The following is a 72,089-nucleotide window of genomic DNA, read 5'->3' on the forward strand; positions in this document are numbered from 1 at the left end:
GGAGACCTTCCTCTGGACTGGAATTTCTTTTCTTTAGGATTGGATTGTTTGTTCCCATCCCAGTTCTTTTTTGGTGAATTATTATTATTATTAAAAAACATTTTTTCTGGACTTGTAGTCAGTTGCGGTTTTACTGGTATTCCACCTAGACTATCTCTGCCTAGTTCTTCATAGGATTTTTCTATGATTCTGGCAATTTCAGCTGGTTGGTCTGCTATATCTGTCTCTTTTAACCTCTGGCGGATCGCCACGTTTGCTGCTTCACCCTTTATGTTGGCTAGTAATATAGCCGAGACCTGCTTGAAGTCTTTCAGTAATTTCATACCAAGAGTTAAAGCAGGTTCTGGACCGTATTCATCTTGAATTTGTTTTAGCACATCTGGTATTACTGAAATGGATGGAACACCGTGCGTTTTTGTGTAGATGGAAGCAAAGACTGTACCCCAAGTGTCACAGTCCTCAATGTGTGGTGCGATTCCCATTGGGAGACATATAGTCAGAATCCTGTGTTTTTCTAGCGGGGTGGTGTCAGGAAACACCGCCTCTATTTGGGTGATTTTCTGTGCCAACCAGAATGGTATCTGTTCCCTTTTAGCTGGAACCTTACCTAGGCAGGATTGGATGTTCTGTGGTGTAATTTTATTTGTGTTCCCCTGGTGAGGGGTCAGCTGTGGAAGTTTAATCGCTGGCTGAATTGTTGAAGTCCGCATTACATACTGAACTAATTGTCTGTGAATTTTTAGTAGTTGTTTTAGCTGTATTAATAGCTCTGGTGCAGTCATCTCGTCGATGTCTGGATGTGGTGTGTATCCGGCTAAGACCGGCCACGTTGCTCCTGGTCTTCCTAAAGGACCGAGCCTTGTAATGTGATTATTATGTTTTAGGGCGCCATCAAATAAGAGCAAATGCTCTTGGAATTTGAGTGGTACTTCCACCTCCTCGAAAGGAGTGTACGTTTCAGGAGGTTCCTCTACTTTGTAATAGTGGAAGTACTTTGTTACAGCATTTGCTGCTGGAAAATGTATCCATGTATAGTATACCTCTGTCTGCCGATATTCGTGTGCCTCAATTACGAATATGACTGTGCCACCTCTAGGTGTCAGTCCATTTTCTATAAGTTTTAAGGTTATAGCTCTCCTTTTGGCGACCTGGATGAGTATTATATCCGGGTCTGCTGTTTGCATGGTAGCATCAGCATCTGCTATTTCAGTAGCTAATCTAATTGCCTCTCTTTCTCCATCACTGTCTCCCATTTTACTGACACGATGGTATTATTTTTATTTGCAGATCAGGTTTCTTTATGGAAACAGAGATTAGATGCACAATATTCTGGAACCGTTTTATCCTTCAACGTTGACTAGACCAAGAACCATACATAGGAGTTCCCTCCTGCGAGGTTTTGGAGGATATAATAACCTTTCACCCACTCCAGACGTCTTTGGAGTATTTTGGGAAAAGGGGTCTGAGTGAGAAAGCACGACTGAGTTACTCTAAATGTCTTACGTTAGTTTTATCGCCCTTTCCAAACGCGTTGGGCGCCATGTAGTGTAGTTCCTATTTTCCCAATAGGCTCTGCGCATTGGAATAGTACCTACAGCAGTAAAGGCCTAGGCCAGACGTTAACTAGGTCTACTACTGTCGATACTAGACTTAATTTTTGGGTTTGCCAGCTAAGCTCAGAGTTCGCTAGAAACTTTCTCGAATGTTCAAGGAAGGATTAACTTCCCTGATTAGACAAGAAGGGATTTAGTTTCTGACAACCATAGAACATGACAACTTTGCTCTCCCCTAATCAAGAGTCAATCTCGAGAGTCGTGTGAGCACAAGGCAATTATTTTACTCAGTCAGTACGTGCATTCTTAGTCTCATCAGAATGTAGAGAAAAGGAAGAGACGGGCGTGTTCAATAAAAGGTGTTATTTATTGATCAGTCTCTTTTCTCGTACAAGAGAAATGGATCGATATTATTGCGATACTTATAGTTAAGTAAAGTGCATACATTAAAAGCAATAGTATAAAATAATACTGTAAAAACATTGATATGGTTTCTGAGCCATATGATGTTTAAAATGATTAAAATATATTTACATACACATATACATTTGACTAAACGTACTCAACTGGTGTTTCTAAATACGCCTACCCCGTGTACCTGACCTAAGTCTAATGCGTGGGCGGGAATAGAAAGTTACAGTTTAAGTTAAGTTTGTTTTTGCCAAGTGAATAACTAAAGAATTCTCTGTGAGGGGTTATTCAGTTCTGTACCTGGAATTTAGGATGAATGAGGAATGGTATCTCTTTCTCTGCTCTCGATATTCCAGGCTGCCTGCGAGGGCTACCCGGAAGCGCCGGTGCTGGGTCTCTCGGCTTGAGATAGCAGCGCGTCTCTCAGCGCGTCAGGAAGGCGGGGCTGCTGCCTGCGGGGTCTGCTTCTGCTCTCGGCTTCGGCAAGTGTGGCTGCTCCGTCTTGTCACCACGCGTGTGTTTTGCATAGGGCAAGATCGGCAATATTTATACCTTAAAGGTGCCGGGATTGACGTAAGGATGGACATAGGTACGTCAATAAAGATGTCATACGACTTGCTCGTTAGCACATTCTTTACTAAAGTTCTCTGTGAAATCAAAACAATGGCCGCACGGATTATCCAGGTTGTCATAGGTTTGATTTGTTATGAGAACATCGTATGCCTTATCAGGGGCTGGAGGAATATCGCTTGTCTAATTAGATCTCAAGCGTTATGACCTAATCAGATAACACGTTCCTGTGCCGTAGTGTGACTGCGTCAGATAACGGTATCTGCATCATGGGGAATTTCTTGCCTCATGGGCTGACTGTTAGTTAACTAGCTAGTAAGTTTAACCAGAATAGGGTCAGGAATAGGGGGATCGATTCAGAACCTATAGAAATACACGACAATAGGGGTAAAAGGAATAGTGGTGATCTTACTTCCATAGATGGTTTCAAAATGGTCTAGCCATTGTTTCTCGGTGATATTCACCTCTAGTGATTCATTCTCTCTACCATTAAACAAAGGAGAGTTCACTATAGACCAAAATTTGGCACTATCCTTTAATGTTAGATTGTCATATAGTGCTTCCCATGCTTTATCTTTTATTTCTCTTTTTCGAGCCTCGGTCGTACTTTTATATTCTTTCCTTAATTGGGACACTTCTATTGGATTACGTGGCTTGCATTTTAGGGCTTCTAGAAGGTTTTTATGTGCCTTGGTACATTTAGCATTGAACCATCCCTGTGCTTTGCATGACTTATTAAAGGATTTGCATGTAAGAATCACTGCCACATTTTTACATATGGTTTCAAAGGCTTTGATGACATTCCCTCCTGTGGTCAATGGATCTCTGCATATATTTAGTTCAACACTTAGTTTATCACACAAGTCATTAAAAAAGTCCTCAACGTTAATCCTGGACCATTTAACTCGTCTACCTTGGTCATGAGCCCGGATTGCGGTGGGGTAGATTGACTGCTGACCAGTATTTATTATGGTAGGATTAATATTAGTCAGTTCCATAATGACTGGATTATGGTCACTAAATGCTGACAAAATGGCGTTATATGTGATGACATTTTTGAGAATACTAGGTGACCCAAAGATAAAATCAATGATAGTATTACTACCTCTAGCACTGTAAGTTACCACTCTGTCTTTTGGATTTGCAAAAGCGGGTTCTGACATATCCAAATTTATCAGCAATTCTTCTAGAGCACCCCCTTTTGTAGAGTGTTCAAAGTGCGGGTGAGTCAAATATTCATCTTCCTGAGGACCACCATTATAACAATTTAGATGACAAAGGTGTGTGTTAAAATCACCAAAAAGTATATAGTGAACAAAAGTAGATTGACTCTTTTTATAATTATTTAAAAATTCTGCCAACATTAGGATATTTTCACTTCCTTGTGACCCTTCTGTTGAATTATAAAAATTAACATAGAGGATTTTTTCCCCCGTATTCATCAAAACCTCTAGGATTAAACAGTTAGGAGAGTTAACATTTATAATTTTCATCGCCCCCATGTGACTTACCGAGATTAAGAGTGCTAAGCCTCCCTTACTTCTGCCCCTATTTGACTTTTGTGCTACTACAAAGAAGGATACATATCCTTCTACCCAAAAGTTACAATCAGTGTCCCAGGTTTCTTGTAATGCAACCACATCCTGTTGTTTAATAATTTCCAGCCATTGTGCATCTCTCCTTTTGGCTTGTAGACCGGAGATATTCCATGTCATTAGATTCACAGTTCTGTTGAACACATTATTTCCTGGCTGTTCCTCCACCCCCTCCTGGTTGGTCAGTCAGATGTTAGTGTCAAAATTTGTTAAGACATCAAAGCGGTTTCTTAGCTCCAAGCCAGGGGTCAAAGCCACTGGGTGTTTGTTATCTTGGGTCAGTTGGAAGCTTAGTGGTTGGGTTGCCCAGTTAGCTAGTTGTACTTTGTGTCTTGGGGTATTTTTCCTGTATGTTGTATCGTGAGTAATTAATTGTGTTGAACTGGGGTAGAAAAAGCCCAGTGGGACCGCACGTATTTGTCCTTGGGTAATGTTGGTGGCGTCCCAGAAAAGTCTCGTGCAGACATGTGGATTTCTAAAGTTGATAATAACACAATCATCAGAGAAGCGTTTGGCTGTCGGCCCCAGCCAGGTAACTCTTCTCGCCAGGCTAATATGTGCGGAAACATCACTAGGGCCTGAACAGTTTGTATCGCACCAGCTCTTAACGTTTTCCATAAGTGTTAGCTGAGTTTCAGGTACTCCCGGAGTTAGCCTTGGAACGTTAACCAGTACTGCCACAAACGGGGTTGCCTCTGGGGGTAGATTTACCATAGGTTTAGGATATTGTCCATTACCCGTTCTGTTGTTAGAAGATTTATCAGCAACCTCATCATTTGCTTCGTAAGTGTGTTTAGTTTTAGAGTCCGAGATGTTCTGTCGGATAGAATGCAATGTTTTATCGACAGTTTTAGATTTAATTGGCGAACCCACTTTTGGAATAAGTGGCAAATGTACTGGGTTGGGCATGGTGTCAGCGCTATTGGTCTCCTCCATAGGTTGACTATGTTGTTCTATGGTCTGTAGTGGATCTAGAGCAAGGCGCTCTGTTACCTTTTGAAGCAGCAAAGAGTTCATTCTCTCACATCGGCTCATAATACCTGATACACAATCTTTTAGGGTTTCTACTATATCACTTGAGATCTTGATCAGTGTTGATTCGATGGTGTCAGTTAAGACCCTTTCTATCATAACTTTAATTGAGCCTTCGAGCTTAGTTGATGATTGTCGTGATGTAATATTGGCTCTATGTTGAGAGGATTGTGTTTTGTGAGATCTTGCTCTTTTTCTGCTTTTAGATCTTTTAGGATCCCCCCCCAATGTTTGGGCACACACGGGGATGTCAGATACCACTATTGGAGGCTCATAGTGTACTGAGTTGTGGCCATCGGGTAGAATATCATGGGGACTAGTGATGACAATGTTAGGTTCTAGGGGTATCCGTGACACGTTGTGCTCAATGGATACCCCCTCCAGGCCGAGTTCACGTTCTTTCTCGGCGATTTCTTTATTAAGCTTCCCCATAGCAGATGTTAGGTAAGTCAAAATACTTCCTGGTGCATTAGTTTTACGTGCAATTTTAACTTTGCTTGTGCCCCCTGTGATCGAGGTCTGTAGTTTTCTCTTACCCATTTTTGTGCTGTAGATGTTAGGGGTCCGGCCTGTCCTGTCCTCTGGCGTCCCCTGACGGCCACAGACGGCCTGCCCTCTGCCCGGGCTCCGCCCGGCGCCACCCGCGCGCGTCCCGCGACGCGGAGGAAGCCTCCCGCTGAAGTAGCGGCAATACCGGAAGTCCCCGCTAGGCTCCCTGGGAGCTGTAGTCTCCAGCCGCAGGCCGCCAGATGGAGCAATGCGGCGCGGCGAGACTGCAGCGGTAGGAACCCAGGAGCCTTGAAGCTGGTGTCAGGTAGCGTGTTGCGCGTTCTCCTCCTTCCTCAGCACCTCTGTAAGTCGAGTGCCTCTCCCCCGCTCCACCGAGGAAGCCTCCCGCTGAAGTAGCGGCAATACCGGAAGTCCCCGCTAGGCTCCCTGGGAGCTGTAGTCTCCAGCCGCAGGCCGCCAGATGGAGCAATGCGGCGCGGCGAGACTGCAGCGGTAGGAACCCAGGAGCCTTGAAGCTGGTGTCAGGTAGCGTGTTGCGCGTTCTCCTCCTTCCTCAGCACCTCTGTAAGTCGAGTGCCTCTCCCCCGCTCCACCGAGGAAGCCTCCCGCTGAAGTAGCGGCAATACCGGAAGTCCCCGCTAGGCTCCCTGGGAGCTGTAGTCTCCAGCCGCAGGCCGCCAGATGGAGCAATGCGGCGCGGCGAGACTGCAGCGGTAGGAACCCAGGAGCCTTGAAGCTGGTGTCAGGTAGCGTGTTGCGCGTTCTCCTCCTTCCTCAGCACCTCTGTAAGTCGAGTGCCTCTCCCCCGCTCCACCGAGGAAGCCTCCCGCTGAAGTAGCGGCAATACCGGAAGTCCCCGCTAGGCTCCCTTGGAGCTGTAGTCTCCAGCCGCAGGCCGCCAGATGGAGCAATGCGGCGCGGCGAGACTGCAGCGGTAGGAACCCAGGAGCCTTGAAGCTGGTGTCAGGTAGCGTGTTGCGCGTTCTCCTCCTTCCTCAGCACCTCTGTAAGTCGAGTGCCTCTCCCCCGCTCCACCGAGGAAGCCTCCCGCTGAAGTAGCGGCAATACCGGAAGTCCCCGCTAGGCTCCCTGGGAGCTGTAGTCTCCAGCCGCAGGCCGCCAGATGGAGCAATGCGGCGCGGCGAGACTGCAGCGGTAGGAACCCAGGAGCCTTGAAGCTGGTGTCAGGTAGCGTGTTGCGCGTTCTCCTCCTTCCTCAGCACCTCTGTAAGTCGAGTGCCTCTCCCCCGCTTCCACCGAGGAAGCCTCCCGCTGAAGTAGCGGCAATACCGGAAGTCCCCGCTAGGCTCCCTGGGCGCTGTAGTCTCCAGCCGCAGGCCGCCAGATGGAGCAATGCGGCGCGGCGAGACTGCAGCGGTAGGAACATCACAAGCTCGCCCTGAGCTGCAGCAGTGCACGACAGCTGAACTAGTATCTCCACCAGTGTTTCCATGAATGCGTCAGTGTCGATCCGCGCGAGACCAGTGCACCCCGGGGTGCACTAGTGCACCGTTGCAGCTCCAGTGCTTCAATGCACCAGCTCACCGACAGGGGTGGGAACGGACAGCGGGGGGGGTGGGGGTGCGGGAACGGGCACACATGGACAGCGGGAGGGGGGGGGAACGGGCACACATGGACAGCGGGGGGGGCGGGAACGGGCACACATGGACTGCGGGAGGGGGGGCGGGAACGGGCACACATGGACAGCGGGAGGGGGGGCGGGAACGGGCACACATGGACAGCGGTAGGGGGGTCGGTAACGGGCACACGGACAGCGGGAGGGGGCGGGGGAAGACAGGACAGCAAGCACTCACCAAGGACGACTTCTTCCGGCGGAATGACCAAAAAAAACCTCCCCAAAGAAAAAAAAACAAGCCCACAGCCGCATGGGATAGAGAAAAGCCTAGAAATCGCCGGAACGCCCACGATCTGCTCGCAGAATGACGAGCAGATCTCTCTTCCAATGGCTAGCCTCCATTTATGGAGCTAGCCAATGGAAAGGGAGGGCGGAACAAAGCCACATTACTGTTCTCATTAGATTTCGCCTGGGCGAAACGCTGCTTGCGCAGCTTTCGACAGGCGAAACCTAAAAAGGAAAGTAAGCATTTAAGTTGCCTAGCAACCCTCGAAATCTTTGCTAAAAAACTAAAATACTTGAAACTTTGGACATTGCATGTGCTAGACTTTTGGAGTCATCGAAAGACTTTTAGAAGCAAAAGCTAGCTTTGGGCACGATTACTTGCGACTGTGACTGAGACAAAAAACAAGCACAAGCTAATTCAATTTGTGATTCGTAGTATTGTTTTTTAGAGAGTTCAGTCTCTGTAGTTTTTTCTTTAACCTGAAAGAGAAAAGGTAAACAAGTACAAGCATTGGTAAATGTAAACCCGAATGTTGGAAACTTGTAAACAAGCACTGATCAATGCAAATATTCAAGTGTGAAGTTAACACTAAAGGATAATAACTGATTATTGTTAATGTGCGGAATAACACTGAAGATAACAGTTAATGCACTGTCAGATCGTTAGGGTGCTTTTGTCTTTGTTTTTATTTATATCTTCTAGACTAAACATAGAAACCCAATTGCGACAAGTCTTCCTGGGTCTTCAGGTATGTGCATGTATAGTTTGGTATTCTTGTTTAATACTAACACTATTGACCCAGTTCACGTTTAATTGGTTTTAAGATCGTCCATGTTCACTGATTTGACTTTCTCACCATTTAAGGAGTTGCAGTACTGAAAAGTCTTATTAGCAATACTCTGACCTATGAAGTGAAGGCAAGGGCTGTAGAATAAAAGGTGTGTATTCTAAAAGGTTCAGTGAATTACAGAATAAGATTCCGATTGCTCAAATGTTATTTTAAAACTTACTTTTTGGGTTTTTACACTGTGAAGACATCGTGAGGATTCACGGCCCAGAACACTTCCAAGAGAAACGACGCCTGGAGGAAGACCAGTTTGTTTGTTTCTCTCTCCACTTCCCCTTTCCCTTACGGGCAAGCGGACTTACCAAGAGTTAATATCCTTGCTGAGTTCACTGGTTCGTGAGGGGGTTGGGACATTTCATCACCAAGAAGGAAACAACTGGAGCGCCTCGAGTGATTGCGCAACAAATTGTGCCTTTCTTGCCAGTATCCCTGGCACATGACACCTAGGCCTGCTTGCCCTTTGTTGCCATAGATAGTTTGGAACCAAATCCAGGAAAGTGGGAAGGTTAGACAAAGGGAGCTGAATAAATACTTTACATATTATCTCTAAATTCCTCCTGACGTCTTAAGTGCAAGCTACCAGAGGGTTAAGCATAAGATTATTAGGTGACTTTTGAGGTTTACACTGATGAGGATTGTGCTTAATATTTGTGTGGGTCTTCCACTTCCACTCAACTAATAACCCTCAGGCGTGAGGTAGCACAATTAAAAACAAAACATTTTTAAATAAAAAATTACAAACTTACCCTGCCCCCATTCCTGCCGCTCTGCCTCTGCTACTTGCTCCTGTTCGGTCCTCGTGGCGTGGGACAGGAAGCCATGAACAACAGCAAGGCTCACTTGACCAATCACAACACTGCAATGCTGCCTTGTGATTAGTAAGCACCCAAGCACCCCTATCCAATCACAACGCTGCAATGCAGCGTTCTGATCGGTTATGAGCGTCCTATTTGGACGCTCAACCAGGGAATGTGAACCTGGGCTTGTTTTCCATGCAGGCTGTAATGCAGCCGGCACGGAGAACTGGGAAAGTGCACATGGCTTGTTTTGGGCGGCCCAGAGGGCCGACCAAACAGTCACTGGGCACTTAGGAGTGGGCAAACCACTCATCCGCTGCCCTGCTCCGTAATCAGAGCAGAGCAGCCCCGCCCACACACCCGCACAGGAACGAAACATAAAATGATAAGAACTAAAAGTTATTATCATTTTATATTCTCTTGCCATAGTGGATGAGCCGCAACTGGTTGTGACTTGACTAGAGCACCCACACACATCTCATGCACTACATGCAACATTTCCAACACAGGTCACTCTATAAACTCACGCCCATCAGTCATGCACCAAGGCAGGAGGAGTCACCAGCTCTATTTGGGCAGCTGCAGGCATTGAATGATTTGACTCAATGTCGGCTGTTCATGTGACAGAGGAGTCCCTATGCAATTGCTACAATTGCTATATTACAGTATGATACATTACAATATATTCCAAGTTTTAATGCTGCTTCCTTCCAAGTTAATTTAATTTATTCATTTGCATTTAAGACTACTAAATGCAAATGAATAAACTAATTGTAATGGATTTGATTTGTGTCACATGACCACGGTTTTTCTGTGTGTTTTTTTATGTTTTTCAAATACCATGGTGATTGATTTGGCCACTATTAAATTGGTCTGTTTCATGAATCTGACTTGCCACCTCGGTCCAGGTTTTTAACTACCAGCTTTAAGCATCATTTGACTTGCAGGCATATATATATACTTATAATATAAAATTAAAACTATATTCCCTATTTGGTAAATGCACAAAAACAGGTTGGCTGAAGACACTTTCATGGCATGGTGACCTAGATCCAGTTGACAGCCATTGTGAGAGTTGCATAATGATGCCAAAGTGGTGTTTTTTAAAGAGCTTTCTGCTTGCCATTTGACAACAAATTCCACAGGGCTGAGTTTTAAATGTACGCAAATGTTCTTTTTAACAAGGTGTAAGAAAATGTCAGCACATATTTTCCATCACCAGCTATGTTTAGTTTGTAAACGAAACTGTCATTCACATTTGCTTACACAAGAGAGCTTTTTCTGAAATCATGTACCGAAAAATGTAGAACTGAAAACAAACAGCCCAAAAATGGCACTTGGGAAAAAGTATTTTATCTTGCTCGAACAAACACAACAAGCATTGGCAAAGCCAATAGAGCTCTCCTACGAGACCTACTGGCTTTGCTAACGTAATTTAGGGGCACAGGCATCAATATTGCTTTTTGCGATTCCTTAATTGCGAAAAATAAGGAATCACAATTAAGGAATTGCAAACTGCAATGCATCAAGAAATCGCTAAAAAAATAGCGATTTCTTAGAATTCCTTAATTGCGATTCTCTGATTGAGAATCGCAATTAAGGAATACCTCCCCATTCATTCCTATGGGCCTAGAGGCCCATGAATGAATGGGAAGACATTCTCAATTTGCGATTCTCCATTAGAGAATCGCAAATTGAGAATGCAATTTCAAGGGTGCAGGGGTGTCCAAAGGACACCCTGTTGCACCCCTGAAATCTGCCTATAAGTACATCTTGCACACACACATGCCCCAAGGACATGTGTGTGTGTAAAATGGAACTTTGAAAATGCACTTTAGTGCATTTTTCAAAGTTTTCGCAAATTACCATGAAGGTCAACTTCATGGTAATTTGCTCCCCTTATCAGCGAAATCGCTAATTTTTTAAGTTTGATGAATTGGATTTAAAGAATCTCAATTTGAGATTCCTTAAATGCATTCGCAATTTAAGAAATCGCAATTTTGCGATTTCTTAAATTGCGAAAAGTACAAAAATGATGATGCATCCCAAAAGTTGAAATTGCATTCGCAAACGGCAGAATTTTGCGATTCGCACCATTGCAAATGCAATTTACAATGATGCATGTGCCCCTTAGTCCTGCTATACAGAATCGCTGCTGCTGTGCAGCATGGTTTCAACAAAAAAAAAAGTGCAATGACTGGGTGACTTTGCCATTTTGAAGGTGTGGGCATGAGTTCATCATGCATGTACGTGCCTAAAAAAAAGGCACTCTTTTTGAACATTTACCTATCCAGGATGGACAGTTAAATATCTCCAGTTAATAAACAAATCTGCCAAAATGCACACATTTTTAGATGACAAATGCAGAATAACCAGTCACGTGCATGGTTGGATGGTCCTTCAAACATATCCCACACTGAAACTGACCCCATATTTAAGTAGGACATTCTCAGTATATTTAAAGTGAAAGCTAATGGCGACTCGTTTGACACGCTGCCGTCCTTTGGCTGATCAACCATCTTGGAAATACCATGGCCCATGGTCATGTTGATTATGTGGTGCAGCAAAGGAGGACTTTATCCATCTGATTTGAATATACCCAATTTTAAAGACTGCTTGTGTTTTATTATTGAAAAATGCGTTTAACGCTAGGGGCATTCGATCATGCGGAACAACCATAATAAAAGGTCTTGATTCAACTGACCCTCAGCTCAACTGAAAATTATGACATTTTTGATTATACATGGAAAATTAACTAGGTCTGAACCTCCTGCGCGGCCCATAAGAACTGACGCTGGTTAAAGACTGCTGGTCCCAAAGCTTACTGACTTCCCAAGATGGACTGGAACCTGAGACCCCAGCGCCTTGAGACCCTTACAGGGGAGTAGTCGCGCTTAGCAAACACCTGATTGATTGATTGGTTGATTGATTGACCTTCACCCAAAAGATCATGGCATCTAGGAGTAGAATTGCAAACACAACAGTGATGGACAGAATGTGGATCAATGTCACACATTCACCCCAGTCCAAAGATCTGGGCCCAAATCCATCGTTTTTCCACTCCACACCACCCTGGGTTAGACAATGGCGATATGCAAATCAGCGCTGACCCTGTGCCCCATGGGAACAGTCCAGTCCGAACTACAAAAGCCATGTCCTTCCCAGAACGGAAACAAGCATCCGAGGACCGGCCCGGTTTCGAGGTAACACCTCTCATCAGCCCGGCTAGCTTGATTCCAGTGGTGTGGAGTGCCTGGGACTCACGTCTGAGCATCCCCAGTACACTTAGAGCGGTAATTGCAAACACAACAGTGATGGACAGAATGTGGATCAATGTCACACATTCACCCCAGTCCAAAGATCTGGGCCAAATCCATCGTTTTTCCACTCCACACCACCCTGGGTTAGACAATGGCGATATGCAAATCAGCGCTGACCCTGTGCCCCAATGGGAACAGTCCAGTCCGAACTACAAAAGCCATGTCCTTCCCAGAACGGAAACAAGCATCCGAGGACCGGCCCGGTTCCGAGGTAACACCTCTCATCAGCCCGGCTAGCTTGATTCCAGTGGTGTGGAGTGCCTGGGACTCACGTCTGAGCATCCCCAGTACACTTAGAGCGGTAATTGCAAACACAACAGTGATGGACAGAATGTGGATCAATGTCACACATTCACCCCAGTCCAAGGATCTGGGCCCAAATCCATCGTTTTTCCACTCCACACCACCCTGGGTTAGACAATGGCGATATGCAAATCAGCGCTGACCCTGTGCCCCATGGGAACAGTCCAGTCCGAACTACAAAAGCCATGTCCTTCCCAGAACGGAACGGTGACATTGATCCACATTCTGTCCATCACTGTTGTGTTTGCATCTAGGAGTAGAATGGCACCTTGAGTTGACCCTCATTCAACAACTTTTGGTTACTGCATGCTTCAAAAAAACTATAAAATTATGAGACGCTGATTGTTTAACCCCTCCCCTGCTGATGACGGAACCGCTCAGTCATCAGCCGCGGTCGCGCTATGCTGATGACGGAGCGGTTCAGTCATTGCCCACTCGGCACGCCTGCGCGGCGCGGATTCCGCACCTGCGCTGAGCGTTCTATTGAGCGGGGCGGGCCATGACAGAACCGCTCCGTCATAAGTACAGCGCAACCGACGCTGGTGACGGAGCGGTTCCGTCACCAGCATGCGCCCGCCGCTCTTCCGCCCCGCCCTCTTAGCACTGCGGCGGAATAGCCGCCGCAGTGAAGGGGTTAATTGTTACCACAAAAGGGCTGTTTATGATGACTCTTTGATTACTAATCCAGCTAATATTGTTTAGATTTTAACAGTACTAGGGCACTTGTTTATGGCATTATGATGGTTTTACTAGACAAACGTATTTATGGCGTTATGGTGGTCTTACCCTAGATGAAACCAATAACAATATTTCTATCAATAATCCAACTATTACTGACTAGATGTTAATGGCACTACAGCACTTTATGGATGATATCATGGTGATTTTACCACGGAAATAAGAATGTTCATAATTTCCTATTAACAACCGATATAGGTGCAATGAACATCGTCCTTCATTGGCGATGATAGCCATGAGGTTTTATTGCATAAATATTGCACTAATTGTTTCATTGTTTTATTGATGACAATGCTTTTATCATTAATCCAACCACTATTGGCTAGATTTTAATGGCACTACTGCACTTTATGGATCACATTATGTCGGTCCACCATGGATAAAATGACTGTTAATGCCCTATTAATAATTGATTTAGGTGCGATTAGCCCCGTGCTTCATTGACGATGACAGCCATGATGTTTTCACTAAGATAATGGTATGTTTTTATTAACTTAAATAATTAAGTATAGAATTGAATTGAACTGGATCGTTACATTAGGTTGTACACAAGCATTGTTTTAAAGCGTAGCGTGAAAGTGTTTTTATTTGAAAATAAATAAATAATGGATAAGCGGGATTGAACTGAAGCAACATGGAAGATGAGGAAACAGTGTGGCTGGGCTGTGGGAGAAGCAACACAGCGGCAGGCAGAAGAGAAGTAAGAAGAAGGAGAGAGCCCAGATAAAAGATAGCAACATGGAGCCGGGCGGGGTGGGGGTGGCAGAAGCACACAGACAGGACAGTGGCGGCTACAAGTATAAAAATATGGTGCGGCGCTATGGCGGCAAACTCACCATACACTGCCGCCTGGTGTGCACATCTCTCCCGATTGGCGTCCACAAGCAGGAAAGGGAAGGACTTCCTTCCTGCTCAGTGGACACCAATCAATACAACCAATCCTGGAGCTGTTCTCATGCTAAAAGCAGCTCCAGGATTGGTGGGAGCAGGCTAACCCAGCGCTCATTTTGAGGCTGGGCCTGTGCCAGTAATTTCCAGGATGTTCCACAGCCACAGGATTGCTGGGTGCGCACTGGGCATGTCAGGTTGGCCGGAGCAATAGAGCCTGCCAACCCAACAAGCGCACTGCAGGGGCAGCTGTAATCCTGCAATAGCTGAATTTAGCCCCACCCTCTGCCCTCGGAGCAGCCACCCCTGAGGCAGGAGAGAGCAACACGAATGTGAATGGTGGAGAGAAACACATAGGCAGAAAGAGTGAGGAAACTGGAATAAACCACACAAGGGCAACTGCTTGGAATACACATGTGCTCTTATCGAGTGTGTACACAAAACAAAAAAAGTAGTTCCCCAAAACCTAGAAGAAGCAAAGAAGCCAGTCACTCAAAGAGTGAAGGGTAAAGGAAGTGTTCCATGGCAGATACAACCGCATAAGTGACAAAAAAGGCCAAAAAAAAAGAAGCAGCCAATTGAAAGTGGCAGGAAAGCCAACCAATGCAAGCCCCTGTGTGTTCTTGGTAAGCCCACAATGGGAAACAACATTAACAACGCAGTCTAAAGAAGCATGCCGTTACAACGCAAGTGTTACCAATCTTGCCATGCATATGCCTTTGCCACACATGGCTCAACAACGATTTCCGTTGTTCCATTGCAGAGGTGGTAAAGGCATATGCAGTCAGCGCTCTAGTTTTGTTGCAAATGGGCAGGGGGTGGGAGGTATTGGAGACTTCCTGCCCAGACGAGAGTGGAAGGAATGTCTTAGTAAGTAGTTTTTCTGTTGTTTTTAGGGCTGGGGTTGGGGTACTTTTCAGGTCTGGGGACTAGGTTTTAGGACTAAGGGTGGGGGTTCGGGGTAGTTTTTAGGGCTGGGGTCGGTTTTAGGGCTCAGGGAGGGGGCTGGGGAGTTTTTAGGGCTGGGGTCAGGGTAGTTTTAGGGCTTGGGCCAGTTTCAGGGCACAGGGCAAGGGGCTGGGGAATTTTTAAGACTGGGGTCGGGTCGTTTTCAGGGCTGGAGGCCAGGTTTTTGGGCTAAGGGTGGTGGGCTGGGGTGTAACCTTTACCATGCATATCCCTTTACTAATCATGCCTTTACATTTTCCTCTAAAGGCATGCGTGGTCAAGGCATTCATGGTAAAGATGCGGTCGTGGTAAAGACTGCGCTGTTAAGGCATGCGAAGGAATCGCATGAGTTGTTCTGTCATACAACCGCCCACAATATGTCTTGCACTACCAGACAGCTTGCTCTGTCTGGCAAACTTGCCCTAGAAATTGTTCTCTACTCCAAACTACAACATCCCACACCGATACTTACACCACCCTCCATGACCCCTCTAACCACCCAACAGCTTTGATTCTTCACCTACATCTAAATAGGGGAGTGTGCCACAAAAATATTTCTCGTCTAATATGTTCTATAGATGGTTGCATTAGTGTAGAGTGCTGTTGAGGCTTCATGACTGCCTTTTAAGGCTTCCCTCTACTGTGCTGGGTGCAGAAAATAGCATCGCGCCCGCTTCAATCCATCACCCTTTAAAACCTCAACAGTTCATTTAGTGCAGTTGGTACATTGCTGGTAATTGGACAGACGTGTGCGCTGTCAGGAGCAAAGCATATGTCATTCCTACCTGAGCTGCGTTGCCAACTGGGCTAGCAATGCATCTTTGCCACTGTGCCTAGTGTAATGAGCCTGGCTATGTGTGGGTAAATAATATGTGTTGTAAAGTGCACAGCTGACATTTCAGCCACCTCTCTTGTTAATTAAAATGCAAATTCTACTCAATTTAAGAATAAAGCAAATTTAAAATGATTTTGTTCTGTAAATGACTATTGACTGTAAGGGTCACCTTAGGTATCAATGCAAATTTAATTTGACTGGCATTAGGGACACAAACAGTGTTAACGTTGTTCATTAATTCTGAAGGGGCCATTTGGCAGATCAGATTAGGTATCAAGAGGGGAGGGGCAAAGAAAAAAGTAATGGTGTGCAAGCTTCCTTTCGCTATATATCACGTTCAAAGCGCCATCTCTTATTTGATGTGTCTTTTGTACTTGAATAACCATATGGCTTTTCAAACATGACAACATGCTACAAATGCAATGAAGCCCTTTTCAGCAATCAGTACAGAACCACTTTTCTACACTCTGACTGGCTGCAGTATCTCACTTCTTATAGCATTGCAAATTGGTATGAACTCCTACAGAAATAAAACACACAAATCTGTATAAAGGTTTGATCTCCCTGTATGCTTCAAATTAAACAGGATTTAGGAACCAATTGTAATTGTAATTGCATTTATATAGAGCTTACTACCCCTGGCGAGTCGTCAAATCGCAGCAAATCGCTTTTCAGTGAGAAGCACGCTACTCCGGGATCCAAAAAGTATTAGTGGTAAATTAGTATAAGGAGATATGAAATGAATTTGAGCGGTGGACAGCCGCGGTCCGTGCAGGTAACAGCGGTGGGGGGGTGGGCTGTGTGGGGGGGATTTCGAGGGACGCTGCAGAGGGGAAATTAAATAAATAAATACGTTTCCCTCAGCATCGTCCCTCAAAATCCCTCCCAGCCGCCCCACCTCTCCACCGCTATTACTTGCACGGACCGCGGCTGGACATGTGAGTTTGTAATTTGGATTGAAAAAGGATAGTGGAGGGATTGAAGAGGGAAGGGGTTGCATTTATATAGAGCTTCCTACCCCTGATGTTGTGTTGAAGCGCTTTTCGGCAGGTAGTATGCTACTCCGGAAACCAAACAGGATTAGTGGGGAATTAGTATAGGGAAATATCAAATTAATTTGGACATGTTTGAGTCTGTTACTTGGTTTGAAAAGGATAGTGGAGGGATATAGGAGGGAAGGGTCTAGAAAGTGTCTTTGAGAAATCATAGCAGTAGGAGGAGGTTTGGGAGGGAAACCACCTTTACAACGCAACTTTTACAACGCACTACCATTACAACAAAACTTTTACAACACAACATCCATTACATCGCATGCCATTACAATGCAACTATTACAACGCATGACACTACAATGCATACCACTACAACGCATGTCATTACAACGCATACCATTACAATGCATAACATTACAATGCATAGTACCCTTACACTATCCAACACTTACCCTACTGTTGAACCCCCTGGAGTTAGAATAGTAAATTTTACCCCTACACTATCCAACACTTACCCTACTGTTGCACCCCCCCTGGAGTTAGAATAGTAATTTTTACCCCTACACTATCCAACACTTACCCTACTGTTGCACCCCCCTGGAGTTAGAATAGTAATTTTTACCCCTACACTATCCAATACTTACCATACATGCAATGTAATGTTATGCGTTGTAATGGTATGCATTGTAAAGGTAGTATGCGTTGTAATGGAATGAGTTGTAAAGGCAGTTTTTAAAAATTAGTTTTAATGGCATGCGTTGTAATGGAATGCGTTGTAATGGATGTTGCGTTGTAAAAAATGCGTTGTAAAAGTATGCGTTGTAACGTCATACATCCGTTTGAGATGAGTAAAGGGGAGGTGGAGGCGGAAAGAGTCAGAGGGAAGGGTTTAGAAAGGCTTGTTTGGGAGATCGGAAACTTAAGAGGTTTGAGGTGATGCAAGGAGATGTAGAGGAGGGAGGAGTCTAGAAAGGGTTATTTTGGCAATCATGGTAGTAGAATTGGGTTTGGGATGAGTCAGAGAGTCGAGGTAGAGAATATAGAGAGAGAAGTAAAGGGTGAGAAATAGGGTAGTGCATTAGAGAGAGTAGTAGTAGAATGAGGTTTGGGATTAGTCAGAGAGTGGAAGTAGAGAATATAGAGAGAGAAGTAAAGGGTGAGAAATAGGGTAGTGCATTAGAGAGAGTGGTAGTAGAATGAGGTTTGGGATTAGTCAGAGAGTGGAAGTAGAGAACATATTGGGTGAGATACAGGGTGGTGCATTGGAGATGCTCGAATAGAAGTAAAGTAATAAATATGAAGATACATAAGTACATGGAAGGTATATATGTATAAGGAAGGTAACATGTAGATTTAAGTTGCATTTAAAAAACTCAGACTTGCAAGTGTTGGTGTACTTTAAGCAAATGTATTTGTTTTCATAAAACAAAACATTTTGTAATTCAAAAGTGAAGCAATTGTAGATAAATAGATATGCTAAAAATGTATATATTTATGCTGTGACCTATATACATGTTAATCATAGAATAATATAGCGATGAGTAATATGTACATTCGTTAAGCAGAACTAACGTATATCTATATATTTATAAACATAATTATTATACAAAGGAATACACTTATCTAGGTACATTTAAATACCCCAAATAAAGGATAGTATACACAGGGATATGCAGTGTATTTATGTATGAGTATAGTGAATATGTGGCTGCACACTCGAGCAGTTACAGATTAGAAAGGATGGATCTCCAGGATGACTCATTAAAAGGAAAAAATGTGTGGGAACAGATAAACCAGGAGGGACAGTGCCATTAAAAGTAAGAGTAAACGGAGGCACGGGGGTTTGGGGTGAGATTACAGCAATGACAGGATAGCACCAAAACAAAGTCAGTCCCTATACAAAGACTGGAAGCAATGCTCTGTTTGTACAATGTGCTTATTGTCAGTGAACACACATTTCACTGCACAAAGCATTATTTATATTTATATTCTTTTAGAGCAGGCAGACACAAATATTGACTGTCACTACGGAAGACGCCACGCGATGGAGCCGGCCGAAACATACTCATAAAACTTCAACAATTGCTTGGCTATCTCACCTAAACGATTCGATACTGCAAATACAGTGCTCTCTCCACTATATGAGAATAAAACCTAAGGAGAAGAAAGGGAGAGTTTCTTTGAGATACCTTAATATATATTGGACTGGACAGAAGGATACATTTCCACTTGCTAATATTAGAAGAAGAGCTCTTTCATTTGCCCCGAAGAAGTCCGTGGAGGACGAAACGCGTTGGCAATGGCTACAGTGTTTAATGAAGATTAAATAAAGAATGAACTTCAAAACAACATCACTGATTCTGCTATTGAATGTTTCACCACTGTGATTGACAAATTATGGTTATTGTTGAGTAATTGAAAAAAGAAATTTGTGTGCTGGATCAAAATTTGTTCAAATGGAAAGTAAGGACAACTTTTTGTCCTGGGTGGTTTAGGGGATATTGAATCTCCGGTCCGTGGCACCAACAAAACTAAACAAGGCAGTACTTAGGATAGGTGGAATTGTGCTTAGACCCCATTCCCCAGTTCTTCTGTTCATAACAAATATTGACTGTAAACACGGCACACTTGGTTCCATGGTATAAGCAAAAAGAGCAAAGAGTGCTACATATAAGAATGACCACATATGTGGATCATTGCCTTACAGGACTTGCTGTCATGTTACAACTTCATGCCTGTGAGCCCTCTTTTTGTTATCACTATACCACTGGACGGTCTGCCAAAAGCAGCACCCATCCGGTCAGTGCTCTTCAAACGTGAGCGCATACTAATGGGCAAAAAAGGCCCTCGGGGATCACAGAGCTTTTTCAAGAACTAAGAGGTTAAATACGAACAACAAAATGGAAGGTGCACTCAAATGAAGTCAAAAAAGAAATGGTAATGTAGATTTTCTTCTTCTTTATTCAAAAATTATTCATAAAACATAGGCACAGCCAACGCGTTTCGTTCCTCTTGCCTCTTAGGAACTTCGTCAGGGCTGTAGAGATTACAAACATAAATATATACATAAATATACATTAATCCAAAACACACGAAAAAAATGCACTAACAAAACGATAACATACATTCAGAAAGAACTGACCCAAAGACATACCGAATAACTATTCTCACTGATTAAACTCAAAATCAGATACAAAGTGGCACAATATATACACAGAAAACAAGACAGTGATGATTTCTGAACATAAGTGAAAAAGATTAAAAACTATCAAAACACAAGTTGTGATACGTGTCAGATAAAACAATTAATGATTTAATAATGCCCACGGCACTGCAATTCAGTACCATAGTCAATTGCACACAATATTTTTGCCCAAATTATTTTGAATGGAGAAAGGGAGACAAATAACATATAAGGAGAAAAAATAAAATAAAATAATTGCCGTGATGTAAACCCAGACAGCTAGGTACGGTTACCCAATATAATTTCCAATTTTGGTAGGAGTTTGCGGCATAACGTAAGGGGAGATAGGAGCCCAGGAATAGACAAACTTATGATATATTTATTTTAGGTTAAATACGAGTCTGACGGTCCACGGACTGCCAGACTCATTATGACCAGAGTGGTCTGCCTGCCCGGGAATCACTGCAATTGTCATAAATCAGAGATCCCTGGCAGTGGCATTGAGGCCGAGCGGCCCCAACAAGCATATTACGAGTTTTCTCACCACCACACTTTTCATGGCGTGCCACTGCCACGAAAAGTGTGGCTGTGCAGAAACAAAAGTGGCCCTACAGGGCCCACTGGTGCCTCACGCAATGTGGATGCACACAAGGGGGAAAAACATGTCCCCCTCTGGGTGCATGCACACCAGTACCTGCACAGCATGGACTGGAGCAGTCCATGCCATGCAGGTACTGCCTTTGATGTTCCCATTGCGGTGCCTATTTCAAAGGCCCCGCCCTGGGAACGCCAAACAACCATCCGCCAGACAGCAGAAAACCTCAAATCAGGCGGATAGTTTGTACATGGGTTTGGCAGTGCGGGGACTGTAGGGCTGTCCCACTCCAGCACCCGCAAACTCAAAATAAGGCCCTAAAACATTTACCTTCTTTCACATACTGATTAAAATAGAACCCTTAACAGCTATTTCATTTTGGGTCCTGTTTTTTAATATTATTTAAAGGGGATACAACATACAAAGCTTAAAAACTTTGATTTGCTGTCTATAAGACAACAGAGAACCCTTCCCCACTAATACTTGTATAAACCCATAGGGGTTTAATTCCGACCAGCTTCGGGCAATTCTTTCTCACCAGAGAACAGCGCATGAGTAGGATTCAGGGGCATTTAAAGTGGGCTGCTCCATTTCTGAGAAGTGCAGCCGGGCATAAAATCCTATAGCTGGTTGGTGCTGTACCATGATAGGGGAAATTCACGTTTCATTGTACTTCGTTAAAGGTGAGCAGAATATCTGAGGCTCAACCAGCCCATGGTACCCCATTCGGCCTGTTGTAGAGCTCCCCATAACCTGTGGAGAAAATGCCTTCTATCCTGCCCCTAAAACAGAGTTTACTACCTCGTGCAGTAGTACAGGAAATTTGCTGTGGGTCTGCCCCTTCACCCTACTATTCAAATAAAGTGTTTCCCAAGGGATGGCTGCTAATCCTGTTATAATTATTAAAGTGGTGTTTTTCCACAGTGGATTGCAGTTAACAGGATCAGTAGAAATCGCTTTTTAGTTGGATACATTTTAAAGCAGCAAATGCTAAAGCCCCCTGGCTCACGTGACCAAGGCTATTCACAGAGAGGCGGCACATCTTAATTATCTTAAAGTATCTACTTGCAGGATTTCTTGGTTCTCCTCCATCCCTTTTATCTCCGAATGCTGGAGCCACCATTCTTTTGTCCCCCCAAACTTCTCTTCCCACACTCTTGACAGTAATGAGATTTTTTTTTTATCAGAGCAGAGCCCAAGTTTGGTTGAGGTCACATAAAGTCTCCCATGTTTGATGTCTAACAACCCCAATTAGGAAGGCCTTTGTCGGCGTAAAGGCTGCAAGCTTAAACTGTGCAGCAAAACCAGCAAATTAGAAACATTACATAGGAATTAAAAAAAGAGCAGCCAACGGCTACCAAAAATGCCCAGCACGTCCGAAGCCAACAAAACCCATATTCAAAATAATCTAGTGTCTTCTTACCATTCCTGGTCTCACCAGTTCTTCAGATGGATGAGACACACACTGAAAAGGAATATCATGTTGCTGTAAACATAAATGGTGCCATACAAACTAACATAGATCACTGTCACAGGACGACATGATAACTACGGGGCGTTTTACAAGGGCATTGCATCACAGGAACGTCACTTTTAATGATGTTCCTGTGGCAAAATGCCCTACTCCGTCTTTACAAGGTGGTGTTAAGTCACTTAGCGCGGCTTAACGCCATCTTGTAAATATGCCCCTTACTGCAGCACTCGGGTGCGGCAAAGGGGCGGGCATTAGATGTTGCTGTGGGCGTTTCACTGCAACACCTATTGCTTTCTTCACTGCCCCTATATACAAGAGTGGTGTAAATATGGGGGCAGCGCCAAAAATAGGATCAGGAAAAAAACCTGGCCTTAAACTGGTGCAACGAGAAGAAATGATGAATTTCTTCTCATTTTTGCTGTTTCTTTGAATGCTAGGATGTATGACGTTACAACGCATACTTTTACAATGCATACCTTTACAACGCATTTTTTACAACGCAACATTGATTACAACGCATTCCATTACAATGCAAGCCATTACAACGAATTTTTAAAAACTACCTTTACAACGCATTACATTACAACGTATACTACCTTTACAACGCATACCATTACAACGCATAACATTACATTGCATGTATGGTAAGTATTGGATAGTGCAGGGGTAAAAATTACTATTCTAACTCCAGGGGGGTGCAACAGTAGGGTAAGTATTGGATAGTGTAGGGGTAAAAATTACTATTATAACTCCAGGGGGGTGCAACAGTAGGGTAAGTGTTGGATAGTGTAGGGGTAAAAATCACTATTCTAACTCCAGGGGGTGCAAAAGTAGGGTAAGTGTTGGAAAGTGTAAGGGTACTATGCGTTGTAATGTTATGCGTTGTAATGGTATGCGTTGTAATGACATGCGTTGTAGTGTCATGCGTTGTAGTGTCATGCGTTGTAATGGTTGCGTTGTAATGGCATGCGATGTAATGGATGTTGCGTTGCAAAAGTTTCATTGTAATGGTAGTGCGTTGTAAAAGTTGTGTTGTAAAGGTTGTTTCCCATGTGCTACATTCTGCAGCACACATAGAAACAGCAAAACGTCAGCAGTGTTAATGTGTAGGGCGTCGTCCCTTCCTGCACATAAACAATCATTGAAAAATGATGTTTTGGAACTTCTATATGTGCTGCATTCTGCAGAACAAATAGAAGTAACAAATTACCATTAGTGATTGTTTATGTTTAGGAAGGGATACCGTCCTGCACATGAACAATCATTCACTGCACAACACAGGCACACTTGCACTATCAGAGGTAAAGGTTGCACTTCTTCAGTGAGTGCTCAACTCCATTATTTGGCCAACCCCATTTCTATTAACTTATACTGATGCAAACACCTTGAAAAAGCAATGCAAAGTCACTGGCTCTTGCCTTTTGCATCAACTGGACCAATTGGCTTTGCCAATGCTGTTTGACTATACTGTGATTCTTTGGCAAAAAAAGGGAAACCAAGGGCATGAAGAGAAGACACCAGTTGTTGGTCTGCAATGTTGTAGGTATTTTTTTACCCCTCATGCTCGCAACTCCAGAATGGCACAGGCGCCATTTTCTTTTTTTTTAATTAAACTATCTAAGAATGTGGACATCACTCAGATCAGTGAAATCAACAAAAGCAAATGATAAAAAATGTACCTGCCAGAGAGCAAGCAACACATGATCAAAAGAACAAGAAAGAATGTGCATGAGGGAGAAATAGAGGATGGAGCAGCATATGAGAAATTGAAAACAACAAGGAACGCATGGGATGGTCGGATGATCAGGGGAGTGAAGTAGTATACGAAGGAGAGAGCCAGAAAACACATGCATTTCCAAGGAGTGCTGGAAGAAAATAAAAAAGGTTGTTCCCTAAAAGTGAGCAATGTAATAATACAAGTCAGCCAAGCAAAAGGATGGTAAAAAGGATCTGCTCTAGGGGAGGGACAAACACACGATGGACAAGACAAGCCATCACAAAAGAAGCAAGTAAATGAGAGTGACAAGAAGGCCAACCAATGGTAAGTTATAAGTCATGGACAGCAATTGAAACTCTTAGATGGCTGGTATCATGATGTAATTTAGGCATTATTAGCAATGGGGGTCTCTAGTTGGCAATGGTTTGCACCGTTGTCCAAGTAGGGACCCTTCTTCCTAGTTTGGGTAAGAGGGATACACTTCTAAAATAACCCCTGCTCACTCTTGGTAGCAGACAGGCTTATCTCAGAGGCAGTGTGTAAAGCCTTTGTGTATGCATACAGGAACACAGTAAAAAAAACACTACAAATGGACACCACACTCTTTTAGAAAAATAAGGAAATCTTTATCTAAACCACACAAGACCAAAAATGACAAAATTCCAACATACAATACTGTACAAATATTTACTGTTCAAAATAACCTTTAATTTGCAGGAATAACGTGAAAACACAGTTCCTTCGACTAGGAAATCTCCGTTCAGGGCCAACGCGATACTGAGCACGACAAAGTCTAACAATTCCAGCCAACCGCGTCAGCACGGGTTAGCTAAAGCATCGACATACTTGGAGACAGTACCATTCTTGTTGTGGCCAATGCGTCGATGCGAGTCGGACAAGGCAACAGTTGCGATGGAGTGGCTGATGTTTGAGTCGGGCAGCGACAGAGTCTGTGACGTCTGTGCAGAGTGTAGTTTAGCGGTGCAGAATGCGGTGCCAACAGGATATGATGCAAGCAGTGGTTCGTTGAGGGAGTCTGTGAGACCAGGGTTGTATTTCAAAGCGAGGGGGGGCTCTCTGCAGTGCCTTCAGGACACGAAATCCTGCAACGGACTCGGTGGCAGTCAGTTGCCCTTTTCTTCTGCGGTGACTGATACCAGCCGTTCCAGAGATGGTGCCCAAAAGGATGGTGAAGTCTTTGCTGTTCCTGAGACCTCTTGAACAGGGGGCAAGGTCTACTTCAAGCCCTAGTAGACACTTTTCAGGCAGGATAAACACACAGTTCCTCTCCTTGTCAGAAGCAACCACTTCAGACCAAACCCAGACATCACACAGCAAAGGGGCAGTAATCCTCCTTCATTTTCTTCCAGCTCTTCTCCTTGGCAGAGGTTCCTCTTGATTTTCAGAAGTAGTCTTAAGTTCTGGGGTCAGGGCCCCAATGTTTATACAGCAAAATCAGTTGTTCTCTGGTGGCAGAGAAGCCTTGTGCCCAGCCAAAACCAGTTCTGTCCTCTCTGGTGCAGCTTCCTGGCAGGAGGTGGAGACAGCATTGTCCTTGGCAAACCAGGCACATTCAGGTGTGAAAGACATCTTCCCCCCATACACTGAATGCAGCCCAGGTCTGTTCAGCCCAGCCCTGAATCAAAATGTGGACTTTATGTACATTGCACCCTTCCCACAGGGGTACATTGGGCCTACTTTAGGGGTGACTAACATGTAGGAAAAGGATAGGTTAGGGCCTGGCAAGTGGGTGCACTTGCCAAGTCGTCATGGCAGTACCGGACTGCACACAGGCTCTGCAGTGGCAGGCCTGAGTTACATTTACAGGCTGCTTATGTGGGTGGCACAATCAGTGCTGTAGGCCCACTAGCAGCATTTGATTTACAGGCCCTGGGGACACACAGTGCACTGTACTAGGGGCTGACTAGTAACTCAAATATGCCAATCATGAAATCACCAATCCATAACAATAAATTACAAAGGGAGCACTTGCACTTTGGCACTGAACAGCGGTGGCAAAGTGCCCAAAGCATCTAAACCAGCAAAACAAAGTCCAACACACAGCAAAAACACAGGAGGCAAAGGTAAAAATACATGGGAAACCCACACCAATGATGCCAGGTCTAACAGGCATAGATATAAAAGGTGTCATGTAGCTGCATTTTGAATACATTGAAGTCTTCAGGTAGAGAGTGCATCATATGTAGAGTGCATTTCCACAGTCTAGGCGAGACAGGGCAAAGGTGATGGTGGCCCGTAGCTTCTGCAGGAAACCTACATGAAAGAGGATGTATCAAAAAGTTTGCATAATGTGGCCATGCCATGGCAGATGCCGACACGATCCTGTGTAGATTTGTCCCCAGAATTTTCAGGCGATTCACTCCTGATTCTCACCCCGTTTGACAGATATTCCTTCTGTGATCTAGCAATCTGCAAATTTGTACTTAAACAGACACGCAGGGTTAAATTCTCATGCTTGCATTTCTCCGATGTGGCTTCAAACCTCTCACTCTCACCTCCCTAGTGATTATCAGAGGTGGTATATTATCTTCCATGAGATTATTACATCACTAATACACATCTGTGCCTTCTGCCCCCTATTACACAGTTGAATCTCAGGCATTGACTTTGAAATGTCCTGATGATGATCCTAACATAAAAAAAGAATCAAACCGTCATCCACCTAGCAAACTGACCCATTATTATATATTTAAGTGCATAGGGCTTGTTTATAGCTATTTGTGGTGTGGCGTAGCTGGAATAATTTCTACACATGTCATTTGTAATCACCTGAGTATATTATTTTGTTCTTTTGGCACTACTTTTGACTGGTAATAAATATGGTTTAAAATGTTATATTAAAACATTGAGTCATAACTAAATTGATTGACATGATTTGAGACTAAATGTTTCTTGTAGGGACCCTTGTTACTTTAAAATATCTACTTAGGTAACAGCAGACGTTGTTATTGGTGGTTGGAACCTACACTCTGGCACAACTGTTGTGTGATTAAATGCAACAACACACTCCACCAACTTTCTTTCCTACCTAAATAGGGAAGAACATTACATAACAAACACCTGATGACAATCTTGTGAATAAGTACTGTGTCAAAGGGAACTAAATGTTGCCCTATCTACTCCCAGGAGAGATAGGAGCTTGGAGATTTAGGTTTTAGGAACAATGAGATAAGTGCCTGAAAAGAGAATCATTGGTCAATGCAAAAAATGTAATGCAAACACCTTTTCCGAATTGGTATATTTGAACCTCCCCACTGAGTACGAACACACATATGTGTAAACGGTTCTTGTTGAGTCTCGCAACAATATTGGAGGTTTGCACCTACGCAAGGACATTGACCCCACACGTCAAGCTATCTCCACACCAAGCCAACAGCCAATTCCCTGACAACTTGTTCTTAACTGTAGGAGTGTACCCACTCCTCTATGGACAATAGCTACTCCAGAGACACCACTCCCCTCATAATAATCTTTTGGTGAGTAAATGGGCACAATCATTGTATGAGTAATTCATCTACATGTGCTGCAACAACTAATATTCTACCTGCAAAAACACCCACTGTCAAGGTTGGTAACATTACCAACCATGACATTCTATTTGAATTGTTTCTTTTCTCCCCTTCTACACTTAATTTTCTTGTGCTGTTTTCCCTGAGGAAGTGCCTCAATCTTTTCCTCTTATCCACCCTGTGGTTTGTTCTTCCACTGTGGTTCTTCTTCCAGCTGTCTTCTTCACTCCTTTCATAGCCTTGGATGCTTCTGCTCTTCACAATCTCCTGCACGTTGCTTAACCATTCTCTTGTTCCACTTCCTATGATAGTCAGGCTGCTTAGCTTTTAGCACCTCTCTCACCTTCCCAATGTCCCTGTTAGAAAACAATCTCAATCTACCTTGGTATTCTCCCGCACTCTCAGCCAATTTTCTACATGTTATTCCTTCAGGGCCTTTCACCAGGTCTTTTATACTCCCCTTTCCTCACCCCTTTGCCCTTTCTTCACAATGACTACCTTATTTATTCAGTGTTAAATGCTTCAGCATTTTTGTCCATGTTCTTCTGTTTTAATGTAATATACACTGTTCTAGTTGTAATTTAACATGCCCTATGCAATATAAAAAGTGTTACATTCTTGAACAAAAATGGTCTTAGATACTCTCAAAGGGGTTCTAATCTGGTTCTATTTTCTTAGGTTGAAATCAAGCCACTCATGTTCTCTTTGATCATACTCTCCTAGGTAGTAAAGTTAGATGTTGACTATAAATCATGCACTGCCTAGACTGTGGTCAAAGGAAGGGTATGCTACAGAGAATGATGATGATGTCAGTCTCCAGAATGCAAATATTCCTGGACTGGTCCACTTAGGAGGCTCATGTGTTTTACTTTTAAGGGTCCTAAGCAATTCTATAAATGACCAATTGGCTGAAGTAAAGCCGTCCGACTCCTATCTTTTGAGTAAGGAATCCACTGGCAGAGGTTGTGCCACGCCAGTAGTATGTTGTTGCACCGCTAGTACTGAGGCTTCACATTTGGTCATCACACAGAATCTGTTACCAAGTGGAAGCCCATTCCTCTGAAGAATATGAAATCACCATGGGAATGACTTACACATCTTCAGCCAACCACACCACCTGTTGCACATCATCAGCGCTCATCAGAGAATCTGAATAGCTCAATGTACAAATATAACATGCCCTAGTATTGAAACATTGAAAGATAAGATGCCCTGAACAGCGTGACCTTGGTACATCAAAGGCCGGTCTATGATTCACACTGCCGTGGACCACCAAGGAGGAAGTTAAGGAGCATAGGGAAGAAGAGAGAACAGCATCAAAGGGCAAACATAGTTAGAGGTCACTACTATACCAGAAACAAATTGCTGAATTTAGTCAGGTAAGTAAACTGAAATAAAGCACCTAATTTAGCAGACACTCCATCATAAATGTGACAGAGTACCTGGTCCTCCAAAACTTTGGTCTGCCAACTCTATATTGAGTCAGGCAGATCTTCAATTTTCCAATGGTGATGCTGATAGGTTTCCTAAATATTTCTAGAAACACAGAGGTCGTTTGTGTTATAAACCCACTGGCACCAAAGACTAAGCCACTTTCCAACCCAAATCAGAAAAACTGTTGTACTGCAACCACTCCACACACCTCTGAGCACTATTTGAGCGAGTTTCAAAGTAACAATCAGTGCCATGAGACATTACAAGGATTAAATAATTTCACAGTCAAGAAAATTAGAACACAAAGGTTACATTTTAAAATCAAAATCCTAATGTAGTGCACGCAATATTAATTGTACCCACAATGAAACCAAATAAAATGGAGCAGCAACATTTACGAAAGGTGTGAATAAAAGGAAACACACCAACATGATTGCTATTATAAATGTATAGCAATACTAACCTTATTTTGCTGCTTAAAAAGCACTAATTTAATTATAGCACAGCAGATAAAAATCTAATTTGAGTTTCAGAGATGATACACATCCACATACCTGTTTGAACAATAAAGCTTATGTTCAATGCAAGGTCTGCTATTCTCATCTCATGAGTACAGCTGCTCTGTTAGGAATGCGAGTGAAGGCTAAGTGCCTCCTGCCCCGATAAGTTTCAAGTGAAACCTGAAAAGCCTTCAACTGGGACTAGAGATATGGTTTAGTCAGTGGCGCCAGGCATGAAGATTACCCTTTACCCTTCACTCTTTGTGCTAATTTTCTATAAACATATCATTATTGTTCAAAATTTTAGCATACCCAGTTAACAGAAAGTGGACTTATGCCCTTTCACTTATTTTCATTCTGCAATACAATGTTCTTTTGAATGGCAACAATAAACAAGGGACATACTTGGCAAGCTTGTAGAAACTCTCAAAAATCAGAACAAAATACAGTAAAACAAAGACAAAGCAGTCAGAATTAAGATTAAATACTGTAAATATATTCATGTTAAATTGATTATCTCATTGCAGAATATAGGAATATAAACAAAATGTGCATGACCTTAATCTCATATGTTTTTGATTGATTGACTGCACTGGGGGCTCTGCAGTCAGAAAACGTACTCTGATTGCCTGACGAAGTAGGGGCCGTTGGAGTGAGAGCATCAGTCTACCTACCCTGTTTAGACCAGAAAGTCTGAAGTCTATTTGTTTTGTCACAAATAGAAAACTAATAATGACCCCCTTTACACACTAACACACACCCACACACCCCTGGAAAAATCATCCAAGGTGTGGGGACCATTAGATTTTTATTTGTCAGAAACAAACTCCCACATTGGGATAAAGGTTGGTGCATGGCTGCCTGAAAGACTTCAGCCAATGTCAGTGCCTTCACAGAAGGCACAATGATGGTGACTCCTGTGAAGGCATAAGAGATCGCCGTAGGGCTGGCGGGATCTTTTAATTTAGCAGGCAGCATTCTGGCTGGGGTAGCAGAGGAGATGACTTCTGCCACATTGATGATGGAAAAATAAACAGCTTCCTAACAGGGTCTACATGAAGATCAAAATGTTCATATCAATACCACCCACTGCACACCAGTTTCTTCCAGAGTGTGACATTTTATCTCAGAGTACACTCGTCAGCACTAGAGGCTTGACTGTGTGTCTTGCGTCAGAGGTTCTGACAGCCTACTGAGCTATATCCCTTGAGTTACGGAGATCAAGATCAATACAAAAACAACAATTGATGGACAGAATGCAGAACAATGTCATACATCCGCCCCAGTACAGAGATCTGGGCCTGAATCCATCGTTTTTTTGCTCACCATGCCATTCCAGTTAGGACCCAGCCATATGCAAATCCGTCTTGATCCTGTGCCCAATGGGAACAGTCCAGCCCGAACTGCCAGGCCAGGTCCTCCCTGGACTGGAAACAAGCATCCTAGGACCGGTGTCGGGCTTTCAGCCCTTTTCAGCCAGGATAGCTTGACTCCAGTGGCATGGAAAGCACGGGACCCATGTCTGGGCATACCCGTCCCACTCGGGGTGACAAATGCAAAAACAACAATTGATGGAAAGAATGCAGAACAATGTCATACATTCAACCCAGTGCAGAGATCTGGGCCTAAATCCATCTTTTTTGCTCACCATGCCATTCCAGCTCCCTAACAGGGTCTAAATGAAGATCAAAATGTTCATATCAACACCACCCACTGCACACCAGTTGCTTCCAGAGTGTCACATTTTGTGTCAGAGTACTCTCATCAGCACTACAGGCTTGACTGTGTGTCTTGCGTCAGAGGTTCTGATAGCCTACTGAGCTATTTCCCTTGAGTTATGGGATCAAGATAAATGCACTGTGCCCTGATATATCCTTCATAGACTGGTAGGAGGCAGTAGATGAGGAACCTTTGCTTGGAGTTTTTACAGGAATTCTACATCACTCAGATTCTCCCTTCTTCACTCCAATACCTGTGACTCACCTTACCTCCCAGATGTTCTTCTGTCTTAATCCCTGGTGTTTTAATATTACATAATTTTTAATGAGAGGTTAGAGTTTTAAGTATGGGCCTTCCATGAGCAGGTAGTGGCTTAAATGGGAGCTCAATCTTAAGACAAAAGGCCACCTCAGTAGAACAAGGAAATGAGCAAGGAAGGAACAATCTGAGTAATGAAGATTACCAGTATGTAGTCCCAGCATATGGGCCTTTCTGCAGCACTTTATGTTTGAGATTCTACTGCTCCAAAAAATGCTCCCTCCAGACCCGTCTGTCGCCTCTTGGAACATGATCCATGCTGTATCAAATCATTTAAATACGTTTCGTTGATGATGGACGAGGCAACACAATTCTAATTATGATAGCATTTCATATGCTCCAACATAAGAAAAACTAATTGAAGAGTGCTAAAGTCAAAACAAAATTAATCTATCAATAAAAACAAGAAAAAACTTGAAATTTAAATATCAAGATGTGATATAATGTATTCAGTTGTTAAAGGCATCACACAGGGTGTCGTACCATAACAGGGCACCCTCAAGTCATTGCACTGTACCCAGTCTTAATAATGTGATGTTTAATTACTTCTAACTTTCATTACTTTTGAGACAACTGTACCTCGTCAAAGTCCTTAATAATTGAGGTGAGTCAACTTCCAGGACATTCAATCCTCTTGCATATTTATGAAACAATAAAGTACAGCAGCGATGTAATTAATTTGTTCACACTTCAACAGCATTTCAGCACTGGAGCAGACAAAGTGCCCCAGAATCGCTGCAGAGGCTGCATCCACTCACAGGGGAATTTAGTATTTCAAAAAAAGATAGCAATTCTTTGTGTTACCCCTTCTGTACTATCCCTTGTGTGAGTGCTTTTTGAACAAAAATGGCTTCCGATCATGGTTGTATGTATGATTAGGCTACTGAATTTTGAGGCAAAGAATATCGAGATACAAGAATATGCTATAGAAAATATCTAACACCAAAATAATTAAAGTTAAGTGCATATAGTGTTAGAATATATTTAGTGTTCCTCACTCCATATATACGTACTTTGAAGCTAGATATTGTCAAGGTACATGTATGTGAAGTTAGGTATAGAACATCTATACTTACTTTCTATAGATTTAATTTGATATTTTGTTCTCGATATTTGTATACCTCGATATTCTAGCTCCGATTTTCAGGAGCATACTTGAGTGCCTTTGTTGGGAAGCATTTGGTCTTGCATTTCTTCCATATGATACAGGTAGATGTTCAGGCACTCAAAGGAGACGCTGTATGTGAATTGCAGTAGTAGTGGCGCAATGGGACCCTGCTCATCCAGGATCTCGTTTGGAAGGAGACATGAAAGATGTCAGGAAACCTCCAAAGACTTCTATGGTAAATGTAATAACAATTGACTTAATTATCCCCTTGAGTGGTCCCTGATCACTTCCAATAGAAGGCTGAAGTGTGTCAATGTTGTTAATAAGAATGTGGAGGTGGCAATACTGTTAGCAGTCATGCAGGACCTCTCTGCACTGTGGCCCCTGGGGGTGGCCCTTATGGCACGCTCAAGGGCTGATAGAATATGTAACTTCACTCAAACTTGTGGAGATTTTCAGGGTTCCGTTAAGGGTTTGGATGGCAATATCACCAACAGAGGCAGAAGGATGACCATTTACAAAAAAACAAGTGGACGGACCCACTAGCAATAACGACTCACTCGTATTTAAATTAGTGCCAGGAAACCGTTAGGTTTATTAAAAGACTCCTCACCCACCAACCTAGTTGGTGGCATGCTTTATCATTGGGGTGCCGAATGTCCCCCAGTTTTGCTACGACGCCTGATTACAGCAGAGCTGGTTTTGTGTGCCTGTGATGACCATTTACACCATGATTTTGTTCTTCTCTGAGTCTTGTGTATATGATAATTTGTTGACTTAACATATGAACAGGAGAAAGCGCTGTTTTTGTAATGTTACAAAGAGCCTTGGTCAGAAAAAAACATTACTATAGTCACCACCACATGGTACCGCCTAAAAATAAAACCAATGCGTTGATATCAGCATCTGGGCAAAATGTGATTATGTAGTAACAACTGGACAATATTATCTTGAAAAAGCTTGCATTTTTAACAGCTATTGGTCAACTTTGAAGAGGAAACGAGAAAGAGGTATACGCAGGTAGAAACAAACAACATGAGATCAGGGCAACCTTAGGGGTTATGGTATCAAATCAGACCGGCTGTCACTTATGCTGCAGTTTAGACCAATCGAAGAGACAGGCCAAAATAGGGTGCTTATCATATTATATTTGGCCAGTTGAGCTTAAAAACAGACTGATGCAAAATATTGAATTTGGTTGTCGACAAATCTCAAGAAAGCCTGTATGTTGGCTGTGCTTCTCTTTAATTTGCAAATGTCTGATTTTCAATTTTGATTTGCAGTGGTTGTATAATTTCCTGCAAGAGTCACTGGTGTGTAGGTGAAATGCCTTATCTATGCTGAAGACAAAGTTGCACTAAAGCAGATCAGAATTGAAATCCAAGGGTATTTAAAAAAATAACCTAAACATTTTCACCAAGTATTGACATATGGCAAATAAAAGGTCTTGGTGCATAATTTTGATATGATCAAGATAGCAACGCTTAGCAGGTGTGTTAGGAAGTTTCAACAGTGGCGGCTCCTCCGTTAAGGTGGAGGAATATCGCCCCACAGGAAAAATAAAATGATAATAACACAATGTTAATAACATTTTGTTTTACTGTACTGAGAGGTGCGGAGTGGGGTGGGGCGGGGCTGGGCTGTCATCCAGCAGGGGAGGAGTGGTGGGCACTATCTAATTGTGTATGATGGTTTGGTCGGCCATCTTGGGCCAGCCAAACAGTCATGCGTACTTTTTTTTTTTTTTTTTTTAAATCTCTTTATTAGCATCAGATTGGTCCGTGCAAGCATACAATTACACAGTAAACTGGTTACAATGAAAACGTTAGTGGTCATTATTAAAAAAAAAAAAAAAAAAGGGCAGATGGAGGACTGGACCAATGACATGTACAAGCAGTGTAACACAGTCCAAAGTCTCATTTTCACTTTTCCATATCTGAGGGAAAATTGCACACGTGGAATGATGATACAAAGAGATACAACCGTTACCAAACAGAACGAAAATGAATGAGCCATCGCGACAGAGAGAGCGGCGAGCAACACATCAAATGACAAGGAAAACGGAATTGGCCTAGGCGCAGGCAGGCAAGGGAGGGTAAAACGACAAATGTAAGATCAGGGGGAAGCAACCATTGCAGCAGGGGTAAGGTATGCAAGAGAACATAAGAGGGAAGCATCTCGGCCCCAATCAACATGCAATCCAAGACCAGCAACTCATGCATATTCATTTCCGAGAGTGTGCATATGCCAAACCCTGTGGAACGCAGTGTTTAGCGCATGTTAGGGTAACCAAAACCACCTAACCCACCCCTTCCGGGACAATAGAGCTAGCAGCTTGGGAGTGTGCATCCCGTGTAATCTTGCTAAGATACTGTCGATATGGGCCCCAGATGTCGAGCGGGCGTGAGGCTGTTGGGACCTGTGTGGAGTATTCTACGCTATTGGTATTGCATTGGGCAAGGCTGCGCATCCAAGACTTGGAATCAGGGATTCGCCTGGACCCCCAGAGTAAGGCAATTTCCCTCTTCGCCAGCAGGAAACCTATGGCCGCAAGCTTACGCGTGGTCCGGGGGAACTCAGCGACATAGCCAAGCAGTGCAATTTCCGGCTTGTGTTGCAATTCGCATTCTAAAATGTCGCCCAAGATGTGGTGTACCTGTAGCCAGTAGGTGTGCAGTTTCGGACAGGTCCATGTGAGGTGTGCAAAATCTGCATGTGGAGCTGTGCATTTAGGGCAGTGGTGAGGCCTGTTCGGGTCAATTCTGTGGGCCAGTGCCGGTGTGAAGTAAAGTCGCCTCAAAAATTTAAAATGTATTAGTTTATGTCTACTGTTTACAGACACCTCTTTAGTGGAGCGGCAACAGGCATCCCATTGGGCGTCCGTGATGGGGCCACCAAGATCAAGTTCCCATGCCGCACGAACCTTCGCGTCCGAAGCAGGCAGGGCCGCCACACAGAGTCCATACAGCCTGGAGACCATGTGGGCTCCTGTTTGTGACTGGAGCAGAAAAGTCAATGCTGCCATGTCATCTGGCGGCAGTGGGAACGAGGGAAACTGTGTTCTAAGCATGGACCTCACCCTGGTCAGGACAAAGGAGTCCATGAACGTTCGGGCCTCAAATCGCGGATCCTCGGTCACCGAAAAAACATGGCCGTCCGGAAACAGATCCCCTATTGTGGCGAGCTGGTATTTGGATAACGTTCTACGGACCACTGCCTCCGCGGTGATGGGGAGCCAGTGTTGGTTAGGCAATGGAAGCGCCGGGGAGTACAACACGTCTAACTGGAGCAGTCTACGCAGCTGCAACCAGGCCCATGATGTAGTGGACACAGTTTGTATGTCAAGTGGGTCTCGGGGTAAACCTTTGGGCAAGATCGAGTTGAGAGTAAGCGGCAGTACCAAGTCCGCCTCGGGTCTCAAATATGGGATCCGAGCGTCTGGATGGAACCAAGGATGTGCATAGGCGCACTGCGCGACTAGGTAATAGATATAAAAATCTGGCACTCCAAAGCCACCCCGCTCATAAGGCAGCGTCAGGGTGCGCCAAGAAACTCGAGGATTTTTATCCCCCCACACCAAACGCAACAACAGAGAGCGCAATTGGGTGAAAAAGACCTGAGTGAGCGGGATCGGGATGTTATTAAATAAGTACAGAAAACGGGGAAGTATAACCATTTTAATTATGGCGATACGGCCGGCCATCGAAAGAGGGAGGCGAATCCAACGAGCGAGATTATCCTCCAGAAAGTCTAACGCCCGTCCGTAATTGAGACGAATCATGGATACCGTGTCCAGATGTACGTGGATACCCAGATATTTCACTGAGTCTGTGTTCCACTCAAGCGGGAACGGACAGTCCCAGCGGGCAGTGGAGGGGGTGAGCGGAAAGATGTCAGATTTGTGCCAGTTAATACGAAGTCCGGAGTATTTCCCAAAGCGTTCCACCTCAAGCAGCAAGGGCGATAGATTGGTCTCCGGAGACCTGACATATAGAATGGTGTCATCTGCGTAGAGGGAGACGAGTAACGGACCCGTCCGGAACTGGAGCCCGCGGTGCAAGTGGCGCTCCTGAAAGTGGCGCACCAATGGGTCCATGGCCAAAATATATAATAGGGGGGACAGAGGGCATCCTTGTCTAGTACCCCGGGAAAGAGGGAAGCTATCAGAAAGCGTGCCATTAAGCCGCAATCGCGCTCTGGGGGCAGTGTAAAGCAGCTCAACCGTGGAGACAAACAAGGCCGGCATGCCCATCCTGTGCATGACGGACAAAAAGAACGACCATTCTAAGGAGTCAAAAGCCTTCTCGGCGTCCAAAAACACCGCAGCTGCCGGTGTATCCGGGTCAATCCTGTGGAGCACAGAGAACAGTGTCCGCAGATTAAAGGAGGTGGATCTATGGGGGACGAACCCGGACTGGGCCGGCGAAATGATAGATTCCATAAGCAAAGACAGTCGAGTGGCAAGGACTTTCGCCAAAATCTTATAGTCAAGATTCAGTAGGGAAAGGGGTCTGTAGGATCCGCACCTAGTGGGGTCCCGTCCCGGTTTGGGAAGTAAAATAATAACTGCCTCCCGCAACGTGGGTGGCAGAATCCCTGTCTCCAGTGCCTCGGCATACACTTCGATCAGGCGAGGTACCAGTTCCTCCTTGTACTCTTTATAAAAGTCGGCCGAAAAACCATCCAGACCCGGCGCCGAAGAGCCTTTTAAAGCATCAATGGCTTCCACAACGCAGTCCGGGTCGATAGGCATCGCCAGGAATTCCTGCATATGTTTCTCTAGGAACACCATAGAGATTTCATTAATATAGGGGCCAGGGTCACGACAGTCATCCGTCAGGCTTGAGGTGTACAATCCCTTGTAGTAGGAAAGGAAGGCATCACAAATGGCAGGGGTGGTCTGATGACGAGTACCCAGATCGTCCACCATGTCAGAGATGTATGAAGCCTGGCGGGGGGGACGGAGCAAGTGGGCCAAGAGTTTGCCAGGCCTATCACCTTCACCATATTGTCTAGCTGAGTGTTGCGTGCAGAGATATGACAGTTCCCTGTCTGCAGTGTCTCTGAACTCCTGCAGGAGTGCTAGTCTTCTCGCCTCTACCCCACCGTCTGTGGTAGTGAGCGTGTCTGTGTCTAGCGCGGCAAGTTCCGTCTCAATACGGGTCAGGGAGGTACGGATGTCGCGCAAAGCCCCTGCATGCTTGTTAATGCAGACCCCTCTAATAGTGGCCTTGAATCCCTCCCACAGTGTAGCCCACGTGTCCACAGAGCCCTCGTTGAACTCAAAATACTCCTCTATGGCAGTACGAATGTCTTCTTTAAAGACCGGGTCAGATAACGCTCTGCCAGGAAAGCGCCATTGCCTCTCATACCCTCCCAGTCTGGGGATCAGTAGGGTAAGCACTATGGGAGAGTGATCAGAAAGCGTGCGCGGGAGTGTCGTATGGTCTCCCACCCAACCGGCCACCCCTGGGGAAAGGAGCCAGTAGTCTATTCTGGTGCTGGTGTTGTGATACCCCGAATGATGGGTGAAGGTGGGTGTGCTAGAGTGTAAACGGGCCTCAATGTCAATCAGAGGGTAGTGGGCGCACATATCCGCCAGTACAGCACGGGAACGGGGCTTACAATCCGGGGAAGAGGAGGTACTATCTCTGGTAGGGTTCATCAGTAGGTTAAAGTCCCCTCCCATTACCATCATATCAGTGTCTAGACGCAGCAGAACATCCTGGAGACCCTGGAAGAAAGCAGGGGAGTCTGAATTGGGGCCATAAATTCCAACAAAGGTGATCTTGAAGCCCAGGAGTACCCCCGTAACCACAACATATCTGCCATCTACATCAAAGACACTGTCCGAGAGCACAAAAGGGACGCGTCTATGTATCAAGATCGCCACACCCCTGGCATACCTGCTATAGCTAGAAAAAAACCTATGCGCTCCCCAGCTTTTGGCAAAGGAGGAAGAATCAGCTCCCACTAAGTGTGTCTCCTGTAGGAATAGGACATCCACCCCATGTCGCGCTGCGTATTTTAGAACTTGCCGTCTTTTCCTCGTGTCATTTAAACCCCGGACATTCCAAGACATGGAAATAAGTCTGGAAGGACCAGACCGCTGCCCTACCTTAGCCATTCAAACGCAATGGAAACATGATAAAACATGCGTGTGTAGCACCGCCGCCCCCCTCCCGCAAAACAGGCATCACTCAAAGAGAAAAGTAGTGCGTGTGCACAAACAACAGAACCACAGCGTAAACAAACCCTTCCCAACCACCCACCACCCAGCCACTCCTGAAGCCCTAGGAGGCGAATCCCACCCATACGGAGACAACCTAAAGCAACAGACAATAACAGTAGTCCAATAATGTACCTGTAAAATAAAGACAACGTAAGAGAAAAGTACAATACGGCTCGCGCCATGGGGGTAGGCGACACTCCGCCATGCGAGAACCACAATCGGGGTAACGTTCAAGTTTCAGCAATTATGGAAAGCACTGCAAAAGAGGAAAAAAAAGGCCAAAATGAACTGCATGGTCAAATGCAGAGCGCTGAGGCAAATAGCCTGTCCAGAGAAAAAATTTGGCGGAGATGATTCAACCCTGGCCGGTTTCATTAAACAAGTCAGCACTAGCCTGCGAGTCAGTGTGTGGCGGAGATCGTTGTGCATCCTCTGAGTGTCGCGGCGACCCTCTGTTTTTGTAGGATCGACAAAAGTCCTGTGCCTCTGCAGGGGAGTCAAAAATGCGAAACCTGCCATCCACGTCCACCCTGAGCCTGGCAGGATACAGCATTCCATAGCGTAACCCCAGTTTGCGCAAAGCAGCCTTGACACCAGTGTACTTACGGCGCGCATCTTGGACCATGACTGTGAAGTCAGGGTAGAAAGAAAGTACGTCGCCTTGCCATCGGACTTCGCCCGCCTCTCTGGCGGCCTTCAGCGCCGCCTCTCTGTCTCTGAAGTTCATGAGCCTGGCTATGATGGGTCGGGGAGGCAGGCCCGGATTGGGCCGGGGTCCCAGCGACCTGTGTGCGCGCTCAACCACGAAGCCAGCTGTAAACGTGTCACGGCCAAAAAGTTCGATTAGGAGGTGTTCCACAAAAGTGTCAAAGCGCCCAGTAGCCGTCGTCTCCGCCACACCAATTATTCGGATATTATTGCGCCTACTGCGCGCTTCCAAATCTTCGTTCTTAATGGCGACGTCTTTAAGGATCTTCTCCACTCGTTCCAACCTTTTCAACGTCGATGCAGCTCCGTCCTCGATGTCAGAAACTCTGGATTCCGCCAGGTCCAGGCGCCTATCGTGCAGTTGGATCGTCGCACCCATGTCCGCCATTTTCTTTTCGAGGGCATCAAAGCGAGAGTCCAAGGCCTTGAATCCAGCCCGCATCTCACCCATCATCTCAGCGACCATACCAGCAGTGTCTTTCGCGGCCACCTGGGCACCGGTGTCCGCCTCAGCTGCCGGCGAGACCGCAGCCGTACGGAGGGGCACCGAACTGAAGGTAAGTCTCTTCTGGTTAACATCCTTCTTTACCATGTCGGCAATAATGGCGGGCGAAACACCAGTGGCGCAAGACCCTACGACAGAGAGGCGAGTACAGCGATGGGGCCCCCCTGACTTCAAGGCGGGCAAGACAGGACCAAAGATTCAGGGGTATTCGCTGACTCCCAGCACGGGTCGCAAGGCAGACGCACACAGGCCGTCAGGAAATTAATGCAGCTGGATCAATGCGTCAGAGGCCCTGCGCAAGAAGTAGGGTCAGCAAACGGCCATGGCGATCTCTGGGCAGCAGCCGGCAGGTCCAGGGTCCCGCAGAGACAGGTAGCCAAGGATAGCGTAGTGTGGGGCCTAGGTAGTCGGGACCTCCTGGCATCCGAAGCACAGATGGGCGACACCACGCAGGTCATGCAGCTAGCGCCGGCCTTGTAACGTTGCACAGACGACTGATGCACAAGGCCAATCTCATCAGCAGGTGAGCAGGAAGGCTAGGCACTGCAGGGGGACAGGCGCGGGTCTGGGGTGCACGGCAGCGGTGGGGGCAAAGGTGACAGGCCCCCACCGAATGCAGCGAAGCATAGCCGTCCGCAGAGCGCCCAGGAGCTCGCCGGCCACACTCCCCGTCAATCGCCCCCCGACCCCGGAGCACGCCGCCAGTGCTCCCCGCCCGCCGCCGCACTTCCCGGGCAGCCCCCGAAAATCGAGGCCCCGGCTCCCAAGGTCGGACCAGGCCGCAAGTGCCAGTCACGCACCGAGGGGCCGCACCTCCACCAACGGACACCACCGGGGCCGCGCAGCGGACCCGGGAGAGCTCAACAGCGGCCCCTAGGCCGAGGGGGACAACGAGGAGGCAACCAGGGAAACTCACCAGGCGCTCCGGCGCTGCGAAGGAACGGCCCGCGAGGCCCTGCCGGCCTCAGCACCCCTCAGCTGGTCCGCCCGTTCTCGCCGTCCCCCGTCCTCCAGACTAGGCAGGCTGCATCAGATGGCGTTAAGGATCATTTGCAGGCGGAAATCGACCCCAGTGCAGTGCCGGATCTCTTGCAAACGGCCCCGATCATCTCTCGCCCGGCGGAGCTCTACAGTCAGGCGGCCATTCCGTTCGCCTGCGTAGCCACGCCCCAACAGTCATGCGTACTTAGCATGTTCTCCACCCGATTGTATTGCAAGGCGAGGTGGAAAACATGCACAGGCTGCCAATCCCTGTCTGAGTGCCAAACCAGGGCGTACAGACAATCACAAAGCTGCTGTCATGCTGGTGACAGCAGCGTTGTGATTGCTAGAGGAGTCTGTGTGCTTCCTCCTTCTGGGCGTCGTCGACAGAAGAAGGACGAAGGAGAGGTGGCTCCCGGCAGGTAAGTGAAAAAAATGTTTTTTTAACCCTCGCCCTGGGCAGCTACTGTCCTATAGCAGCCGCCACTGAGTTCCACTGAGTGACCGATGGAGTAAGGCTTGAACAAGTAGAGAAATATAAATATCGGAGTACGCTCTTTTGTCAGAATATAAAGTCGCACTGATGGCAGTTCAATTATTGTGGTTCGGCAGGAGTTCAATAGACATTACTGCAGTAGCGGTAAAGGCTGAAACTGCAACAACAATCTACATTGAGGTATTACTAGAGCATTTAATTGTTCAGCCATGCATTTGAAACAATGGAGCTTCAGCTGGCTTTAATCCATGCTACAGGCCTTTTGCCTGAACACCTTGCATGCTCTTTTCTGCTGCTGTCACAGGGTGACAGTGGCATCAGGCAATGCTATAATGCCAACTGGATGATGCGGCATTGCCAGAGGGTCACAGGTTTCTGTTTACCCCCCAGTGGCTAAGAGTGAAAGCACAGTGACTTAGCCAGGAGGATTTCAGAAAATGTTCACAGGGTCCTCAAAGACCTTAATGGTCACTACCTGAAAGCATCAGTGCTCTAGAGAGAGGACACTATAATAATGATAACTGCCTTTCACCTTCGTTAGGAGCCGTCTGTCAGTGTTAAGAGTTAATTAAGAGGGAGGTGAGGCCTGCCATTGAAAGAAGATGATGGCTTAAAGAAATGCTCAAAGCAAATCAGGCATAATCCTTGCAAATTCCCCAAAGGGAACGCATATCTACAGCCCCCAATCGTGCAAATACTACCATAGTACCGCGGGAGCGCTGTCCCACTGTTTAACTAGATCCCAAATACGGTATTATGGATAGAGTCTCATCATCGGGCGAAGAAAGTGCCATTACGCCTATAGGACAATCAAAGTGGCGGCAGCAGAAATGGTGGCGGAAGGGGCTCACGACTTCCCACTCTAAGCCCAGTCGGCAACAAAACATCAAAATGGGAGACATGGCGTAGCTGATTTACAGTGGCGCAATATTTGTACCTTCACCACTGTCAGAGCCGTAACCAACCAGCGTGTTAAGTCATGACCCGGTAATATCGTCATGTCGTGGTGTAAAACTAGGTGGGCCATCAGATACCACCATCTCATATCACATGGCTCACTGACATGTACGACCTAGGGATATATGACGTTAAAACGCATATTTTTACAACGCATACTGTTACAACGGGACTTTTACAACGCAAATACTATTACAACGCATGTATTTACAACGCATTTTTTTACAACGCAGGTACCTTTACAACGCATACCATTACAACGTAAGTATTGGTAAGTATATATTATTTTTTTAATTGTATATTATTTAAAATTATTTTTATTTAATGTAATTGTATTTAATTTAATTTAATTTAATTTAATTTTATTTAATTAATTTAATTTATAAAAATTCCCAAAACTGACCCTGAACCCTAAAAATACCCCTTTACCCAAAAACCCAAAACTGACCATGAACCCTAAAAATACCCTTTTACCTAAAAACCCAAAACTGACCCTGAACCCAAAAAATACCCCTTTACCCAAAAACTGAAAACTGACCCTAAACCCTAAAAATACCCCTTTACCCAAAAACTGAAAACTGACCCTGAACCCTAAAAATACCCCTTTACCCAAAAACTGAAAACTGATCCTAAACCCTAAAAATACCCCTTTACTCAAAAACTGAAAACTGACCCTATACCCTAAAAATACCCCTTTACCCAAAAACTGAAAACTGACCCTGAACCCTAAAAATACCCCTTTACCCAAAAACTGAAAACTGACCCTAAACCCAAAAAATACCCCTTAACCCAAAAACTGAAAACTGACCCTGAACCCTAAAAATACTCCTTTACCCAAAAACTGAAAACTGACCCTAAACCCTAAAAATACCCCTTTACCCAAAAACCCAAAACTGACCCTGAACCCTAAAAATACCCCTTTACCCAAAAACCCAAAACTGACCCTGAACCCTAAAAATACCCTTTTACCCAAAAACCCAAAACTGACCCTGAACCCTAAAAATACCCAAATACCCCTTTACCCAAAAACCCAAAACTGACCCTAAACCCTAAAAATACCCCTTTACCCATAAACCCAAAAATGACCCTGAACCCTAAAAATACCCCTTTAAAAAAAACCTAACATATAACATTTTAAATATAATTATATACTTACCTATACTTACGTTGTAATGGTATGCGTTGTAAAAGTACCTGCGTTGTAAAAACATGCGTTGTAAATAAATGCGTTGTAATAGTATTTGCGTTGTAAAAGTTCCGTTGTAATGGTAGTGCGTTGTAAAAAATGCGTTGTAATGTGTGTTTACCACGACCTAGCCTCTTATTAACGTCTTATCTATAAACTAAATGATCAATTGCAGAAGTTTTAGGAGGTCTGAAGCCCCTTCCCCAGTGGTTAGCTACGGTCATCACCATTACTTAGTCGGATTCCCACTTCGCACCCACCCCTTGACTGTTCCAGGGTGTGTGGATGATTTACAGGGGTTGTCTGGGGTCTGACATCATGATTTAAGAGTTCCCTTCCATTAACCTTCACTCTGGCCATCTCACTGGCCCTCCCTCTAGGTTCCCCCGGGGCACTTCTCAGTTTCCTTTGCCTTTGTTGGGGGGGGGCTTGGTTGTGTTATATAGGTTGTAAGTTTTTTTAGGTTCTCTCTGTCTTTTCAGATGTTTTCACTCATATGATGTCTTGGACTTGCCTGAACTCTCATATCTGTATCACTAGTGCATGATGTTTGTATCTGAAAACTGTGTGAAACTTTAATACAGGATTGAGAATTTAAAAAATGGGAGACGGTGGGGCCCGAGCAGCTGGACTGTGCTAGCAGAGTAGAATGTGCACCCTGCTTTTCTCCGTAGACTGGTGGCACCTCAGATACTGGCCTTGCAGCAGTGGCGTTGCACCCCTCCACCACTTTCACAGCTTAACTGGGGGAGGTGCTTACACAAATAATAATTTATGAGCCTGTTCTGTCTGTAGCCCTGGAGATAGGCTCTTAAAAGCAAAGTAAGGGAAAACTATAACAGGAGTCACAAATGCTATGAGAAGCCAACCATGGTAAAGGAAGCCCAGAAGATGAAATGAGGAGACAAAGAGAGTGAGAGAGGGAGAGACAGAGAGAGCGTGACCGGAAGGAAAGGAGATATGAAAAGAAGGAATAAACTGACAAAAAGGAAGGGTCAAAAGGAAGAAAGAGTTGATTCAAGGGTGGAAGGACTAACGGGCGAATGGGTAAAAAAGCATTTCCATGGGGTGATGTAAGAATGAATGGCTTTAATGATGAAGGGTTGGATGAATTGGTAGATGGATGAATGGAAGTCTGGATGAATGAGTGAACTAATAAAAGGAGTGAGAAATGATGGCTGGATAAAAAGACAATGGATGTATGGATGGAATAAGAATGGATGAATGGCTGGAAGTGGGAGTGGAAGGATAGATGGAAGGAAGACTAAGTTGAAAGGGTGGATAGACAGAATGGTATAGGAGGGATGGATAGAATGGTGAAAAGATGGATGCAAGCAAGAAAACATGGATAGATGGATGAATGCATGAAATGCTTAAAGGATGTAGCTGTAAAGGATGAAAGGTGAGAAGAAAGAACCTCATCTAGGGATGCAAGCCTTACTCGCTCACCCAAAGGCATTCGAGGTATGGATCAAAGTAGGGGGGATTTTAATTGTGTGGCCCTTCCCTTGCCTCACGGCACAAAGGGTCCCAGCAATAGACAGTGACTGCGGCTCTGAGGGAAGGAGAAGCAAAACAACCACAGAACGTGTGCTGTCACACTTGACCCAGCTACCTGTAGAACATTGGGAGAGCAGATGAGTGAAGAAGCAGCAGGAGGACCCTGTGGGAGGAGATGATGGACTGCACCACCAATCACAGCAGACATGCAGATCATGGGAAGCAGGCCTCAATCGTCCCTATGCTTTAGGAGTGGATGGTAAATGGGAGCCCCGGTGGCAAGCTAGACGACTATAGTGACTGTGTTGGTAAGAGGGGGCAGTGAGGCCACCTCCCTTCACAGACAGGTGACCAAGGAGCTGCTTCAAGTAGTGCAACCCAATCAGCAGCAGAGTGGGGACATCCTAGGACATCAGTGCCAATGCACAGAAGAACGCAAAAAACACAGTTGATGGACAGAATGTAGAACAATGTCATACATTCACCCCAGTACAAGGATCTGGGCCACAATCCATAGTTTTTTTGCACTCGACACCACCCTGGGTTAGACACTGGCTATATGCAAATCAGCTCTGACCCTGTGCCTCATGGGAACAGTCCAGTCCGAACTACCAAGCCATGTCTTTCCCAGACCGGAATCAAGCATCCAAGGACCGGTTTCTGGCTATCAGCCTTCATTCAGCCTGGATAGCTTGACTCCAGTGGTGTGGAGAGCCTGGGACTCACGTCTGAGCATACCCAGCCCACTCGGGTTGAAAATTGCAAAAAACACAGTTGATGCACAGAAGATCAGCAAAAGCCCTCAAAGAAGGGTAATGAAAAAAGTTTCCTTCCTCCACAGGGTGAGTAAACTATGTGGCTCTACTGGAATGGTGATAGCAGAGGTGGAGAAAGAACAGGCAGTGCCCAGGGGGTGAAAGGGGAGCATAGACCACTGTTAGCAACACACCAAGTTGACCCAATCAACTAACCCACGGCCCACTATGGTGACACCCCTTTAATGAAAGACTAAGGGGCATATGACAAGGAAACTGCCAGAGTGCAGCGTTAAGCCAAGATTGCTAACGCAGTGCTCCTACAGTTTCTAAATGCAGAGATGCACTGTATTAACAAGAATCCGGCACACCCCTGCGTTTTCCCTAGTGCTGGCGCCTAATTTAGTTGCCTAGCGCCAATGCAGGCACCCTTGCACCACAGTGCAAGGGCTCCTGCATTGCAGGTAATGATTGCTGATTTGCAGGAAGGGACACCTTCCTGCACATAAATAAGCACTAGTGGCTATTTGCTGTTTCGATGTGTTCTGCAGACTGCAGTACACATAGAAACAGCAAAAACAAAGAGAAATTAATAATTTCTCCTTCTTTTGCCAGCATTAAGAACAGGTTTTTCCTGGCCTTAATCTTGGCTCTGCCTCCTACTTACGCCACCAAATGTAAATAGGGGGTAGATCAAAAAGCAGTTATGTTGCGGCAGGAACGCCCACCACAAAACCCATTGCTTGCCCTTTTCATGCTAACTGTAGTGTGAAAGTGGGCCTTATTTACAAGGTGACATTAAGTTCAAATTCAGAATAGGCACAAACCCAATCTGGTGTTACTCCAGAAACGTACCTAGGGGCTTATTTACAAGTCCCTTGAGTCGCAGGTGTGTCACTTTTCTTGACAAACCGGTGGCGCAGTGTGCTGGCCCATATTTACCAGGCCACGCAAAGCCACACTGCGTGGCTTTTCATGGCCTTTTAAATATGGCCCCTTTTCACGTATCACTTTGCATGAAAAGGGCTTGCCATGGGTGTTGCTGTGGGTGTTCCCACGCAACACCCATTGATTCTGCCGCATTCCCAGATTTACAACGTTTCGTAAACCTGAGAATGGGTCAGAATCCTACGCCTCCTCAGGGGAAACGCAAGGAAGGGCACCGGGCAAAATACTTTCATTTCTCCTCACTTCTTCTACTTTTTATGCGTGCCGCATTTTGCAGCACACATTTAAAGAGGAAAACGCCATCAATGATTGTTTTTGTACAGGAAGGAATCCCTTCCTGCACAAAAACAATCATCCCCTCAACTCAGGCACCCTTGCCACATAACGCAAGGGTGCCTGTGTTGGTGCATGGCAGCCAATTGTGCCCCAGCGCAGGGGAAATCACAGAGTTGCATCATATTATTGTAAATATGACGCATCCCAATGCATTAAAAATGATGCAGCTTGGTGCAGCAAAATGGCATGCGGCGCCCGCTGTGTCGTTTTGTTGTCTATGAGGCCACTAGTTTCCAAAAAATGCTCATTTATTATGCAAGATATTGCCACACGCAGGGTTTGCTTCAGAGTCATCTGGAGTGGCGATTCTGGTAAGAACGACACTCCCAATAATGGTAACCCAGACATGGGTGGACCCAATGGGCTGTGTTGCAGTAGTGTGTGGTGATCAGAATGGTGAAACAATAGTAGTGATCTCAGGATACCCACAGCCTCAAATTCAGCCTCCTATATTGAGACAATTGGTGGAGATGGCACTTCAGGCCCCAAAGACACTCTTACCCATGATATGGCACTTTAACCTGACCGTGCAGTAAGATATAGATAGATCCAGTGCTTAATTTGTGCCGGTGGTTTCCGATGCTCAGCACCAGCACTTAATTGTCAACAATGCGACTTATGGCAGTCTTCCCCAGGGTGGCACTGTTTGTCTGAGTTAGAGAGCAACACAACAACAGTTTTGTATTATTTCAAATTTGATTAAAAATGACTAATAACTGCCCCCAAACCCTTCTTATAGCTTTGAGGTCCTGGAATAGTCTGAAATATCACACTTGTAGGAGTGTGATGGTTAGTAGTTGTGTTGGTACTGTTGTTGGCAGCACTGGCAGGGACAATGGGTATTGTGAGCTGTGGTAGCCTCCTTCACAAATTAAGCACTGGATAGATCCACACCTAGGGTAACAGCACAGTGGGGAAGGGTCAGATTCAAATGGTTTTGCTAGGGCCCTGGAATGATATTTGAAGGGAGGCAAACCTTTGGGTGAGGCACTGCTTCTTTTATCTCTGGAGTCAGGAACTCATACTCGAGATTGGATACATTTTTCATCGCGATGGAGCAGAGCTGGAGATGTAAGAGCATGACATGCATACCTGCCAACTTGAAGAACAATCTCACTGTGTGAGATGGGGCGGGGCCTTGAAGGGGGCAAGGCCTTGTGGCAAGAAGTACTTACAAGGCACTTTTTCAGTAGCGGCCTGTGGTGGGAGTGCTGCTAGGTGCTGGCGTGGGGCGGGGGAGGGGCAGGGTGGGGTGTAGTAAACTACGGATTACGGCCGATTAGAGGTAAGTAAACATATAAATAAATTAAATGAATTTCATTGTGTGCGCTGCATCGCATTTGGCGATGCAGCGCACGCAACAAAATGTGTTTTATTTATTTATATGTTTACTTACCTCTAATCGGCCGTAATCCGTAGTTTACTACACCCCATCCTGCCCCCACTCGCCCCACGTCAGCACCAAGCAGCACTCACACCACGGGCCGCTACTGCACTTTTGATCCCCACTCTGCCCCCAAACTCCTTCCACCCCAAAAAAAAATAAAGAAGAGAAAAGCTTGCTGAGGCTGGTGCCGGTGTCCTGGGGTATTTTCATACCCCTTAATCGATGTTCGGCAGTTCAAAGACTTGGAAAACAAGCTGGAAAACCACTCTTTACAGTGTTTTTCAGCTCGTTTCCTCTGCCACCATCTGATATTAGGAGACCATGTGATGGGAGCCGATAGTGTGTGTCACTCGTGGCACTGTGTGAGTTGGCAGGTCTGACATGTCTCGCTACGGGAATATCAGACTACTCCCCACTGGTTGCCAGGGTAGCAGCACAACCGTACAAGTTGATGGCTGGAAGTAGATTCTTGTGTAGACTTCTGTTTAATCCCTTAGGTGCTCCCACCGGCCAATGGCTGTCGTGAGCACCACCTCCGTAGTGCTGCGCACGTCCGTTGGCCGACACGGCCTCACCCACTCATTAAAACCGGCGCGGTTTAGCGATAACAGCTAATAAAGTGGCACACCCTGCCAAGATATCCCACAAAACATTTGGAAATATTTGAGACCTTTGAGGGAATTCCAAAATCTCTTTTTAGGGGTCCGAGAATTCCAGCAGGTGGATGATATCAACACAAGATATGTTTCTGGAGGACTGACCTTAGGATGAACAGAGAGGCGGAGAAGGGAAGGGGTCTGTCCTGAATGAAGATAAATATTAGCCATGTCAATATGAATAAGTGAGGGGATGAACCATATATGGGGTGATAACTGTGTTTCTTGACAATTCGAATGTATCTGCATCAAAATGTATTTTTCTTTAAAAAATAAAAAAGTTAATTAGGTGACAAATAGGACCACTAATGCAATTGCTGAGTTAAACTGCCTTTTTAAGAAGATAGGTATCTTTATAATTCAGTTTTTTAATGTGTAGCAATAAGAAAAACGCCCTTTTAACAATACGGCCACTAATCCGTGGTTAATGGAGCAGAGATTATGTATTGATATGCAAATCCCTCTGGTGAAACAAACGACTGATCAGAAATTAGCATCCAACTCCCACTAGCAGTTTATCATTACAACTTAACATGTACAATATGTCAAGGTGAGCAAACAACAAATTAAATTACACATCTATGTATCTCGAGACAATATAACGAGAAATTAATTAAATGCGTGGAAAATGCAAAATACACAAAAAGAAAAAATGTATGAATCCATCGGCAGCAGTACGTCATAAATACACAAAAACAGTAATAGTAAAAGAGATGAAATATCTCCGTTGAATAATTCATTTACCAAGGCACTGTATTCAATTTGCACACTTTAGCATGAATTTGAAACATTTATTTAGAAATATGGGAATCGTGCGAAGTAGTATTTTGCACTATAATTTCCTTTTTACTACCCTAAACATCATTCCTTATTTATTCCTAAAACATAATACAACGGCTTTTATCAGAAGGAAGCAAAGAATATTAAATATGTTACAAATCAATCATTTGCTTAAAGAAGGTATGTACAATAAACTAATGATCTTTTGGGGCAAAATTGTGTTAGCTGGGGGGAAATAATGTTATGTGAAGGGATGGTATGACCAATAAGATCAAATAAATTTGTCTCCAATTATGAAAACAAGACCAGAGTCATTGCAATCAAAGGAGTAATTAAAAAAAATTTGGACAAAATCGATAAAGTGAGACTTGTCCGAAATCCTTTAATAGTAAAAACTAAATCCCGAGGTAGGAAATATTTCTAGCAGTTATGCAATCAATTCCATAGATCATAAGCAATTTTACGTAAGATAAAAATGACATATTGCAATTCGGACTTTTCTAGTATAATAGAACAAACAACCTCGACTGGTTGTCCTTGGTGATGTGATGCCTAAAGAACCCAAACCTCTCATGTATCTGATTTCAGAGAACCCTTCCTGCAAAAAACGATTCTGACCTTAATGCAGACATCCTTGTACTATGGATGCAAGGGTTTCTGCGTTAGCGGAAGGTAGCCACAAGTGCGCCCGCGCATGCATAGAAGAGAATCACATCATTTCGTATCAAGAAATGGCGCGGTTCTGCTCTCTCCCATTGACGCAGCCCAGCACCCGTACTTGCTGTACTGTGTTGCGTAAACTCTTTGAAACTATGGCCCCAAGTGTACTCCAAAACTCTTAAAATCTGTAGCACTATATTGCAAGGAAAATGACAATAAAGATAACTGCAGCATCTTGATTGATAATGGGCCCCCCAGATCCTTAAAAGCTCGCATTTGTCAACCTATGGAGATGGGACAATTCTTAGATTTGCCAAAAAAGCATCCTGGTACCCGATTCTTCCTGGAGTGAAGATTTATAACGCACAACTAAAGGGGTGCTGCATTATAGGGCGCATAATTATGGTGCTACTGTCACATGGGTTCATTGAGAACTAGTGAGACCAACAACAGAGCCCTAACAAATTTTAGGTGAGGTACTTCTTTAGAACCCCTCAGATTCAACCTTGATCTTAAGCCCGTCTCCGTGTTGGCCACTCTAAGGTCGCTAATCTATCAGATTTGCATTTGGGATACAGAAGAATTGCGACTCTTTAGAGGGGTCTTGTAGACATTCTTCAACCATAAGGTTCCAAGAAGATTAAATGGCTGGCCTACGTTAAAAAATCATTATATGATCAGGGCCTAGCTAATCTCTGCGAAGATCCATCTTCTATCTTGACCACTGGGGTTACTGTGGTCAAATCAAAATACTGGGAGAGTGTCACTGCTCAGAATGCACCACTGAGTTCTACAAGTAGTCTTTTTATTGCATAAGTCCATGCCTAAGGCAGCGGATTTTCTAAACTATATTCGATTGTCTCATGCTCGCTCACTTTTTCTGCAGTTTAGGTATGGGTCCTTGGCAATTACTATGTATATATCATTTTGAGGTTCTGCAAAGCCTGGGCCTTCTTTTTGTCAGTAGTGTGCTCTTTGATGAAACTGAGGAGCGCTTCCTATTTTTCAGTCCAAGATATGCCATACCTAGAGCTAGGTTGATTGCGCTTTTATGTCATCTTTTGAGATTGACAAATCGAACAACCACTCTCTAAATTTTTTTTAAGTGATTCCACTGGAGTGATAGTGATCGGTGTATCTAATGTTGTCTTTGCAGTCTGGTCTATTTGACACAAATTGTCTGTTTGATTATCAAAGATCAGCACCTGTTCTAGGATTGTTTATGCACGTCGTAGGTCCTGATTACGAGTTTGGTGGTCCCAACACTGCCGTACCCAAGGTGGTGGTTCGACCGTCGTAATATGAGGTTGACAGGTCGCTGTTAAAAAGACCGCTGGAGGACTGCTGACACTGCCAGTCATTCGCAGACCGCCGCCGCCGCGGTCGGGGAAAAGCAGCTGCCATAGGGCGGTACAGGGAAGTTCACCGCCGTCGTATTACAAGTTGACTTCCCGATGAGCCGACCGTGGCGGTGGGGTCGTCTACTTCGAGTCAGTGGCATTGGAGCATTTGGGATGCATAGCCACCCATTTCCTTTTCTTCCCTTCAGACTCCGAAGTGGATCCCTTTCTCCAGGTTCCCCATTCACAGCAGCATTTTGACCCTGAAGAAAACGACCCTGTTGGGGCCAAAATCCAAGTAAGTCAGTTTTGTACCATATACCCATTGACTGGACTGGCCACATATGGTCGAGACCCCAGTAATGGGTAGTAGATAATGTTTTCATGTGTCATGCACATGTCTATATCCGACACGTGCAGTCAAAATATACACACATACATCGATAAATATGAAAAATTACTCATCGCCATAAAGAAGACAGGCTGCCGGCCCATCAGAAACCTCATAATACAGCGGGTGGGAGTCTCCTGTTGCAGCAATCTTCTTCAGACCACGGCCGTTGCGGTCAGGCGGTCAGACCATCAAACTTGTAATCAGGCCCATAATGTAATTTTGATGTTTTAAGTGTACAGTATTGAATTATGGAAACTGCTGGTATTTACTTATTTTTATATATTTTTTCCACTGATTTCCTTTATGATGAATTATATATAGTTGTTTCTATGTGTTGATGATGAAATTGTATGTTAGATCTGTTCATAAACTTGAACCTTGAACAATGAGTATTCAACTCTCAAAACCTGACACAAGGATGCAGCAGCAGCCTTGGACTTCTGCAGGGTCAAGCTTCTTTTAGGTCTGATTCCCCAAATATATAATATAAAAGCGAACAGCAGCCTCTTGTTCAAAATTTCGGTAGTACATAGAGAACCTTAAAGGTAACTCTATTTCCTACATTAAAAAAGCATTTCAATTTACCCATAACTTCCGGGGTGCCTGCGCATGCAAGTGGATTTCTTTTTGTCCAATATATGCTGGAGCACTTACATTGTCATCTGTTGACGTGTACTAACATCATAAGAAAACTTTTAAGTGAATAAATGTTATTAGGTCAGCCACACAGATATTCATATTTAGTCAAGTTTTTCCATACTCCATGAAATTATCAAATTTCACGTCTTTCTTCATAAATCTTTTTGTATTTACAAAAACCTCCTCAAATTTTAAAATGGATAATCAATGCATTGAGGATTGTCCTGAAAATAAAGTGATACTCCAAATGTAATAACTCCCATTAAAAGAACGGTGTTATTTTGAAAAATAATAACTTCATGTAAAAAGTCATTGCAGTGTATAGTTTTTTTAAATATTTCTTTATTGGTTTTACATCTTTAAAGCATGAAAACAATCAAGGTACAGCCATACATTGGGACCGCCTCCGTTAAGGTGGTTCATAGTGGAGCCACACTGCCAAATCAGACGAATAGTCATAAGTAAAATTGTAACGCATCCATTGGCACCTTAGTGTGCAGCTACAGAGTCGTTCAGATGCACCCCACCCTGTAAAGGCTATGAACCAAGGAGAATACCCACCCCCCCAACCCCCCAATCCCTCCAACTCTCCCAACGCCCCTTCTCCCCCCACCCCCCTGCTGCTGGGTCCGTAGCAATGCAGGCTAAGTTTGCTTATCCTTGAGTTGGGTCACCTGGTAAGGCTCCTACATGTTCAGGGGCCTCCCCCCGCCCAGAGGGCACTGTCCCGGAACTGGTCGGTGTCACCTGGGAGTCTTGTCCGGCCAACTCCTGTAGCATTACCCCCCACGCCAGTAGGACCTCAGGTAGTTTGCCATCCCTCCTAGTGGTCCGCATGTGCCCCTCCTCTGCCAGTGCCCATTCCCGCAGGTCGGTCTTCCATTTCGTGAGTGACTGGCCCCGTTGGGTCAACCAGTGGATCGTGATGCGTCGCCGGGCCACAACCAGCCCCAACACCAAAAAGCATTGCAGTGTATAGTTGAACGAACAATGTATACACATGATTATGTGCCATATGTTAAAAATATAGGAAAGTTAGAACTCACAATTATCCTAAAAATAAAGTGGTATTCCAAATATAGGGCCTGATTACAATGGCGGTCCGATGAAACCGTGGCGGTAGCAGGACCTCCTGAACAGCTGTTGGCGGTCCACTACCCGTATTAGGATGCGACCACCTTCAAGGCAGTCGCAAACTGTATATTTTGTATTACAGCGTGTGCTGTGGGCTGCAGCACATGCCGCAGTCCAAAATATAAATTTTTGAAACATCCCTGCACCATCTGGCAGGTACCATGAGGTGCCTGCCACATGGTGCAGGGATGTTTTTGTGCCCCCAGAGCCCATAGTGGAGGACCAGAGGGGAAGGGGGACCCGCCAGGGGCCCTCAAATACACTTTCCGCCTGCCTTTATTCATGACGGGTGAACTGCCATGAAAAGGCAGGTGGAAAGGGACATTGTAATCCATACGGCTGTGCCTGAACAGGCACCGCCACTATTGTAGGGATTTCAGTTCCTCCGACGGTCCGAAGGGCTCCTTGAGCCTGTCGGATGTGTGGCGGGCGGTCTCTTCGCCAGCCCACCATCCACCCGCCATCGTAATGCGGCGGGCGGACCTGCTCCGGCAGATGGCGGTGGGACCACCACCGATGGCCCATAATGACACCCATTTAAACAACTGTGCTATTTTGAAAAAAATAATAACTTTAGGAAGAAAGGCGTTCCAGTGTATAATTTCACGAAGTATTTATCAGCATAATTATGTATCACCAATAAATTAAAATGTTTTTCATATTAAAAAAATGAGATAGCCTTATGGGTCTAAAATTATTGTTTATAATTCGAAAAAAGAGGTTGCTATACCTTCGTTTCTAGAAGATTTCCAGTTTAGGCATGGATAATTAATTTATAGGTCCAACCAAGTGTGACAAGGGTTGCAGTGTTTGACAAACCTTCAATAATTTTCCTAGATAGCTGGAGCATAGCTGGACAGTATCTTTCTGCGTAGTGTGAACGTACAACAGTATAAGGCTTCTGCAGTGAAAAGAGATGCCGTAACAAATTGTGGCAAAGGCTGTTCCATCCACCCGGACTGCCCCAGTCGGCCATTTTGAAATGTAAATGAAAACCACATTCATAGGGGCAGATTTACAAGACCTGGCGCATCTCTGCAAATCAGCAGGTATGCGCCAGAAAACTTGCGACCCGCAAAACCACCTGTGCGCCACCACTAATGCACCGCATTTACAATGCAGCGCGCTGTGGCGCACGGATGGGCAGATGCGTGTCGCATCCACTGGCGTAAGAGCGGTGCATTGCTGGAGTCGTGTCGCAATTGCGACGCAGCTCCAGCAAGGCTCAGGGGCGCCCTATGCCTAACATGCTGCGTCACTCCTTACGCCTGCTACAAGCAGGCACAGGGTTTTGACGCAGCATGGCCGTAAAAATGACTCAGTGAAACCCCCCCCCGCGCCTCAACTCCCACATTAAACCTGACGCAGGTTTCATGTGGCGTAGGGCTTTACAACGTGACGCATCTACCTAGATGCGTCACGTTGTAAATAAGGCGAGACATGGCGCATGGTTTAAGCTGTCGCTGCGTCACAGAAGTGACGCAACAGCGGCGTAAATGTGGTGTTCACGCACTCAAGGGAGACGGTGTATGTGAATCACGGCAGAAGTGGCGCAATGGTACCCTGCTCATCCTGGATATTGTTTGGAAGGAGACACAAAAGATGTCAGGAAACCTCCAAAGACTTCTATGGTGAATGTCATAACAATAGACTTCATTACCCCCTTGAGTGCGCCCGGATCACTTCCAAAAGAAGGCTGACGTGTGTCAATGTTGTTAATAAGAATGTGGAGGTGGCAATACTGTTAGCAGTCATGCAGGACCTCTCTGCACTGTGGCCCCTGGGGGTGGCCCTTATGGCACGCTCAAGGGCTGATAGAATATGTAACTTCACTCAAACTTGTGGAGATTTTCAGGGCTCCGTTAAGGGTTTGGATGGCAATATCACCAACAGAGGCAGAAGGATGGCCATTTACAAACAAACAAGTGGACGGACCCACTAGCAATACCGACTCACTCGTATTTAAATTAGTGCCAGGAAACCGTTAGGTTTATTAAAAGACTCCTCACCTGATGACCATTTACACTATGATTTTGTTCTTCTCTGAGTCTTGTGTATATGATAATTTTTGACTTAACATATGAACAGGAGAAAGCGCTGTTTTTGTAATGTTACAAAGAGCCTTGGTCAGAAAAAAACCATCACTGTAGTCACCACCACATGGTACCGCCTAAAAATAAAACCAATGTTTTGATATCAGCATCTGGGCAAAATGTGATTATGTAGTAACAACTGCACAACATTATCTTGAAAAAGCTTGCATTTTTTAACAGCTATTGGTCAACTTTGAAGAGGAAACGAGAAAGAGGTATACGCAAGGTAGAAGCAAACAGCATGAGATCATGGCAACCTTAGGGGTTTGGTATCAAATCAGACCGGCTGCACTTATGGTGCAGTTTAGACCAATCGAAGAGACAGGTCAAAATAGGGTGCTTATCACATTATATTTGGGCAGTTGAGCTTCAAAACAGACTGATGCAAAATATTGAATTTGGTTGTGGGCTGTTCTCAAGAAAGCCTGTATGTTGGCTGTTTTTCTCTTTAATTTGCAAATGTCTGATTTTCAATTCCGATTTGCAGTGGTTGTAAAGTTTCCTGCAAGAGTCACTAGTGTGTAGGTGAAATACCTTATCTATGCTGAAGACAAAGTTGCACTCAAGCTGATTAGAATTGAAATCCAAGGGCATTAAAAAAATAACTTAAACATTTTCACCAACTATTGACATATGGCAAATAAAAGGTCTTGGTGAATAATTTCGATATGATCAAGATAGCAACGCTTGGCAGGTGTGTTAGGAAGTTTCAACAGTGGAAGCTCCTCCACTAAGGCGGAGGAACATCGCCCCACAGGAAAAATAAAATGATAATAACACAATGTTATTATCATTTTGTTTTACTGTACTGACAGGTGCGGGGTGGGATGGGGCGCAGTGGGCTGTCATCCAGCAGGGGAGGAGTGGTGGGCACTATCTAAGTGTGCATGATGGTTTGGTGGGCCATCTTGGGCCAGCCAAACAGTCATGCGTACTTAGCATGTTCTCCACCCGACTGTATTGCAAGGCGAGGTGGAAAACGTGCACAGGCTGCCAATCCCTGTCTGAGTGCCAAACCAGGGCGTACAGACCAATCACAAATATGCTGTCATCCTGGTGACAGCAGCGTTGTGATTGCTAGAGAAGTCTGTGTGCTTCCTCCTTCTGGGCGTCGTCGACAGAAGAAGGATGAAGGAGAGGCGGCTCCCGGCAGGTAAGTGAAAAAATTGTTTTTGTAACCCTCCCCCTGGGCAGCTACTACCCTATAGCAGCCGCCACTGAGTTTCACTGAGTGACAGATGGAGTAAGGCTTGAACAAGTAGAGAAATATAAATATCTGAGTAGGCTCTTTTGTCGCACTCATGGCAGTTCAATTATTGTGGTTCGGCAGGAGTTCAATGGACATTACTGCGGTAGCGGTAAAGGCTGAAACTGCAACAACAATCTACTTTGAGGTATTACTAGAGCATTTAATTGTTCAGCCATGCATTTGAAACAATGGAGCTTCCGCTGGCTTTAATCCATGTTACAGGCCTTTTGCCTGAACACCTTGCATGCTCTTTTCTGCTGCTGTCACTGGGTGACAGTGGCATCAGGCAATGCCATAATGCCAACTGGATGATGCAGCATTGCCAGAGGGTCACAGGTTTCTGTTTACCCCCCCAGTGGCTAAGAGTGAAAGCACAGTGACTTAGCCAGGAGGATTTCAGAAAATGTTCACAGGGTCCTCAAAGACCTTAATGGTCACTACCTGAAAGCATCAGTGCTCTAGAGAGAGGACACTATAATAATGATAACTGCCTTTCACCTTCGTTAGGATCCGTCTGTCAGTGTTAAGAGTTAATTAAGAGGGAGGTGAGGCCTGCCATTGAAAGAAGATGATGGCTTAAAGAAATGCTCAAAGCAAATCAGGCATAATCCTTGCAAATTCCCCAAAGGGAACGCATATCTACAGCCCCAAATGGTGCAAATACTGCCATAGTAACCGCGGGAGTGCTGTCCCACTGTTTAACTTGATCCCAAATACGGTATTATGGATAGAATCTCATCATCGGCCGAAGAAAGTGACATCACGCCTTACAGGACAATCAAAGTGGCGGCAGCAGAGATGGTGGCTGGGGGGGCTCACGACTTCCACTCTCAGCCCAGACGGCAACAGAACATCAAAATGGGAGACATGGCGTAGCTGATTTCCAATGGTGCAATATTTGTACCTTCACCACTGTCAGAGCCGTAACCAACCAGCATGTTAAGTCATGACCCGGTAATATTGTCATGTCGTGGTGTAAAAGTAATTCAAAAAGGGGGGTGGTGATGGACAAAGTATCTGAATTAAGCAGAACACTCCTACCCAGTCAAAATACTCAGACATGAGTCCCTTGCTCATTGCACCATCAGGATTCAAGCAAGCCGGGCCGAAGACGGCTGTAATGCCAGAAACCGGTCCCCGGAAGCTTGTTTCCTTCCCAGTGTAAGAATTGGCTTTTGTAGTTTGGTTTGCCCTGTTCCCATCATGCACTGGGACAGGAACAGACTAATTTGCATACAGCCAGGTTCTGAAACTGGGATGGTGCAGTGAGCTAAAAAACGGTGTTGGATCTAGCCCTGATCTCTTGACTGGGTGAGAGTATTCTGCTTAATTCAGAGACTCTGTCCCTCACCACCCCTTGTTGTAAATATAGTGGTGTAAAAGTAGGCGTGCCATCAGATGCCACCGTCTCATATCACGTGGCTCACTGACATGCACGACCTGGCCTCTCATTAACGTCTTATCTGTAAACTAAATGATCAATTGCAGAAGTTTTAGGAGGCCTGAAGCCTCTTTCCCAGTGGTTAGCTATGGGCATCACCATTACTTAGTCGGATTCCCACTTCGCACCCACCCCTTGACTGTTCCAGGGTGTGTGTATTCTTAACATAAAGCTGTAAAGGATGAAAGGTGGGAAGAAAGAACCTCATCTAGGGTTGCAAACGTTACTCGCTCAGCCAATGGCATTCGAGGTATGGATCAAGTAGGGGGGATTTTAATTTTGTGGCCATTCCCTTGCCTCACAGCAACTAGGGTCCCACCAATAGACAGTGACTGAGGCTCTGAGGGAAGGAGAAGCAAAACAACCACAGAACGTGTGCTGTCACACTTGACCCAGCTACCTGTAGAACATTGGGAGAGCAGATGGGTGAAGAAGCAGCAGGAGGACCCTGTGGGAGGAGATGATGGCCTGCACCACCCATCACCGCCGACATGCAGATCATGGGAAGCAGAACTCAATCGTCCCCATGCTTTAGGAGTGGATGGTAAATTGGAGCCCCGGTGGCAAGCTAGACGACTATAGTGACTGTGTTGGTGAGAGGGGGCAGTGAGGCCACTTCCCTTCACAGAGAGGAGACCAAGGAGCTGCTTCAAGTAGTGCAACCCAATCAGCATACATCAGTACCAATAGACAGAAGATCAGCAAAAGGCCTCAAAGAAGGGTAATGAAAAAAGTTGCCTTTCTCCACTGGGTGAGTAAACTCTGTGGCTCCACTGGGATGGTGATACCAGAGGTGGAGAAAGACCAAGCAGTGCCCAGGGGGTGAAAGGGGAGCATAGACCACTGTTAGCAACACACCAAGTTGACCCAATCAACTAACCCACGGCACACTATGGTGAACCCTCGTTAATGAAAGACTAAGGGGCATATGTACAAGGAAACTGCCATTGTGCCGTGTTAAGCCAAGATTGCTAACGCCGTGTTCCTACAGTTTCTAAATGCAGAGATGCACTGTATTAACAAGAATGTGGCACACCCCTGCATTTTCCCTAGTGCTGGTGCTAAATTCAGCTGCCTAGCGACAACGCAGGCCCCCTTGCACCATAGTGTAAGGGTTCCTGCATTGCGGGTAATGATTGTTGATTTGCATGAAGGGACACCTTCCTGCACATAAACAAGTACTAGTGGCGATTTGCTGTTTCGATGTGTTCTGCAGACTGCAGTACACATAGAAATAGCAAAAACGAAGAAAACTTTATAATTTCTCCTTCTTTTGCCAGAATTAAGAACAGGTTTTCCCTGGTCTTCATTTTGGCTCAGCCTCATACCTACGCCACCCATGTAAATAGGGGGCAGCGTAAAAAAGCAATTATGTTGCAGCGGAACGCCCACCACAAATTCCATTGCCCGCCCCTTTCATGCTAAGAGTAGTGTGAAAGGTGGCCTAATTTACAAAGTGGCGTTAAGCCACATTAAGTGGCTTAATACCCCCTTGTAAATAAGACGAAGGACTTGATGCCACAGGAACGTCACTAAAAGAGGCGTTCCTGTGGCGTTAAGCCTGTGTAAATATGCCTCTAATTTTACATAGGTAATGGTTGCCTGACAGCACATACCACAAGCACCTGTGCAAATAATGGCATGTCAGCTGCCTTCCTACATCCCCTTGCAGGCCCACCATGTGGAAGCATTGCAGAACAATGGTCTGAGAATGGGGGTCAAAAACTACACAACAAAATAGGCTTGAAAAATACTCCTTTCAGAAGGAAATACCACAATAGAGGGCCAACATGCCCATGGAGGAGAAGACAGTAAGGGGCATCCTCAAGTGAGGGATAGATCGACTTTGTGGAAAGTACTAGCAGTGGTCGGCAAATCCAAAACAGTGGTGGGACATAAAACTAAAACCATGGCGCTCTACAACATTTTACTCAGGACAGACCTCAGAAATGACTTCAAGAGGGTTGGGACAGTAGAAGATCGGTTGGTGAGCACACCTCCACCATTAAAGGTCTGCAGGAAAGAGATCACATACCTAAAAGGGGTACACAGTGGCTAGCTGCAAGAGCAGAAGATGCAGAATGTCACTCCTGAAGAAATCCTTGAGAAATCAAAGGGCGCATTGACCTGATTTTTTGTGAAACTAATTTCTTCGAAAGGCTCTCAGAGCACACACCTCACCCAAAATAGCAATAATTGCACGTGTCCTACACATCAGGTCCTAGAACGTGATCCTGCTAGTGCTGCATCAATACTCCTGTTGCCTGATTGCACCTATGTGGAACAGATCAAGAGCAGATCCTTTGCAAAAGCAAAAACGTAACTATGGGCGAGAAGACTGGAGGATATAATGCTGTGTACAGCAAAATTACGAATCCTATCTGAAGGACAATTCTGGTACTTCATGATTCCACAGGGTGTCTAGGAGTGGCTGGATGGGATGGGCAAATTTGGGGGGGGGGGGGCACACAGCAATACAGGGAACCATCAATGAGACTGGAAACCAACACAAGAGGGGAGATGACAAGGTGGCACAAGCCAAGAGGAAACTGAATCTCTGAAAAAGAGGGGTGTTGCTAGAGACATCTGAAGAATGACTCCTGATCTGACAACAGTGACTCACAAGATCCCCAACACAAAAGAGCAATAACAACACAAATGGCCTGTCAGATGGGAGAAACAAAGCCTGCTCCAGTGTCATTCAACATATGACAGGAAGGGACATAAAGAAACTGGAAACATAATTTACCACGCGGTCAGAACCACGCAGTACCTATACCACGCATTTATTACCACGCAAATGCCTTTACTATGCATGCCTTTACCGTGCATGCTGTTACCACAAATATGCCTTTACCACATGTGCGTTTACAATGAGTTAGACTATATATAATGTGTTGTAAAGGCAGGCGTGGTATGCATGTTGACATGGTACAAGCATTTGCAATTTTAAAGATTTGCGCGCTAAAGGCATTTGCGTGGTAATGGACGAGTTGTAAAAGCATGCGTCGTAATTCCATGCATGGTTCTGCCATACATCCTAAAGAAACAAGTGCTATCTATATTCCAGAACCAGGATATGGCGAATCTCCAGAGCTAGTATACCTTTGGAAAAGGGAAGTTTGATAACAACTCTGCGATGGAGCTGGGTGGAGCCTGCGCATTCCTCGCCAGGAATGCACATGCGCAGGCTCCCGCGCATGCGCAGTTCCAAGAAGAAGGCGCGATGGGCAAGGATGCGCCAGCAATAAGGTACGTTTTATTCAAATTTAATTTTAGGCGTTTGATTATCATTTAATATGGCAGGCGGGAGGCGGGAGGCTGGCGGCGGGCAGATTGGTTCAATCTCCGTGCCTCTCCGCGAAAGTCCCTTACGTGACTTCCGCCCACCCCTACTTTTGTTGTCAATGAGGCCACTAGTGTCCAATAAATGCTCATTTATTATGCAAGGTATTGCCACACGCAGGGTTTGCTTCAGAGTCATCTGGAGTGGCGATTCTGGTAAGAACGACACACCCACTAATGGTAACCCAGACATGGGTGGACCCAATGGGCTGTGTTGCAGTAGTGTGTGGTGATCAGAATGGTGAAACAATAGTAGTGATGTCAGGATACCCACAGCCTCGAATTCAGCTTCCTATATAGAGACAATTGGTGGAGATGGCACTTCAGGCCCCAAAGGCACTCTTACCCATGGGAGGGGACTTTAACCTGTCCGTGCAGTAAGATATAGATAGATCCACCCCTTGGGCAACAGCATGGTGGGGAAGGGTCACATTCAAATGGTTTTGCTAGGGCCCTGGAATGACATTTGAAGGGAGGCTAAACTTTGGGTGAGGCACTGCTTCTTTTTCTCTGGAGTCAGGCACTCATACTCAAGATTGGATACATTTCTCATCCCGATAGAACAGAGCTTGAGATGTACCTGCCAACTTGAAGAACAATCTCACTGTGTGAGATGGGGCGGGCCTTGAAGGGGGCAAGGCATTGTGGCAAGAAGTACTTACACAAGGCACTTTTGAACCCCACTCCGCCCCCAAACTCCCTCCACCCCAAAAAAAAAAAAAAAAAAGCTTGCTGAGGCTGTTGCCGATGTCCTGGGGTATTTTCATACCCCTTAATAGATGTCCGGCATTTCAAAGACTCGGAAAACAAGCTGGAAAACCACTATTTACAGTATTTTTCAGCTCGTTTTCTCTGCCACCATTTGATATCAGGAGATCATGTGATGGGAGCCGATATTGTGTGGCACTAGTGGCACTGTGTGAGTTGGAAGGTTATGACATGTCTAGCTAAGGGGATATCAGACTACTCCCCACTGGTGGCCAGGGTAGCAGCACAATCATACAAGTTGATGGCTGGAAGTACATTCTTGGCTAGACTGCTGTATAACAGCTAATATGTGTGTATGTATGTATGTACATAGAGTGGCACACCCTGCCAAGACATCCCAAAAGACATCTGGAAAGATTTGAGACCTTGGAGGAAATTCCAAAATCTCTATTTAAGGGTCCAAGAATTGCTAGCAGGTGGATGATATCAACAGAAGACATGTTTCTGGAGGACTGACCTTAGGACGAACAGAGAGGCGGAGAAGGGAAGGGGTCTGTCCAGAATGAAGATAAATATTAGCCATGTCTATATGAATAATTGAGGGGGTGAACCATATATGGGGTGATAACTGTGTTTCTTGACAATTCGAATGTATCTGCATCAAAATGTATTTATCTTTTAAAAAAAAGTTAATTAGGTGACAAATAGGACCACTAATGCAATTGCTGAGTTGAACCGCTTTTTATGAAGTTTGGTATCTCTATAATTCAGTTTGTTTTTTAATGTGCAGCAATAAGAAAAACGCCCTTTTAACAATACGGTCACTAATCCGTAGTTAATGGAGCAGAGATGATGTATTGATATGCAAAGCCCTTTGGTGAAACATACGGCTGATCAGAAATTAGCATTCAACTCCCACTAGCAGTTTATCATTACAACGTAACATGTACAATATGTCAAGGTGAACAAACAACAAATTAAATTACACGTCTACTTATCTTGAGACAATATAACGAGAAATTAATTAAATACGCGGATAATGCAAAATGCACAAAAATAATCCAGAAAAAATGCGTGAATCAATGGGCAACAGTACATGTCATAAATACACAAAAAAAACTGATATAATAAAACAGATGAAATGTCTCAGTTGAATAATTCATATGCATGGTACTATATTCAGTTTAAGACATACCTTAACATGAATATTAAAAATGAATTCAGAAATATGTGGATCGTGCGATGTAATATTTTGCACTATAATTTCCCTTTTACTGCCCTAAACAGAATTCCTTATTTATTCCTAAAACATAACAGAACGGCACGGCATTTATCAGAATGAAGCAAAGAATGTTACATATATTTACCAATGAATCACTTGCTCGAAGTAGGAATGTACAATAAACCAATGATATTTTAGGGGCACAATTGTGTTAACAGGGAGACATAATGTTATGTCTAGGGATAGTATGACCAATAAGATAAAATAAATGTGTCTCCAATTATGAAAACAAGACCAGAGTCATTGCAATCAAAGGTGTAAAAAGAAAAAAAAATTGGGACAAAATCGATAAAGTGAGACTTGTCCGAAATTCTTTAATAGTAAAAAAATAAATCCTGAGGTAGGAAATATTTCTAGCAGTTATGGAATCAACTCTATAGATCATAAGCAATTTTACGTAAGATAAAAATGACATATTGTAATTCGGACTTTTCAAGTATAATAGAACGAGCAATCTAGACTGGTTGTCCTAGGTGATGTGATGCCTAAAGAACCCAAACCTCCCATGTATCTGATTTCAGAGAACCCTTCCTGCAAAAAACGATTCTGACCTTAATACAGACATCCTTGTACTATGGATGCAAGGGTTTGTGCGTTAGAGGAAGGTAGCCGCATGCATAGAAGAGAACCACATCATTTTGTATCAAGAAATGGCGCAGGTCTGCTCTCTCCCATTCACGCAGCACAGCACCTGTACTTGCTGTACTGTATTGCGTAAACTCTTTTGAAACTATGGCCCCAAGTGTACTCCAAAACTCTTAAAATCTGTTGCACTATATTGCAAGGAAAATGACAATAAATATAACTGCAGCATCTTGATTGATCATGGGCCACCCAGATCCTTAAAAGCTCGCATTTGTCAATCTATGGAGATGGGGCAATTCTTAGATTTGCCAAAAAAGCATCCTGGTATCCGATGATTCTTCCTGGAGTGGAGATTTATAATGCACAACTAAGGGGTGCTGCATTATAGGGCGCATAATTATGGTGCTACTGTCACATGGGTTCATTGAGAACTAGTGAGACCAACAACAGAGCCCTAACAAATTTTAGGTGAGGTACTTCTTTAGCACCCGTCAGATTGAACCTTGATCTTAAGCCTGTCTCCGTGTTGGCCACTCTAAGGCCTCTAATCGATCAGATTTGCATTTGGGATACAGAAGAATTGCGACTCTTTAGAGGGGTCTTGTAGACAGTCTTCAACCATAATGTTCCAAGAAGATTAAATGGCTGGCCTATGTTAAAAAATCATTACATGATCTGGGCCTAGCTAACCTCTGCGAAGATCCATCTTCTATCTTGACCACTGGGGTACTGTGGTCAAATCAAAATACTTGGAGAGTGTCGCTGCTCAGTATGCACCACTGAGTTCTATAGGTAGTCCTACAAGGCTCTTTTATTGCATAAGTCCATGCCTAAGGCAGAGGATTTTCTAAACTATATTCGATTGGCGCATGCTCGCTCACTTTTTCTGGAGTTTAGGTATGGGTCCTTGGCAATTACTGAGTATATATCATCTTGAGGTTCTGCAAAGCCTGGGCCTATTTTGTGTCAGTAGTGTGCTCTTTGATGAAACTGAGGAGCGCTTCCTATTTTTCAGTCCAAGATATGCCAAACCTAGAGCTAGGTGGATTGCGCTTTAATGTCATCTTTTGAGATTGACAAATTGAACAAACACTCTCTAAATTTGTAAAAACGATTCCATTCGGAGTGATAGTGATTGGTGTATCTAATGTTCTCTTTGCAGCCTGGTCTATTTGACACAAATTGTCTGTTTATCAAAGATCTTTAACAACAAGGGGTGGTGATGGACAGAGTTTCTGAATTAAGCAGAATACTCTCACCCAGTCAAGAGATCAGGGCTAGATCCAACACCGTTTTTTAGCTCACTGCACCATCCCAGTTCAGAACCTGGCTATATGCAAATTAGTCTGTTCCTGTCCCAGTGCATGATGGGAACAGGGCAAACCAAACTACCAAGCCAATTCTTACACTGGGAAGGAAACAAGCTTCCGGGGACCGGTTTCTGGCATTTCAGCCGTCGTCGGCCCGGCTTGCTTGAATCCTGATGGTGCAATGAGCAAGGGACTCACATCTGAGTATACCTTCCACGCTTAGGGTGGACAAAATATTTAACAACAAGGGGTGGTGATGGACAGAGTTTCTGAGTTAAGCAGAATACTCTCACCCAGTCAAGAGATCAGGGCTAGATCCAACACCGTTTTTTAGCTCACTGCACCATGAGTGTGGAAGGGTATGCTCAGACATGAGTCCCTTGCTCATTGCACCATCAGGATTCAAGCAAGCCGGGCCGAAGACGGCTGTAATGCCAGAAACCGGTCCCCGGAAGCTTGTTTCCTTTTCAGTGAAGAATTGGCTTGGTAGTTTGGTCTGCCCTGTTCCCATGATGCACTGGGCCAGGGACAGACTAATTTGCATATAGCCAGGTTCTGAACTGGGATGGTGCAGTGAGCTAAAAAACGGTGATGGATCAAGTCCTGATCTCTTGACTGGGTAGGAGTGTTCTGATTAACTCAGATACTCTGTCCATCACCACCCTCTTTTTGAAATTATTTTGGCCACCATGAGTGTGGAAGGGTATGCTCAGACATGAGTCCCTTGCTCATTGCACCATCAGGATTCAAGCAAGCAGGGCCGAAGACGGCTGTAATGCCAGAAACCGGTCCACGGAAGCTTGTTTCCTTTCCAGTGAAGAATTGGCTAGGTAGTTTGGTCTGCCCTGTTCCCATGATGCACTGGGCCAGGGACAGACTAATTTGCATATAGCCAGGTTCTGAACTGGGATGGTGCAGTGAGCTAAAAAACGGTGATGGATCAAGCCCTGATCTCTTGACTGGGTAGGAGTGTTCTGATTAACTCAGATACTCTGTCCATCACCACCCTCTTTTTGAAATTGTTTATCAAAGATCAGCACCTGTTGTAGGATTCTTTATGCACATGTCTTGGGTCCTGATTACGAGTTTGGTAGTCCCAAGACTGCTGTACCCAAGGTGGTGGTTCGTCCGTCGTATTATGAGGTTGCTGTTAGAAAGACCGTTGGAGGACTGCCAACACTGCCAGTCATTCGCATACCGCCTCAGCGGTGGTCTGGGAAAAGCAGCGGCCATAGGGCTGTACACAGAAGTTCACCGCTGTCATATTACAAGTTGACTTCCCGACGAGACGACCTTGGAGGTGGGGTTTTCTGCTTCAAGTCAGCAGCATTGAAGGATTTGGGATGCATAGTCACCCATTTCCTTTTCTTCTCTTCATACTCCGACATGGATCCCTTTCACCAGGTCCCCCATTCACAGCAGCATTTTGACCCAGAAGAAAACCACCCTGATGTGGCCAAAATCCAGGTAAGTCAGTTTGGTACTATATACCCATTGACTGGACTGGCCACATATGGTCCAGACCCCAGCAATGGGTAGTAGATAATCTTTTCACATGTGTCATGCACATGTCCATATTCAACACGTGCAGTCAAAATATACACACATGCATCGATAAATATGACAAATTATTCACCGCCATAAGGAAGACCGCTGCCGGCCCATCAGAAACCTCATAATACAGCGGGTGGGAGACTCCTGTTGCAGCAATCTTCTTCAGACCACGGCCGTTGCAGTCAGGCGGTCAGACCACCAAACTTGTAATCAGGCCCATAATGTAATTTTGATGTTTTAAGTGTACAGTATTGAATTATGGAAACTGCTGGTATTTACTTATTTTTATTTATTTTTTTCCTTTATGATGAATTATATATAGTTGTTTCTATGTGTTGATGATGAAATTGTATGTTAGATCTGTTAATAAACTTGAAACTTGAACAATGAGTATTCACCTCGCAAAACCTGACACAAGGATGCAGCAGCAGCCTGGGACTTCTGCAGGGTCAAGCTTCTTTTAGGTCTGATTCGCCAAACATATAATATAAAAGTGAACAGCAGCCTCTTGTTCAAAATTTCGGTATGACATAGAGAACCTTAAAGGTAACTCTATTTTTTACATTAAAAAAGCATTTCAATTAACCCATAACTTCCGGGGTGCCTGCGCATGCAAGTGCTCAATTTACTGGATTTATTTTTGTCCAATGTATGCTGGAGCAGTTACATTGTCATCTGTTGACTTATACTTACATAATAAGAAACTTTGTAAGTGTATAAACTTTATAAGCTCAGCAACACAGATATTCATATTTAGTCAAGTTTATCCATTCTCCATGAAATTATCAAATGTCACGTCTATCTTCATAGATCCTTTTGTATTTTCAAAAACCTCCTCAAATTTTAAAATGGATAATCAATGTATGGAGGATAGTTTTTGTGTATAAAGCCATATGTGATATTTTGTCAGTTGCAACGTATGTAGTATAACTTTGAGTTATTTTATTTCTCATAGAAATAATGGTTATAAAAACAGGAAAAATATAACACAAGTTTATCCTGAAAATAAGGTGATACTCCAAATGTAATAACTCCCATTAAAAGAACTGTGCTATTTTGAAAAATAATAAATTTATGAAAAAAGTAATTGCAGTGTATAGCTGAAGAACTATGTATGAACATGATTATGTGTCATATGTTAAAAACATAGGAAAGTTAGAACTCACAATTATCCTGAAAATAAAGTGGTATTCCAAATATAGGGCCTGATTGCAATGCCGGTCGAGCGAAACCGTGGCGGTAGCAGGACCTCCCAACCAGCTGTCGGCAGTCACGCTACCCGTATTAGGATGTGACCACCTTCAAGGCAGTCGCAATCTCTATATTTTGTATTGCGGCGTGTGCTGCGGGCTGCAGCACACGCCGCAGTCTAAAATATACACTTTTGAAACATCCCTGCACCATGTGGCAGGCACTGCATGGGGCCTGCCACATGGCAGGCACCATGCCCTCAAATTCACTTTCCGCCTGCCTTTTCATGACGGGTGAACTGCCATGAAAGGGCAGCCGGAAAGGGACATTGTAATCCCTACGGCCGTGCCTGAACAGGCACCGCCACTATTGTAGGGATTGCAGTTCCTACGACGGTCCGAAGGGCTCCTTTAGCCCGTCGGATGTGTGGCGGAAGGTCTCTCCGCCTGCCCACCATCCGCCTGCCATCGTAATACGGCGGGCCGACCAGCAGGGGCAGATGGCGGTGGGACCAGCACCGATGGCCTGACGGTAGCTGTCCCACAGCCATCGTAATCAGGCCCATATTGACCCTAATTTAAACAACTGTGCTATTTCGAATAAAATACTAACTTTAGGAAGAAAGGCGTTCCAGCTTATAATTTCACAAAGTATTTATCAACATGATTATGTATCACCAATAAATGAAAATGTTTTTCATATTAAAAAAATTAGTTAGCCTTATGGGTCTACAATTACTGTTTTTATTTAGAAAAAAGTGCTAGCTAAACCTTCTTTTCTAGAAGATTTCCAGTTTAGGCAGTTTAGGATTCAAGTGATTTTACAATAAGTCACAAAGAATAATTAATTTATAAGTCCAACCAAGTGTGACAAGGGTTACAATGTTTGACAAACCTTCAATAATTCCCCTTGATAGCTGGACAGTATCTTGCTGCGTAGTGTGAACGTACAACAGTATAAGGCTTCTGCAGTAAAAAGAGATTCTGTAAAAAATTGTGGCAAAGACTGTTCCATCCACCCAGAGTGTCACGGTCGGCCATCTTGAAATGTGTGTGGAAACCACATTCCTTGGGGCCCATTAGAATGTCGGGCGGATCGCCACTGCTCACATGGCGGGGGACCACGGCGGACGGAAAGACCGTCCGCCGGTTTCCTGCCCGGTCGATGAGTGACCAGGCGGAAAAGCTGTTAATATGGTGGCGGTGTCTGTTAGGATGCACGCGGGTTTAGTCTTTCCGTGGAGGGAAAGGCATGGGGGCATGCGGTCTTCAACATTGGGGGCCCGTAGCGGGTCCCCAGGGATTCTGGGGGTTGGGGGGTGCACATGAGGGGTACCTATGGTACCCCCCTGCATTTGCATGTACAACGTGGCAGCCTGCCTGTCACGTTGTGCATTCAAATGCACAACTTGCATTTTTGGCATTGCGGCGGGTGGTGCTTTCAGCACGGCCCGCCGCAATGCTAAAAATGCGGGATGCACCCGCCAGTGTGGCGGGCGCATCCTAATTGTATGTGCAGGACCGCCGCATGCATTGCGGGCAGTCCCATTTTCCGGGGCTATGTCAGGTGGACATAGTCCGCCCACCATACTAATGAGCCCCATAGTGTCTTCTGTTTCCCAGTCTCCTGATAAAGCCTGTGAGAACCGCTTCTCGCAAGCTGTCACAGACTGGGAAGAAGTGATGTCTGCCACGTAATGGACCCAGAATCTTGACAGAGTCCACCCCACAGTTCATTTGAAACCCTGCTTTAGCACCGGCTGCCATCAAGCCAGGGTTTTAAGGCAATACTTTTATTGGGAGTCAGATGTCAGCAATCCATGCAAATGTCATGTTCACGAGGATCACAGGGGATTATCTAACAGTGCAACATTCTTTAAATCCCTATTGACTATCTGTCACAGAGTGAAATCCTGCCAACCCATAAGCAGAAAGGACATCAAGCGGTGTCGTGTGCAAACTCCAGAAGCATGTATTTGCAATTCTCGTTTCAAGGTGCATTTTAATGAAGCCGGAAGCAATTTTTGACACAAATTGTCTGTTTATCAAAGATCTTTAACAACAAGGGGTGGTGATGGACAGAGTTTCTGAATTAAGCAGAATACTCTCACCCAGTCAAGAGATCAGGGCTAGATCCAACACCGTTTTTTAGCTCACTGCACCATCCCAGTTCAGAACCTGGCTATATGCAAATTAGTCTGTTCCTGTCCCAGTGCATGATGGGAACAGGGCAAACCAAACTACCAAGCCAATTCTTACACTGGGAAGGAAACAAGCTTCCGGGGACCGGTTTCTGGCATTTCAGCCGTCGTCGGCCCGGCTTGCTTGAATCCTGATGGTGCAATGAGCAAGGGACTCACATCTGAGTATACCTTCCACGCTTAGGGTGGACAAAATATTTAACAACAAGGGGTGGTGATGGACAGAGTTTCTGAGTTAAGCAGAATACTCTCACCCAGTCAAGAGATCAGGGCTAGATCCAACACCGTTTTTTAGCTCACTGCACCATGAGTGTGGAAGGGTATGCTCAGACATGAGTCCCTTGCTCATTGCACCATCAGGATTCAAGCAAGCCGGGCCGAAGACGGCTGTAATGCCAGAAACCGGTCCCCGGAAGCTTGTTTCCTTTCCAGTGAAGAATTGGCTTGGTAGTTTGGTCTGCCCTGTTCCCATGATGCACTGGGCCAGGGACAGACTAATTTGCATATAGCCAGGTTCTGAACTGGGATGGTGCAGTGAGCTAAAAAACGGTGATGGATCAAGCCCTGATCTCTTGACTGGGTAGGAGTGTTCTGATTAACTCAGATACTCTGTCCATCACCACCCTCTTTTTGAAATTATTTTGGCCACCATGAGTGTGGAAGGGTATGCTCAGACATGAGTCCCTTGCTCATTGCACCATCAGGATTCAAGCAAGCCGGGCCGAAGACGGCTGTAATGCCAGAAACCGGTCCCCGG

Source organism: Lissotriton helveticus, chromosome 10, assembly GCF_964261635.1.
Source record: "Lissotriton helveticus chromosome 10, aLisHel1.1, whole genome shotgun sequence".
Classification (NCBI taxonomy): Eukaryota; Metazoa; Chordata; class Amphibia; order Caudata; family Salamandridae; genus Lissotriton; species Lissotriton helveticus.